At 39.5% G+C, this 72,089-nt stretch overlaps 2 protein-coding genes and 1 non-coding gene across 5 annotated transcripts; 1 reads left to right on the top strand and 2 right to left on the bottom strand.

Annotated features, from left to right (window-relative positions):
- Positions 1 to 26,113: 26,113 nt before the first annotated feature.
- On the bottom strand, positions 26,114 to 26,721 carry LOC122048145. The gene is made up of 2 exons (XM_042609745.1): positions 26,610 to 26,721; positions 26,114 to 26,517 (listed from the first exon to the last, which is right to left on the bottom strand). Exons 1-2 carry the CDS (start codon positions 26,719 to 26,721, stop codon positions 26,114 to 26,116), a joined length of 516 nt encoding a protein of 171 aa, XP_042465679.1.
- Positions 26,722 to 42,764: 16,043 nt separating this feature from the next.
- On the top strand, positions 42,765 to 42,870 carry LOC122049886. The gene has a single exon (XR_006131135.1). It is a non-coding gene; the product is annotated as a small nucleolar RNA R71 (small nucleolar RNA).
- Positions 42,871 to 55,498: 12,628 nt separating this feature from the next.
- On the bottom strand, positions 55,499 to 65,574 carry LOC122045279 (probable ubiquitin-conjugating enzyme E2 23). Of its 3 annotated transcripts, XM_042605423.1 has the most exons (9): positions 65,305 to 65,574; positions 61,522 to 61,580; positions 59,395 to 61,387; positions 58,847 to 58,963; positions 58,235 to 58,753; positions 57,962 to 58,031; positions 57,743 to 57,882; positions 57,259 to 57,570; positions 55,499 to 56,147 (listed from the first exon to the last, which is right to left on the bottom strand). In XM_042605423.1, the coding sequence occupies exons 2-9, from the start codon at positions 61,542 to 61,544 to the stop codon at positions 55,878 to 55,880; spliced, it is 3,444 nt and encodes a 1,147-aa protein (XP_042461357.1). In that variant the 5' UTR covers positions 61,545 to 61,580; positions 65,305 to 65,574; the 3' UTR covers positions 55,499 to 55,877. The 3 variants fall into 3 exon arrangements, with proteins under 3 accessions (XP_042461357.1, XP_042461356.1, XP_042461358.1); XM_042605422.1 differs by having other exon boundaries at positions 59,395 to 61,580; XM_042605424.1 differs by lacking the exon at positions 65,305 to 65,574 and having other exon boundaries at positions 59,395 to 61,334.
- Between the last annotated feature and the right edge of the window lie 6,515 nt (positions 65,575 to 72,089).

Below are 72,089 nucleotides of genomic sequence, written 5' to 3'. Positions count from 1 at the left end.
AAGAAGGATTTACTTCGTTCGGAGCCTGTGACGACTCCTACTCGAAGGCCCGCGATCCTTGATCGCTTCCGGTGGGCAACAACTATAATTCGTAAAAGCTATTACAAGCTAAGTACAATTTAAGCAGAAAAGAATATTGTACCGACAATGAAAAGACTAAAATTGAAGCTCCGGGTTGTCGTTGCAGCACTTCTGAGTCGAGATGTTAGCAGCTTGTCGCACGGAGAATGCTTAGAAGATTGTTATGTTAAAGCTGCACCTCAACCCTCCTTTTATATGAGGTTCCGGGCACTTGGGAACTTTCCGGGCGCCTGGAGTGTGACGTGGCCAGCCAACCAGGTTGCTCCACGTCGCGAAGTCGCGCAGGGGATAAAAGTTGGTCCCGGGCGCCCGGACCTCCTTTTTCCAGGAGCCGCTTCTCCTGCAAAATAAGGTTAGTCCGAGCAATTGCATACCCTGCAAGACAATGTTAGAATCTGATAATTCATAAGTGAAAAAGAGCTGACAGTCTTCGGACTGTCCGAGTCTGACTTCGGATTTCCAACCGGAAACCCTAGGTCGACCCAACGCCTACTGTTCCCTCTACGGGGAACGCGTCTTCACCTACTCCACTCAGGAGATTTACCTGATGTCAGTCCGGTCCTCCAGACCCACTGGACTTTCCGCCTAGGGTTACCACCCCCTAGAACCTAGGGTTACCGCCCCCTAGGATTTTTCTCCACCTAGGGTTACCACCCCCTAGGACCTAAGGTTGCCGCCCCTTAGGGTTTTCCTCCACCTAGGGTTACCGCCCCCTAGGACCTAAGGTTCCCGCCCCTTAGGGTTTTCCCTCACCTAGGGTTACCGCCCCCTAGGACCTAAGGTTACAATCCCTTAGGATTTTCCCTTTGCCTAACCGCAGCTAGGACTTTCCTGAAACACTTATTCAACACGTTAGATCACCACAAACCTTAACTTTGAATCCTTTGCCATTATCAAAACTCAGGTTCGATCGTCGGATGCTCCCCGCACCAACAAGTCACACCTAAAGTTCAATAGTCGGACATCATTATTGTCCTATCGCACTCTACCAAGATAAAACGAGGCACTTTGCTTTGGCAAACCTGACTACAAACGATTGAGGTAGTAGTGAGTATCGAACTTTGGTAGGCATATTTAAAAAGACCTAATCATGATTAAACTACACATGCATCGTATACAAAATTAACATATCATGGCATACATCACATATATGCATAAAATAAACGTGACATGGTTATGACCCCATTTTCTATGATCTTCTCAAGCCAATGAGAAGATAGTAAGGTCAACCTAGGTCAAAGCATTTTCTTCAAGTGCTTCCTCGGTCGTCATGTGTTGTTGTCCTCCTCCCTTTTCACTGTCGTCCAGTGGACTTGTTCTTCTCTAATTTGTACATTACAAAACCTAAAGAAACCTCGAGTTACATTCGAGGGTAGTCTAAATTTACAACAGGAGTGAAAGAGGAGAGGCACGACACGCAGGGCGTATTATGAATTACAACACACATCCAATCCCATCGGGGTAAAGGGTCATAACCATGCACCATGTCACATAACATTCACAATATTTTATAACATAAAATCTAATATGATTTAAACAAAGACTTATGAGTAGCAACGCCATGACGGTCCCACTAGCTAATTAGCGGGCAGGCTCAAGGAGGCAGCGCCCCTTGAGGGGTGAGGGGGCAGCGCGCCCAGAGTTGCATACTCATTGTATGAGTTGCTGCCATGCTCGAGACCCCGCTATCCACAAAACTTTAGTCGAGACCATTAGCCTAAATCTTACTTATAATCATCTAAATCATAGTAAAATCTCATGCATTTCTATATCGCATATCAAAATCTTCTACAACTTAGAATATGCCTTTGCAAGTAGCTCTGATATCGCTATAAGGAACTATAGCGCTAAACACGCCGAAAAGCGCAGCGGAAAAATAAGTTCCTATCCAGTTGATCCATGCAAAAGGAAACCATATACTAAGTACTAATTTTCTACATGAGAAAGTTATACCTTTGTTGCGTGCCCTTCACAATCCCGACAGCAACGTTTCTTTAGGATGTAGATCTCAGCGCGATCAACACGTTCGCGCCTCTATGGTATCCACAAGAACACATTCTCCGCCCATCTCACAAACTCACGAAATGGAGAAAGAAACAACTAAAGGTTGTGCTAGCAACCTCTTATAGAAGTTTTGGCCAAGAGTGGAAGAAGGAAGAAGAGCAAAAACCCAAGAAGAGCACACCCACCCAAAAGGTCACTTCATCTATATAAGGTGACTTCACAAAAGGGTTACTTTACCAAATAGGTTACTTCACCAAAAAGGTTACTTTACCAAAAAAGGTTACTTCACCTAAAGGTTACTTTTACAAATGGCTTTTCTATTCATCCAATGAATACAAAATATTTTTGTTTCTTGATCTTCCTTTTGATTAATGATATATTAATCTCTATTAATATTCATTAATCTTAATGGGTTGGATTTAGAATATTGGATTAACCATTAACCCAATAAGCCATTAACCCAATAAACCAATGAGTCTAACCCATTACCCAATAAGTCTAATCCGAATTCATTTGAGTCTAACTCAATGTGTATAATTCGAATTAAACTTAACCCCATAATCCATTTCCAAATCAACATGTTCTTTGTGTGTGACCCAATAGGCTCTCGTAACGTTGGCAATATATCTAAAATCATTTTAGAAATATAAGCAATGAGTGACATCTAGCAATGCATCATTGCTACCCAAGTGACGAGAATGTCAAGATCCGACCTAACCTTTCCTGTCTATTATCTTGTATGACTCAATCCTTCTATCCTTGATATCTAGATTGATCAATGAGGTATAGAACGTGTTATCCTCTTATCAATTTTTATGTTTCTTGATCTCTAAGTTGACACACTCAATCAAATAAGCTCAGTATCGCATATTGACTCATTTGAGCATGGTCATGCATTCTTGTGTCATATTAATCAAGGGGCTCACAGATATCGCTTCCATCATATATATAGAAGAGATAGATCCCATCTACATCACTCACATCCTTCCGCATAATTCATTGTATACCCAATGATCGACTTTATTGTCCACCTTGTTACAGGTGACGTTTGCCGATACCAAAGTACACAACTCCTTATGTAGGGAACTGTAGTGACTTCAGGTCTAAGGACTATTCATACCAATAGTCACATGAGAATATTTATGACACTCATATAACGATCCATGAAACATTCTCATGGTGGGTCATTCAGTATATATTCTTTAATATATACCCATGTGTCAACCTGATATCTCATATCCATGACTTGTGAGATTAAGTCATTTGTTGACCTACATGCTAGTCTCAATGCATTAATATTGTTCTTGCATATTAATGTTTAACTAGGAATAGTTAAGAGTAATGTTCCATGTATATCTATAATATCTCACTATCAATTCAACCAATTGATATGTTATAGATAAGAACCTACTACCCAAGGACATTATTATACTTATTCAATTGGCACTGTACTGAAATAAATATAATAACCAACTTTGTATTTTATTAATAATAATATATGATACAAAAGTCTTTTACAATCATCTCATAATTGGTACTAGGGCTAATACTAACAGCCCTCGCACCTTTCTACGGGGATGTCGACCAAGTCACCCGAGGCACCTCCAAACTCTATGGAGGGCACCTCAGGACTGTTCATCCGAGGCTTTTCTTGTGCAATTTTTATCCTGTAAGGCATGTGAGTCTACAAACAAGGTATACCCTACAAAATAAAGTTAGTACAACAAAATAAGATAAATAGAAACTTACTTGATAGTATTTGGACTGTCGGGTTCTGACTTCGAATTTCACCTTCAGAAATCCTAGGTCAAACCGACGCCTACTGTTCCCTCATTGGAGAACACGTCCTCACTTACTCCACTCAATAGAGTTTACCTATTTGCTAGATTGATCCTCTAGGCCAACTGAACTTTCTGCCTAGGGTTACCACCCCCTAGGGTTTTCCTCAACCTAGGGTTACCACCCCCTAGGGTTTTCCACCTGTCTAACCGTAGGTAGGACTTATGTCTAAGACAACTTAGGATTTACCTGTAAGCTCAATAAACCTTGTTAGATAACAAGACGACTTAACTTTGAACCCTTTGGCATAATCAAACCACAGGTTCGATCGTCGGATGCTTCCCGCACCAACAATCTCCCCCTTTTTGATTATGGCAACATGGTTCAAAGTTAAGTAAAACATAACAAAATAATAAATGAATTTAAGCAAAAATAATAAATGAATTTAAGCATGAGCATAAATACAATGATTTGAAGAAAAAAAACTCCCTTATGCTCCCCCTTTCATAAAAATTATGTTTAAATTCTAAACTTTGACTTTTCTCTCCCCCTTTGACATAAATAAAAAAATAATACTAAGTAGAGAGAAGTTTGTTTTACATGTCAAAGATAGAGAAAATATTTATTCTTTTATCTTTAAGCTCCCCTGAAGGGTAGCACTTAAAAACTTAGCTAATTTTTAAGCATTTGAAAGTGAGTCAACCTTTTAAAAAAAACTTAGCTAAACTTAGCTTTTGAAAATAAGTGCTTTGAAATAGATTTAGCTAATTTAGAAATGCTTTGAAAATACTTAGCTTTTAAAAGGTTTTGAAAAAGATATAGTTAAAAGTACTCAGCTTAAAAAGGATTTTGATTAAAACTTAGTTTAAAATTTTTAATAAAAACTAAGTTAAAAATACTTTTAGCTTTAAAAATATTATGAAAAAAAAAACTTCAGCTAAAAATATTTTGATAAAAACTTAGCTTAAAATAAAACTTTAGCTTTAAAAGAATTTTGATAAAACATTTAACTTTAAACAGAATTTCTTGTAAAAAAAATTGATAAAAGGTTAGTTTCAAAAAAAAATTGATCAAAACTTAGTTAAGCCATGCAACTATGGCAAGCCGTCTTCACATCTATCTTCCATATCTCATAGTCATACCATGCAGCTATGGCAAGCAATATTCGAATGGACTTAAGCTTTGCGACTGGTGAAAAAGTTTCATCATAGTCAATTCCTTGTCTTTGATTATATCCTTTTGATACCAATCTAGCTTTGAAGGTCAATACCTTTCCATCAACTCCAAGTTTCCTCTTGTAAATCCATTTACATCCTATGGGAACGATTCCTTAAGGTGGATCCACTATTGACCAAACTTGGTTTAAGTACATGAAGTCCATTTCGGATTTCATGGCTTCTAGCCATTGCATCAAGTCGATATCAAATATTGCTTCATTAAAGGATCTTGGATCACATCCATGATTAAGATCATCTTGATTTCCTTCAAGGAGTAGACCATACCTTACAGGTAGTCTTGAGACCCTATCTAATCTCCTTAAGATGTGTACTTGTTCTACTGGCTGTTAGGGTGTGGGCTTTATTATATTAGTTGTGGAATTATTTCGAACCTCTTCGAGTTCTATCATCCCACCTTTTCTATCTAATAGAAACTCCTTTTCTAAGAAGGTGGCATTTCTTGAAACAAATACTTCTATTTTCTTGGGATTATAGAAATAATATTCAACAGAGTTCTTTGGATATCCCACAAAATAACACAAAGTGGATCTACTATCCAGTTTGTCTCCCATTGCCTACTTCACATAAGCAGGGCATCCCCATATTTTCAAGTATGAATACTTAGGGGGTTTTCCCATTCATATTTCATATGGTGTCTTTTCTACTGCTTTTGTATGAACTTTATTCAACAACATTGCCGCAGTTTTGAGTGCATAGCCCCAAAATGATGGCGGTAAATTAGTGAATCCCATCATAGATCGAACCATGTCTATCAGCATTCAATTACTACATTCTGCTACACCATTAAACTATGGTGTTGCAGGAGGAGTCCACTATGAGAGAATCTCATTCTCTTTTAGATAGTCCTTAAACTCTGTACTCAAGTATTCCCCACCTCGATCTGATCGAAGCTTCTTAATATTTTTTCCCAGTTATTTTTCTACTTCATTTCTGAACTCTTTGAACTTTTCAAAAGATTCAGACTTATATTTCATCAAATATATATACCCATACCATGAATAGTTATTAGTAAAAGTAATAAAGTAGTAATGACCATATTTCGTGCTAACACTTAATGGACCACACACATCAGTATGGATCAAATCCAACATATCATGCGCACATTCCACTTGACCTTTAAAAGGTGTCTTAGTCATTTTTTCTTTCAGACAGGATTCACAGGTTGGTAGGGAATTTATGTCTGACGAATCAAACAATCCTTCACTTACTAACTTAGTCATCCTTCTTTGAGAAATATGACCTAGTCTAGTGTACCATATGTGTGCTTGATTTGTACTATCTTCTTTTCTTTTCTTTGTTGTTGATTGTGCTTATATATTGTTTACTAGAATATCTTTTAATTTTAAGTTATAGAGATCATTTTCTAATTCACCAATCCCAATCAAACATTCATCCTTGTAAATATTGCAAAAACTTTTGCAAATAGACAAGAATAACCACATCTATCAAGCATAGAAATAGAAACAATATTTTTAACTAAGTCTGGAATAAATAAAACATCTCTTAAATACAACTTAAAACCATTTCTCAAGGTCAAAGTAATGTCTCCTATAGCTTTCGCAGCAACTCTTGCTCCATTCCCAAGTCTCAAGAAGGTCTCACCTTCTCTGAGTTTTTTACTTCTTGTCATCATCTGCAAATCATTGCAAAGATAAGAACCATAGCCGGTATCTAATACCCAAGAAGTAGAGTTAATAGAGACATTAACTTCTATATAGAGCATACCTTTCCCAGAACGCTTCTGAGCAAGATACTCCTTACAATTGTGCCTCCAATGTCCAAGCTTATTGTAGTGAAAACAAACATGTTCTAATTGATTAGGCTTTGAGAGCCTTGGCTTCTTATTAGGCTTAATCTTCTTTATAGGGGCAGAGCGCTTCTTTCCCTTTTTCTTGGTTCCTTTCTTGGATTCAGAAGATGAACCCACAAGGAAAATAGATTTTTTTTCTTTTTCATGGTTGCTTCATAATTTGCAAGCATATTGACTAGCTCTTCAAGGGTAGCGTCTAGCTTATTCATATTGAAGTTAACCACAAAATTGTCAAATGAGGAGAGGAGAGACAACAATATGATGTCTGTCAATAGCTCGTGTGGAATAACTAAGTCAAGGCTTAATAACTTTTCAATAAGCCCAATCATCTTGACCCCATGCTCATGGACCAAAGCCCCATCTTGCATATGAGCTGTCATGAGCTCCTTGACAGTCGCGTGCCTGACTGAACGAGTTTGTGCACCATACAACTATTATAGGTGTATGTAAATATCTTTAGCATCCACAGTCTCCTCGAACCGTCTTTGCAATTTATTTGACATTGAAGCCAACATATAACATCTTGCTTGAAGATTATGGCCCGACCATTTTTCAAGCTTTTCCAACTAATCAGGGGTGGCATTAACAGGAGCCTCTTTTGGAGGTGCCTTATCCAATGTATAAGCAATCTTTTCATATGCCAAAACAATCTTTAAATTTCTTAGTCAGTCAGAATAGTTAGGTACAGTTAATTTGTTCTAATTAAGTATCACAGATAGTGGATTCCGAGATGTCATATCGAAAATATACTGAAATAAAAATAGATAATTAATATTACTGATTATTTTAAATAATTCATAAGATAAAATATGTGGACTTTTATATTTTGAATTACCTCCCACTATTTTTGACATTTCCATCACCCTCTAATGGAAATGGAAAATTATATTTCCTTAGTGAGTACATAGAGCCCAATTAGCCAATTGTGATCCCTAAATGATATCAGCCGATCATAATTCCCAAAACGTAGAACTCAATTATATCAAATGCAACCTCTATGTAATTCGCCTCACGTTTGATAAGAGCCCAATAATATGGTGTCGATTATCTTTGCGTGTCAAGCCAACTCATCAATGTTAGATTATAATGGACGGTCACCATGCGTTCCCTCAATGATATGAGTCGAAGTCATGGGAGTTCCACCCAATCCACATCATTTATGTCAGTGGAAGACACAACTTTCTGGCGTTCAGACCTCTCCAATGATATGAGCCAGACACTGACCGCGAGTAGCTTTCATCATGCAACCACCGTTGATGGAAAGTAGTGAAAAATATACTCTTTTATTTTTCCCTTTATGGCTTGATATAAATTTTGAATCATATTCAAAATGAGGGATTTTAGTTTAAATATTTATATCATCACTCGGAAGATATAATATGTTTTATGTACGTTTGTCGGATTCAAGCAATTATGTTATAGAATAACATACATACATATATCTAATACTATATATCAAATATATCATATTTTAAAGATAAGCAATCAGTGAGAGTCATTTGATCATCCTTCTTGAATCGTATGCATAATAATAATTAATTAACAATTAATTAATTGATCAACTTATGCTTCTTATTAATTATTTAAATTTGACCACAAGATTATCAACTAAATTGATAAATCAATTTATCTATAATCAATTTTGGTAAACCAATTATTATAGGTAAAATCATGTTTCACCATAATATGTTACCAAATATTTTATATTGTCAAACTAATTAACACGAACATATTTACTTTTGTCTTAAAGTCCATTCGATAAACAATGATAACTTGGCTCTGATACCACTGTTGGAATCGAATTCGGAATTCGGTGATCGTATTCCTACACTCCTATGCAAAGGAGAAATTTAAAATTTTATTTGTGATTTAACAATTAAATCAAAGGAGTGTTCGTATGGATTTTAAAACAAACATAAGCATGATCTTTATCTAAGCTTACATTACAATCTAACCGTATAAGTAAGATCCTAAAAGCATAACAAAGATACACTATCATGTATTGATTCATATAATGCTAATTTAATCATTTTATTTATACATGCTAAACTATCTAAAATAAACATATTAGATCATTTAAGCATAACATAAATAAAACTATTAACATGCATTAACATACATATGAATCATAGTACAAGCATAAACATACCTTCCAATAGCCTGTGTTTGGGGATGACTCCAACTATACCGGTTGTAGCGAAATAACTCCTCATTGTTGTCACGAGCTTGTATTTCCTTCGTCTAATCTGGTCCACGATCGGAGTCCTCTTTCCAACACTTGATCGCACTAGAGATCAAGTGTCGTTTTCATCGAGACGATCAAAACGACTTCCTTGAAGATGAGGAAGGGGCTGCCCAATTACCCTTCACAAGGGGTTGTTTAATAGCCCTCAACAAGGAGCTACGCCTTCCAAAATTCTGCAAGAAGGTGGGCGCCGGCAATGCTTCTCGAAGAGAAGTAATAAACAAGGAGATCAAAAGTTTTTATGGAAGAGATAGAGAAAATCTCTATCTTCTTTTGGAAGTGGCTACCGAAACTCCAAGGAAAGGAAAAATGCTTGCTGTCCGATTTTGCAAGCTTTCTGAACTTCACTGATCCGAAAAGAAGAACAAGCCTTCTTTTCGAACACACACACAAACACCACGGACCCTTGTCGTCCAAATTCAGTCAGCACACCAAAAATGATGCTGCCGTATTTTTCAGGAAGGAAGAACAAGATTCTCTCCTCCAAAACCAATCAAGCCGTAGCTTTTTCAAAAAAAAACTTCATAAGAGAGCTTTCTATTTTAATAGTTTCAAAGAGCAAGAAAATAAAAACATGGAGGGAGTGGACGAGTGAGTGGGGAAGGTGGATTAGTGGAGAAAATGAGTGGTGAAGTAGATACGTGGTGATGGTGGGAAAAAGAAAAAGAAAACAAAATTTGTTTTCTTGTTTTCTCATTACACGTTGAAATGAAATCCCCATTTTCCTTTTTTCCTTTTTCCTTCGTGATGCAATATTTAAGGTATTGCATTTCCTTTTAGGCTTAAACTTTTAAAGCTCAATATCTCTTCCATCTTTATTTATTGGATTTTTAGAACTTTTTTAGAACCCAATAATACAAGTCCATTGTAATCATATCAACGATCCAATATCGTTGACACGACAAATGCATTTGCTCGCTGTTACAATAATATAAATCTAATTTATATAGTTTGCGTGGAACTCTTCCACTTTCCTTTTTTTCTATTGATTGGAAATCAATCTAACATTTTATCATATCAAACTTTATTTGTCAATACACTATTTGATTACATCAAACTTTATTCGCCAAATTCAACTACTTGAATTTGACTTTCTAAACGGAAAATAGGAAAACCAATACTTGTGTGACCTTGAATGGTTCAGGGATAGCCCCCAGGGCGTAGCGCAGACGGTGGGCGCATGGTATCTCTGGCGTAATGGCCAGGGGTCGATTCTCAGGAACTGACGACCTGGGGTTTACCCCGCCATGCGCCTATGGCCTGTGTACCTGCATGAACCTCCCTCCATATCCGTGGGGCCGGCACTAGGGGGGCCGCTAAGGTAGCGGATCTACCTTTTTTTGAATGGTTCAGGGATACAGCTAGCTGTGGGTTCACAACTCTTTGTGATTCAGGACTATACTTGTCCTTTATTCAGACATACCCTTAATAGTCTCATCCTATGATTAACTCCTTAATTATAGGACGTCGAGACTAATTCTTATTAACACTTAATGAATCATGGTAAGAGCGTCTAGCAGAATCACCCCATGATTCCCTAAGTATCACTGAATAGTGTCTGTAAGAACCAGTCGATTATGGTTAATGTACAGTCTGGTCCCTTCATCTCATATATCCCGGTCGAATCTACAACCATTGGTATATCGAGGATTGTATATTAATTCGACAACTATGTGATATATCTTATAGTGATATCGCATGTGTAATTAGGAAACTCCTTTCCTAAAATACATCTTACAACTCTAATCAGAGACTTCATTCACTATAAAATAATATATTACATAGGATATCCACACCTATGGGTGTGTGGCGAATCCCCGACTATAATACACTGGCTCATATATGTTTCGTTACTACACCCAATCTCACAACCTGATGACCCTATTAGAGTCGGTAAATGAGTCAAAGTGCAGCCCCAGCATATAGAGTCTCAGTGTTGTCCCGGGTCATAAGGAATACTAGTGTACAACCACAACCAAAGACTTATCCACTCGATAAATGATAACCACTTGGAAAGTCTGTGTGAGGGATGTTCGATGAACTCATCATATGATCACTCATCTGTATGTTTGAACATCTCTATGTCCTTACCAATGAAACATGGTACACTACATCACAGATGCTAGTCTCTAGCTCAAGAAGCCTTTTATCCTTGTTTATTAGGGGCCCAATTGACTAGGAACAAATTTAGAATATATAATGAATATTGATGTATTTCATGATGACCATCATATGTATCACCACATCTCACTATAGTATATTTAAGGATTTTATCTATACATATAGCATGGGTATAAAGATAAAGTAATACCAAACTGAATTGGATTATATTAAAATAAAGGTTGTTTATTTACAATAGTCCATAAAGCCCTAGCCAACAGTTGGCTTTATAGGGCACCTACTCTAATAGTTTGCACCAACTTCGAAAAAAAACTCGATCGATAAAACTGATCAGAAGACGACAATTTTACCGACTCCAATTGACTCCGAAAAATTTAAAAATTACTACGAACAGAAAAAGAAATTTTCTTGAATGGTGGTTTCACCAATTCAAAGTGACCCCGCTCTGATACCAATTGTATGATCGGTGGCGTCGATAGAGGGGGGTGATATTGACTCGTGGTTCTTTCACTTTTTGGAAAACATAAAGTAAATGTAGCGGAAGATAGAAAGAAACAAGAGAACAATTGCTAACACTTTTGGTTACTTGATTCGGAGCATGTGGCGACTCCTACTCCAAGGCTCGTAATCGTTGATCGCTTACGTTGGGCAATCACTATAAGTTTGGAAACACTTTACAAAGACTAGTACAAGTGTAATAATGAAAACAAGATTTACCGACAATAAAGAATAAAAAGTTGATCATCGATTGTCGGAGTAGCAGTTAAGCATTGTTGAGTCGTTCCGTAACAGCGTGCACGTAAGAAGAATGTTCTGAGTGTCTTGTTTGAAGTGCTGATTGAGACCCCTTTTTATAGCCACCTCAGACCTGATCCAGATCTACTGATCTTCGAATCAAGTTTGACCCGACTCTGTTAGTCGATTGATCCCCCGAATCGGTCGACCAATCCTACTCGAATCAGCTCAGTTTCTCATCCAGGTTCTGCTGCTCAGATAGAAGTCTTTGTTCGGTCGACTGATCCCACCTTTCGATCAATCGATCCCTATCTTATCTTGTCCGATCAACTTGGCTTGACGACGCCTATGCTTATCCACTATTCGGTCGACTGAACCCTAGGTTCAATCGATCGATCTCTTTGTCGAACCTGATCTGCTCGTCGGAAATTTGATCCTTCTGTTTGAGTGTTCGGTCGACCGAACTGGATGTTCGGTCAACGGATCAAGGTCGAATCTAACCCTGCAAAAAGTGTTAATCTGCTGTAAAATAGAGTTAGACAAGTAGCAAATAAAATAATAAGAAAGAATAACTTTTGACAGCCTTCAGACTATCCGGTTCTGACTTTCATATTTTCTCCTAAAACCCTAGGTCTAACCAACGCCTACTGTTCCCTCTTCGAGAAACGTGTCCTCACCTACTCTTCTCAGGAGAAGTTACCTGTTGCTAGACCGGTCCTCCAGACTGATTGAAGTTTTGCTCAGTGCCCGAGACTTCGGCTCTTCATGCTGGACGTCCACTCCACGACCCGTCCAGACTTTCACCTGGTCCGCGACCACTAAGATTTTCACCTAGAGTCCTCGACTCTAGAATTTTTCCCAAAGTACACGACCCGCCAAGACTTTCCACCTAGGGTTACCACCCCCTGGGACCTAGCATTACCTCCCCCTAGGGTTTTCTCCTGCCTAGAATCCACTAGGACTTTTTCCTAAGAACACTTAGGACTTTCCTACAAGCTCAAGACACTTGTTAGATAACAAGACATCTTAACTTTTGAATCCTTTGTCATTATCAAAATATAAGTTTGATCGTCTGGTGCTCCTTGCACCAACAGAGGGCATACAAGCATCCTCACATTCGTTCAGTCTTCACTCGGTTGAACGTATGCTAGAAACTTTATAAGGTTGAGTGCCTTTAGGCTCGGCAGGGCTTTCTCCGGTCAAGAGCATACAAGCATCCTCACACTCATTCGGTCTTTGCTTGGTCGAACGTATGCTAGAAACTTTATAAGGTTGAATGCCTTTTGTCCCAAGTAGATTTATATCCGTCTGGGCTCATGCACAAAATCCCTCAGTTAATCGGCCTCTACCTATCCCTTTGTGTGACACAGACTTGATAAGGCTAAGCACCTTTGGGCCTGGCCAATGTTTCTCATCGGAGCATATATATAAAGAGCCTTATGCTCCACCAGGATTGGGTGTCATCCTATCCTCCCGACTTTGACTTCCATGTCACCTGAAGGGTTCACTCACCATAACCCATATCAATAGCATTGTTGATCCAGTTGTGCTAACTATGATAATAATGTGGCCACAGTGCAGGCAAATGAGCCAAGGTTTCACCAACAATCCAAGCATGTACTAAAGAAGTATCACTTCCTCAGAGAAATTATTCAAAGGGGTGACGTGTTAGTTAGTAGACCAGTGAGAACATCACAAACCCACTCATAAAAGTCTTACCTCTGCAGAAACATAAGACCCTTGAGAGGAGCATAGGACTAAGAGTCTATAGTTTTTGACAATAGTGTAAGTGAGAGATTGTTAGTGTGTGTACTTATATGCGAAAACACTCCTTATATATTTATGGATAATTATTTAATAAAGGTAAGTATTTATCGTTAATCATTTACTTTTCTGTATGTATATGATTAATGATAAAGTTCCACGGTTTAATAACTATATTAATTTAAAAATAATCTTTGATCGGATGAATATCTAGGGCTGTAAACAAGTCGAGCCGAGCCGAGCAGATCTTTGGGGTGTTTAAGCTTGTTTGGTAAGGTAACCAAGCTGAGCTTATAATGAACCAAGCTTTTGAAATGAGTATTCAAGCTTGGCTTGGTTTATTTTTCATGAGCTTGAGCTTGTTTAAAGCTTGGCTTGAGCTTGGTTCGTTTAGATGTTATCAAGTTCTCAATTCAAGCTTGGTTCGAGCTTGGCTTGAGCTTGGTTCGAGCTTGGTTCGTTTAGATGTTATTAAGCTCTCAATTTAAAATTGTTTAATTGTTTAAAACTTTTAGTTGTTTAATTGGCTATTGAGCTTGATAATTTAAATTTATTTATTTATTTATTTTATTGTTTATTTAGCATATTGAAAAGAGTTTTATTAATGAATATGGTTTGTGAACATTGTTCATGATCGTTGTTCACGAACATTGTTCACGAACGTTAACGAGCTAAACACATATGTGTTCAAGCTTTTTTGTTTAGCTTAACGAGCTGTTCAAGCTTGTTTGTTTAATTAATCTTATGTATATTGAACGAACATAAACAAGCTCTTATCAGGCCGAACACCAAGCTTATTCACGAACGCTTTGTGCATTTACAGCCCTATGGATATCTAGAGGGGACAGATATCTAAATCAACGCTGAATATGACTATGTCAAAATAAACTAAGGGATAGATATCCAAGTTATATTTTGTGATGCCTTGAGTTTAGAGGTACACTAGACACGACTCACTTGAGAGGATACCACATATTAAACATTATTGGATATTCCTCTTATGAACTAGTATAACTAATCTTTTGACCTGAGACCTTCATTTATTCTATGCATAAAGTTATGTAATTTGATGTCATTAAAAGAAGTTTTTAATCAGTTTGTGATTAATATAGGAGTTGGGTGTATGATAAAATGTAAAGAGAATAGTGTTTAGTTAATAAAAGATTTATCACTCTCTTATATTAGGGAGTTAATATCATGATCGCTTGATAGAGATATTATTGGTGCAATTGACCTCTAGGGTTTTGATATTTGACAATATACCAATATCCAATCAGGTTGACTAAGGGTTAATTTAAACAGAACTTGATGTTTGAAAGAATAAAGTTTAGTTAGGACTAGATGACTAACATGGGTAAGTATTAACAGAAGGTTAGGCAAGTGAGATGTCAACTAACTGACTAGTCCTAACTGGAGATTAGGCAAGGGTAAGTCCTAACTAGAGGTTAAGTAGGTGAGAAGTCTACTAAGTGACTAGTCCTAATTGGAGGTTTGGTAAAGGGAAGTCCTAGTGAATGAAGCTAGGCCCTAGTAAATAAAGCTAAGTGGTGGAAGTCCTGATGAGTGAAGTCAGGCAATGAAAGTCCTAGTGAGTGAAGATAGGTCCTAATTAGTGAAACTAGGTGGTGAAAGTCCTGGTGAGTGAAGCCAGGCAATGGAAGTTATAGTGAGTGAAGCTAGGCAACCCTAGGGAGAGGTAACCCTAGGTAATGAAAAACCTTGGAAGAGTAAACTCCAAGCATGTGGTCGACCGAACCAATAAATTTTTAATATTGCTAGCACTATTTTACTTTACTATTTTGTATATATTATGTTAACTTAGTGTTACAGGTAAGTTTTAGTAGATTAAACACTAAGCAAGACCATAGAAAGTTCAAACAGGTCGGAAGGACCAGATGTTTGGCAAGTAAGTGGAGGTAAGCACTAGAGGAGAGAGATCCAGTGAGGACGAGCCCAGTGGAGTTGTAGGCATTAATCTAGCTTCGATCCATTTTGAAAGTCTAAACTAAAACCATGACTAGATCCTAGTCTTAGTAAAATAGGATCTAATTAATAATGTTATCTTATTTTATTATGTTAATTCTATTTTATAGAGTATATTTGTTATTTGGACTAACAGACTTTTACAGGAGTTAAGTATAAAAATCAACCTTGAATGAATAGTGTCTGAGACACCTTAAAGTTGTAGGGAGGCACCTTAGAGCTTGAATAGAGGCACCCTCAAGGAAATAAAGTTTGCACTATAGGGAAGCGCCCTAGAGTGCTCTCGAGGCACCTCGAAGGTATATTTGAGTCACCTCGGAACGTTTGGAGGCACCTTCATGCGGATAGAAACTGCAGACATCGGAGTTGATAGAGGTTGATGAGTACATAATCATATTTGAGGTTGGAGGTGCCTCGAATGAGGTTAGAGGTGCCCTCGACACTCTTTAAATGCCTTGTTCGACCTGCACTTCATACAGTATTTACACACACTTACTTTTGATCATTCTACGGCTTCGTTCTCCAATTGTTGTGACTCTTCTATGCCCGACCATTGTTGGCAGACTGACACTAACACACAAGCTCGATTAAAGATAATTTTTCTAAGTATCGTTAACAATTTCTTTTATTGTACTTTTGTTTATACTTGCAAAAGAAATGTGTAGGTTGTTACACTTTTTCTTCTTCATTATTTGTATTCGATTACTCTAACAAAAGTTTACCGATAAAAAATTTAGTGGATTACCCATCGATAGGTCTCAGGGGCCTAGGTCGTAGAGTAAGAGTTGCTGAAGCTTTCGAACCAAGTAACCAACCTTGTATTCTTTCACTTGTTTTATTGTTTTTATTTTCCGCTACGCACTCATATTTTTATGAAGCCGAAAAAGATAAGTAATTAAAGATCACATGATTCCCCCCCCCCCCCCCCCCCTCTCCTTTCACGTTGACAAATCCTATAGATATTAGTGACTCAAAATTCATGGTCATGGGAGGAATAATTTATCATTCAAGAGAAGTTTATTATATCTTGAAAATCAAATAAAATAATTAATTTAGCGATGATACATAAGGCATTGAATTAATTAGGATGTCGACTAGATGAAGAGATTGAATTACATAGTAATCAGTTCTTGGTGGTTTATAGTTTATGACTAGTATTTTAATACATTGTGTGTGTAAAAATTGTTGCTAGATGTTATCTTAGTCTGCGTATGAATTTACACTGCCTAGCTTTTTGTATGAACATTTATTTTGTAATAAGAATCACATTGGTCAAATGTCTGCATTTAGTTAAATGTAGTTGTCCATTTAATTTATATTGTAGATAACATGGTGTGTGGTGTCACATAGAAGATCATGTTATCAGTCCTTATAAATTATAAATAGTAGCTCATAGCCAAGATGGATTGGGACAAACCATTGGAATGGTTGTAGTGTAATTTGGTATTAGTTTATCTTAACTATAAAATTATACTAGTACACTATGGGTGTATTGAGCATGACCATTTGAGGTTGTTTCTTTTATACTGACTGCATAAAAGAATATAACCTCTGTTATTATGGATGTGTGTACTCTTAATCTCGATATAATAACAAGTACATATAATTAGTATTTATTTCTTTAATTTATCAATGGGTGAGATTTATTCGTTAAATCAATAAGCCCGATAAGTTGGGAAATAAGAATATTTATATGGTGTGTTGTTGATTATAGAAGAAAATTGTGTCCTAGTAATCTAGGTTGATGATGTCCCCTTGAGGAGCTCATAAGGATTGTCATGTAAACCCTGCAGGTGGACCTACTCCGGCATGACAATGAAGTTGAGTGGTACTACTCTTGGAGCTAGATATTAATTAAGTGAGTTGTCAGTAACTCGTTTAATTAATGGACATTCGATATCTTAAACACAGGGAGATTAATGCACTCATGATAAAAAGGAGCTCATAATATAATATGGGATTGGTGCGGTAGTTTAATAATAATTCTTTAGTGGTATGAGTTATTATTGATGAATATGAGTTGGGTGTTCAGGTCGAATACAAGAAGCACAAGCTCATCGAGAGACCAAAATCAATCCTCCTCTCGGTCCCTGTTGTAGCATCTATAAAGTCTTGTATCCACAAAGTCCACTTCTTACCCAAGTAATGGGTCGGACACATCCTTGCTTGGTGCAAGGGGGTCGGCCAAGCATTAGCTTGGAGCGCAAGTAGTGGTTGGCCAAGCCTTGCTTGGTGCCCAAGCAAGGGGCTAGCTATAGCATGATAAAAAAGGAGATTTTATTTAAAATTAAATTTTGGTAAAATCTTTCCTTTTTTGAAGTCATCCACATGGTTTTAAAAGAAAGTTTTAAATTTTAAAATATTTTCTTTTATAACTATCTACAAAGGATTAAAAGAGAGATTTTAATTTTGTTAAAATCTTTCCTTTTTTGTAGTTATCTATAATGTTTAAAAAAGAGATTTTAATTTTGATAAGACTTTCCTTTTTTGTAACCATGATTTAAAAAAGAAGCTTTAATTTAAATCTTTTCTTTTTTGTAGCCTTCTACATTGTTTAAAAGAGAGAGATTAATTTTAAAACTTTCCTTTTGTAGCCATCACAATAGGAAATTTAAAAAGAGAGAGATTTTAATTATTATTAAAATTTCCTTTTTTTCCATGACCAAGGATTATAAAAGAGAGGTAGAGGGTGCCTTACAAGATGTAGAAAAATCTCTCAAAAGCTCCTCTCTTTTCCTTGGTGGCCGGCATCCCTCTCTCTATTCTTTCCTTGCTTGTTCTCCTAGGGTCGACCACTATTTTTAGCTATTCTTCTTCTCATCTTGCTTGGTGGTCGAAACCTTGCTTGGAGGGGAAGAACATAAGGGCCGACGGTTGCTTGGAGAAGAAGGAGAAGAGAAGGAAGTTTCCTATTTTGGCATTCTTTGGGTGGCCCGAACTTACAGGCAAAGAAGAAGGTTTGGGTGGATTTCATCTTGGTAGATATTCGCCCACACGACGTCCAAGAGGAGAGGAATACAACAGAAAATCAAGAAGTCTTTGTTTACAAAGAAAGGTATAACTAGTTCTTAATTCCACAGCGAAACTAGTTTTTCTTTGTATGGATCCTGAAATACCAACACAAGAGGCTAGCGATTTCGTGTTTCATTTTTTGTGTTTCGATTTAGTGTTTTGATCTTGTGCTTCTATTGAGGTCTCTGTAGTTAAACCTAGGGTTATTGTAAGAAGTTTAAATATCCAATTTCTTTGAAAGGCTTTGTCTAGGAAGTGGTGGATGATCCCATACCCAAGAAGGCCGAGTGTCTTGCCATGTTTAACTTGGAAGTCAATCCTTGAAATTAATATTTAATCAACTTCTGTAACATGGGATGAACTTAGATTAATAATGTTAAGTATCATTTGCAATCTAAGTTTTAACTACTGAAAAACACATGAGTTGAACTTGAAGTAAAAAATGTTAAGTTCCGTTTCCAATTCAAGTTTAACTTATGAGGAACACATAGGTTGTTAGGAAAGTTCTGTGCTTGTACAAATTTTTTTACGGGGGAAGCAGAATGGAATTCCGAGTAGCACCCAACAAGTGGTATCAGAGCTAGTTTTCTACCTCTGTGTTTAGTTTTCAATTAAATTGTGCACTGTTCATACATAAATTTAGGCAGATTAATAGTAGGATGTGCAAATAGATTAACTCTGTGGTTGCAGGCATCCTAGTTCCAACTATTATGACCCTATTGTGTTTGTGTGTGATTGGACCCTCGGGCATGTCGAGGACATTTTATGTGTGTGCATGATTGTAATTATTAAATACAGCAGGAGTTGTATTAGTTTTAGGATTTTACACTCTATTTGATCTAGATTACATGTACATTCCCTTGTGGAATATAGGATCGATTAATGTAAAATTTTATTTTGTTATGGCTCGTCTCCTTGCTATACATGGTGCTATCTTGAGGACTGGAGGCGCAGCGGAAAAGGAAGCAAGATAGTTGTGACGACATGATCCAATGGCGGCGGCTAGGGTTCGTGGCACATCGAGGACAGCTATGGATGAGGTCATAATAGTTGGAAAATTATTTTTCATATTTATTGCCTTTTTATACTGTTTATATGTGTTGTGTCTGTGTACATGTTAAAATTCCTCGTTCTAAATAACTATGTGGGAGAGGAATTATTTAAATTCCACAGTCTCCATTACTGGTTTGTAAGTGATGCATTCAAACTTGCACGTTGGCTCTGAGTGCCTTCCTCCACATCGAATGAGTTTGTTTGTGGATCACTAGATCAAACTTCCTTTATGGATGATTATGTTGGATCGAGACGCGCTAGAGGGGGGGTGAATAGCGCTCGTGGCTAAATCGTTCGTATCGGAAAACTATCGGAGTTAAATATGCAGCGAAATAAAAGAAATAATCACACAGAGACATGTCGATTTTACTTCGTTCGGAGCCTTGATCGACTCCTACTCGAAGGCCCGCGATCCTTGATCGCTTCCGGTGGGCAACAACTATAAGCTCGATAATGATTACAATTTGAAGTACAATAAATGACAACAATTAATTATACCGACGACAATATCGTAATCTGAAAATTCGGAGCTCCGGGTCGTCGGTGTCTCGTAGCAGCACTTCGGAATCGTCTCGTGAGCAGCTTGTAGCAGAAAGATCGCTTGTAAGTTCTTGATCCAAGAAGCTGCTCGAAGTCCCCTTATAAAGGGCATCCAAGGCGCCTTGAAAGCCATCCAAGGCGCCTCCACCGCTCCGATTCCATCGTGCAGATAAGCGCTGACCATTCTGCGCTTATCATAGTTGAATGCGCCTCCATCACCACTCAAGGCGCCTTCAACAGGTCCAAGGCGCCTCCATCACCACTCAAGGCGCCTTGAACACTGTTTCGCAGCCAGCTCTTCCTTTGTACCCGAGGCGCCTCCAAGCTCCATGGAGGCGCCTCGGACACTGTTCATCCGAGGCTAATGTTGCTCTTTTGTCCCTGCACAATGTGTTAGTCCACAAAATACACACATATCCTGCAAGACAAAGTTAGCACCTATAATATCATAAATATGAATGAAAGTTCGACAGTCTGCGGACTGTCCGAGTCTGACTTCAGGTTTCCAACCGGAAACCCTAGGTCGACCCGACGCCTACTGTTCCCTCTACGGGGAACGCGTCCTCACCTACTCCACTCAGGAGATTTACCTGTTGCCAGTACGATCCTCCAGATCGACTGGACTTTCCGCCTAGGGTTACCACCCCCTAGGACCTAGGGTTACCTCCCCATAGGGTTTTTCTCCACCTAGGGTTACCACCCCCTAGGACCTAAGGTTGCCGCCCCTTAGGGTTTTCCTCCACCTAGGGTTACCCCCCCTAGGACCTAAGGTTGCCGCCCCTTAGGGTTTTCCTCCACCTAGGGTTACCGCCCCCTAGGACCTAAGGTTGCCGCCCCTTAGGATTTTCCTCCACCTAGGGTTACCGCCCCCTAGGACCTAAGGTTACCCCCCCTTAGGATTTTCCTTCACCTAGGGTTACCACCCCCTAGGACCTAAGGTTACCCCCCCCCCCTTAGGATTTTCCCTTACCTAACCGCAGTTAGGACTTTCCTGAACCTTATTTAACCACGTTAGATAACAAGGAATCTTAACTTTGAATCCCTTTGCCATTATCAAAACTGAGGTTCGATCGTCGGATGCTTACTGCACCAACAGATTATAGGAAATTATTTAGGTTTGTGTGATCGTCTCCATCTGAAAGGGTGCAATCCTATTTAATGGACTAAATATCAAGTAATGGTATACACTTAGACGCATTTAATAGTATCCTCCCCATCGGAGTCACTACTATTATTTATGTGACCGAAGAAATACCAACTATTAATTTTATTTGTCATAAAGTTAGGATGACAAGATAATAAAATTAATGGGTAAAACCCCCTCTTACAAATGTTTGAATTTATATATGTCCACACTATCGTGGCATACAAAATTCACGGTGTTTTGAGGTGTTGGTGAATTTAAATGATATTGTTTGAGGAATCAATATTATTTTAAATTCTTAAGTTTTGACCAAATATTTTGTGATTCTTAGGATTTCAAATAGCCTTCAATCCTCTTGTTGTTATATTGAAAGAGAATAAACTTACTGGAGCCAATTATATAGATTGGAAGAGAAACTTGGATATTGTCTTAACTGCTGAAGGCTACAGGTTTTTACTTTTTGAGATCTGTCCAAGCTTGCCTAATAGTATTTCTAGTGAAGAGGGAATTGAGTGCTATAAGAAATAGGTCAGGGCAGATGAGATGGCGCAGTGTTACAATTTACCTTCTATGTCAAATGTACTGCAACATAAACATCAGACCATGCCTACTGCTTATGACATGATGTACAATCTCAAGGAACTCTTCAGACACCAGAATCAGACTGCTAGGCAACAGGCTATGAGAAACTTGATGACGACCACCATGACTGAGGGGGCACCCGTAAGGGATTATATCCTCAAAATGATGGCTCATTTAAATTAGATAGAAATCCTTGGGGTTGAAATCGATGGGGAAACCCAGGTCGATATCATTCTCCAAACATTGCCTAAAAGTTTTGAGCAGTTCCGCTTGAACTACAATATGAACAAAAGGGTTTATTCGTTGGCGAAACTTCTGATAAAACTTCAAACAGCAGAAGGGTTATTTCATCAAAGCTCTCAAATTCACATTGCTGAAAACGTTTCTGCTTCTAAACCGAAAGGTACAAAGAAGAAAAAGAAACAAGTTGGTTCAACAAAGAAAGTGATTTGATCTCTAGGGACTGGACTGAAAGAAAGTGTGAAGAAGCTGAAGGGCAAGTGCTTCACATGCAAGATGTCTGGACATTGGAAGGTGGATTGTCCTCGTAGAAAGAAGAACAATAAAGGTATATCTTATACTTTAGTAGTTGAAATATGTTCAGTGGTGTTATCTACCGGTACCTGGTGTGTAGATACGGGAGCCACTAATCATATCTGCAATTCATTGCAGGGGTTCCAAGAAACTTGGCGACTACATGAAGGGGAGATTAATTACCAACTACATGGGCAATGCTGTCACGCCCCGGGGAAGTACCTCCCGAAAAATTTCGGCAGCATCTCCCCTGTACCAATGACAATCGGAAACATCCGTACAAACAAAATACGTCAGCCACATGCGGCTGGAATATTTAAGCACAAAAGAAACACAACCACGCAGTTAAATATCTAGCCCACACGGCTATATCGAAAACACAGCGAAAAAACGAATAAGAAACCCACGAATGCGAAAGTCCACAAAATACCACAAGTATAAGTCCACAATACAGGTATCACACATAGTTCGTTTTCACAACTCTAAATCCAACAAAGTCGAAGTGTAGGAGAAGAGAAACAAAACCGAAAAGGGTCTCCGGATACGACATGGGAAGGGGGACCGGCCAGCAGCATACTCCAAGCATCTCCATATCATCTACCTACTGCCTGAAACCAACATAATATAAACGGGGTAGTGAGTACAGGGAACCTAGCGGGTATAGACAGGATAAAGCATAGTCTGCATAAAGATATAGGAATCAAAGGATACAGTCTCCATAAGCAAAGAATAAGAATATGCTAACATAACACAACTCATCTATCTATACCTGATAAAATGACTGTGCATGAACATACCAGACATAATAAAAGCATATAACGTAAATGTACATACCCGAAAAGAACCAACCCCCTGATACCATGATCCGTAAACCCACCGAGTCAATAACATACTCCGGACACCTGTGCAATATATATCCGACTGCAAATATATGTAAAGTAAATGACATGTATGCAGCATGGCATCCATATGCAGCATACATAGCTCAGACAAATGCAACAGTACACAATCACATGCAACTAATATCTAGTAAGCATGTATGCAAAAATATCCCCACAGATGCACCGTGCATCATATGCAAAAGTGCATGCATGCTCCATGGTCACCCCCGCCACCTCTCTAGACACCACGACCCCTGTATGGCCGAGAGGCTTGGGTCTGTGACGACTGTGCTACCCTCCAGCCCACAATAGAGTGGTCGAGGCGGACAGTCCGCTAGTAGCTATCTAACTACATAGCATCAGGGTCCCTGACTGCTCACAACGCCGGATCTCACTAAACCTCGTGACCGGGTGGCACAACAGGACAAACGGCGACTGCTCCAGCTACCACTACCCATGAGTGGCCGAAGGTGCGCGCTAAACCAAACCAACTGATGACCCTCTCAACCACAAGGGAGACAACGGTCATCAGATGCAATGAATTATGAGCATGATATACATATATATAATCATCATCCATGCAACAACCTTCCCCCTCATAAACGCCTCCAATAACCACAACAGACGTAACTACACATACCACTATGCAAATGGAATGGTAAACATGTAGGACCTATAACCCATACCAATCACAACCTAAACAGGTATAGCCCACAAATATCCAATACAGTCCTCCCTACATCACTCTACATGTGTATAAACAATAGAGTCACAAATAACAAGAATAGAGACTGTAACGAAGCAACCCAGATCATATCAAAGATCAAGCAAAAGGGACAAGCAGGAAAGCAACAAATAATAAGATTTAAGGAATGCAACCTAAATATCCAAAAACATATAACCATGCTTTAAAGTTCAAAGAGCTAAATAGAGATTTAGGAAGAAATATCCGCCTCGATATATCCCGAAATCAACAGAACCCCCACGCCACGCGACTCGTCGTCAATCAAGGTCCTGTATCACATATACAAATTTATATAACTATATATGTGTACTCTACAACTAGATGAATAAATCTACAAGTAACTAGCCAACTTCCTAGCAATAGCTGACCACGATTTCTACGCCTTTCTATTAGTAAGTGTAGATTAAATTTCACTTAGCTTACCTATCCATAATTCAAATTCCCTTTTACCGATCTTAGTTATCACTAATCCTTTCTACATCACCTAACAAGAAATGAACCTAAACATCATGGGAAACCATTTCAGCCTTAGGTGAATCCACACTTACCTCCTCAATTATTGAGATGGCACAACAGAACATAACCCCACAACATTTAGGTTAACCTACAATGTATAACTTTTAATTTTCCAACATAAAAACACTTACCACTGTTAACCAAGATTGCTCCACCCAATCCACAGTAATTAACTCCACTGGGACAACACATAAAAGAAGCTTCCAACACCTAGACACGCCCAAAACCGGTTACTCCTGCTAGTGATCCAGATCATGGGCTATAAGGATTCAGGAATAACAATCTGTTGGTTACACAGATAGGTCAAGAAAGCATGATTTAAACAATGCATAAATCCCCTACACAGAGGACTACCTTTTATATCTCCACCAATCAGAACAAGAAGGAAAAGCAGCTATAAGTCATCAATAATCTGTTAACAACACAACAAGCTGATGTCCTTACCTCTGCTCCCTTTATCGTCGGAGACGATCACTGATACAGTGGAGAAATCGATCCAACTGGGCTGTGGTGGCCGGAATCACCGCACCTGCCTCTGTTCTCAGAACAACCCATTCGAATCGAGACCAGAAGGAAGATAAGAGGATCGAATTCAAGGTCAAAACCAACTGTTTACCTTCAAGAATCCCCGCTAGGGCACGATCTGTGCTTGTTCTTGCTAACGAACAGAGAAGGAGATCGGGAAGGGACAATGGCTGTTACTTCCTCCACACACGCGATGCCGGCCTGATCCAACCCCGGCACGCTCGATTCTCTCCCAACCGCAAGCGAGATCTACGGATTCGGGAGTCCAAACCTGCCGTTCGCCGAGATCAGGGAAGAGAAAAGGGATCGAGGAGAAGGAGGGTTTCGGCTCTACTAACCTTTCTTCCCTTCAATGCTCCAAGATCCGCTCCTCGCCGGCGACACCGAGGGAAGAGGAGATTGCCGGTCTCGGTCGCGTGAAGTCCGAAGTCGCGAGCGGCAGGGAACGAACAGAGAAGGGAGTCGGGGGGTAAAAGAAGGGTTTCGGCGCTTTATATTGAGGTTAATCCCAACCTTAGGTTAGCTTAATTAAACCTAAGTTTAACCTTAATCAATTCCCACTTAATTTGGGTATTCCAAACCTGTCTCCAACTAACCCTATCGATATATCCCTCAAAACGAGTCATATGGACTCCGTTTAACTCCAGAAAAATTTCTAAAAATTCTTAAAAAATTTCCTAAGATTATTCCACGATAACCCTAAAAATAGTTTCGCATATATTACATTCTCCCCCACTAATAAGAATTTGGTCCCCAAATTTACTACTGCCAACAAAAGCAAGAAGCAGTAGATAAACTTATTCTAGTTACTGAAATAAACTTTACTCACCTTCAGTGAATAGGTGTGGGTAACTAGCTCGCATCTTATCTTCCAACTCCCAGGTGGCTTCTTCGTCTGAGTGATGCCGCCATCCAACCTTGACCAGTCGAATTGTCTTGTTCCGCAACCGGCGCTCTTTACGGTCCATAATCCGAACTGGAATCTCCTCATAAGATATATCCGGCTGAAGTGCAACTGATACATCAGTGAGAATATGCAAAGGGTGCGGTACATATCTCCTCAACATAGATACATGGAATACATCATGCACCCCAGTAAGTGCTGGTGGTAGCGCCAGTCGATACGCCACCTCACCTATCCTCTCGAGAATCTGGAAGGGTCCAATGTAGCGAGGTGCCAACTTACCCTTCAACCCAAACCTTTTTACTCCTTTCGTAGGGGATACTCGTAAAAATACATGATCACCAACAGAAAACTCTAAAGGTCTCCGTCTCCGATCCGCATAACTCTTCTGTCGATCCTGAGCCTCTGACAACCTGCGCCTGATGGTACAAACCATCTCTGCATCACGCTGAAGACTCTGTTGCCCCAAAATCTGTGTTTCCCCAACTTCTGTCCATAAGGTGGGAGATCTACATGTTCTGCCATACAACGCCTCATAAGGTGTCATCTGTATCGCCGAATGATAACTGTTGTTGTAGGCAAATTCTACTAAATGTAAATGATCCTCCCAACTACCTCCGAAATCTATGACACATGATCTCAATAGATCCTCCAGTGTCTGTATGGTGCGCTCTGACTGACCGTCTGTCTGAGGGTGGAAAGTGGTACTGAATCGTAACTCTGTACCCATAGCCTGCTGTAAACTCTGCCAGAATCGCGAAGTAAACCGCGGATCTTTATCTGAAATAATACTGAGGGGTACACCGTGAAGCCTGATAATCTCTCTGCAATACAACTCTGCCAATCGATCTAATGAGTCCGTCCTACGGATCGGAAGGAAATGAGCAGATTTGGTTAATCGATCCACGATCACCCAAATCGTATCATGTGTTCGTCGGGTTCTGGGTAGACCCACGATGAAATCCATCGTGACATGCTCCCATTTCCATTCCGGTATCTATATCTTCTGGAGCAAGCCAGCGGGTCTCTGGTGTTCAGCCTTCACCTGCTGACATACAAGGCATCGTGCAACGAAATCCGCGATGTCCTTCTTCATGCCAGCCCACCAATAAGGACGTCTCAGATCCCTATACATACGTGTACCACCAGGATGAATCGCAAATCTGGATCGGTGTGCTTCCTGAAGTAGGTCCTCCTTCAAAGAAGGTAGCTCAGGAACACACAATCTCCCCCGGAAGTATAGAATCCCCTTTCCATCACAAGAAAACCCTGTCTGCTGTCCTGAGGTAATTCTGCTACACAGAAACTGCAGATGCTGATCAGTAGCCTGAGCCTCTTTAATCCTCTCTACAATGGGTGACTGGGCAACCATAGATAACAGAATACCCCGCTCAGTCTGACCCTGCTCTACTAATCCCAACTCAGAAAATTTCTGTACAAGTTCTGTAACCATCACACGGTGGCAGGCAAGAACTCCTCGGGATTTCCTACTCAACGCATCAGCTACTACGTTCGCCTTCCCTGGGTGGTAGTTGATCGTACAGTCATAGTCCTTCAAGAATTCCATCCATCTTCTTTGTCTTAAGTTCAATTCTTTCTGAGTAGATAGATACTTAAGACTCTTATGATCCGTGAATATCTCGAAGGTGATCCCGTATAGATGATGTCTCCAGATTTTCAGCGCATATATAATAGCTGCTAACTCCAGGTCATGCACTGGGTAATTCTTCTCATGCTCTTTCAACTGACGTGAGGCATAAGAAACTACCCGTCCATGCTGCATGAGTACTGCGCCTAACCCCTGTAATGATGCATCTGTATAAAGTACGAATCCCTCATCTCCGGAAGGAAGTACTAATATAGGTGCAGAAATGAGTCTTCGCTTAAGTTCCTGAAAACTCGTCTCGCAAGACTCTGTCCAGCAAAACTTCACCCCTTTCCTGGTCAACTGAGTCAACGGCAGAGCTATGCTAGAGAAGCCCTCAACAAATCAGCGGTAATACCCAGCCAGACCAAGAAAGCTACGAATTTCCTGTACAGACTTTGGCTGCTCCCAGCTGGTAACAGCCTCTATCTTTTGTGGGTCCATGGATATACCACTGCTAGAAACAATATGTCCCAGAAAACCCACAGAAGATAACCAGAATGCATATTTGCTGAATTTTGCATAGAGACGTTCTCGCTGGAGCGTCTCCAATACTATACGAAGGTGTCGCCCATGTTCTTCTTCGGATCGAGAATATATCAATATGTCATCGATGAACACAATCACCAACTGATCCAGGAACTCCAGAAATACCCTATTCATCAGATCCATGAAAACTGCTGGAGCATTGGTAAGCCCAAATGGTATTACCAAGAACTCATAGTGTCCATATCGAGTACGGAAGGCTGTCTTCTGTATATCTGAACCTCTCACACTGAGCTGATGATAGCCAGAGCGCAGATCAATCTTAGAGTACACACAAGTATTCTTGAGCTGATCAAATAGATCCTCTATACGTGGCAGTGGGTATTTGTTCTTAATAGTCACTGCATTCAGCTGCCGATAGTCGATGCATAATCTCATCGATCCGTCCTTCTTCTTCACAAAGAGTACTGGAGCTCCCCACGGAGACACACTAGGACGGATAAACCCTCTATCCAGTAGCTCCTGTAATTGTACTTTTAACTCCTCCAATTCTTTAGGTGCCATGCGATATGGAGCCTTTGATACCGGTGCTGTCCCCGGAATCAACTCAACCGTGAACTCCACTTGCCTTTTTGGGGGCAAGCCAGGTAATTCCTCTGGAAATACATCGGGGTACTCCCGAACTATAGGAATGTCAGAAAGCGGTGGGGTATGATCCTGATCAGTCTTAATCATAGATAACAAATACCCCTGGCATCCTTGAGACAATAATCTCTGAGCTTGCATAGCTGAGATGATAAAAATCCCCTCATCCTTAGTACCCATGAAAACCCAGGACGGTAGACCCGGAGGTCTAAATGTAACCACTCTCGCGCTGCAATCCACGGTAGCGTAATATCTGGCCAACCAATCCATGCCCAAAATGATGTCAAAGTCTAACATATCCAGAACCTGCAAGTCCACTGTAAGGGTCTGACCCTCGAAACCCAATGGACAATCTCTAATCTCCTGACTGATATTTAATATCTCTCCCGAGGGTAGAGATACCGCTAATGTATGAGTCCGACGGACTGGTAATCTACAAATCTTACTCAGAAATATCCGAGAAATAAAAGAATGAGAACTACCAGTATCTATCAATAGTTCTGCAGGAAAAGTATAAACAGTAATCATACCCCGAAAGACCGATCCCTCGACCCGCTGTGCCTCCTCTCGAGTAATAGCATAAACCCGTCCTGCCTCCGTGCCTGCCGGCGGCATCTCAGTGCCAGTCTGAAACTGTGCTGATGGAGTAGTAGCTAACTGCTGAGACTGGATCACCGGACAAGAGCTAGGTGGCGTCGGAAAATACTAATGTGCCGGATGCATCTGATGTGACGGGACAGCCGAGGAATACTGCATAGCCATAGGTACCGCTGGGTACTACTGACTCTGAATATGGTATACCTGTGCCTGAGAAGATGGTATACTCTGCTGATGTGGAGTGCTCTGCATCTTCTGCGGTCCCTTCGGCCGTCGAGTCTGAGTATTATGACTTTCTTGAGGAGTAACCTTGGCAGCCTGCAACTAAGCCTTCAGAGTACAATCGCGGCTCACATGCCCCGGAAGCTTGCAGTAGTAACATATATCTTGGCTCAATGGGCAGTTAGGTTTAGCGTGACCCTCAGCACCACATCTAAAACATCTGAGTTCCCCAGAGTAATCCTTCTGCGGAGGTCTAGAAGAACCAACAGATGATCGTCCTGTCTTCGATGATCGATGGGACTCCCCTGAAGTAGCCCGGGATCTCTGCCATTTCTTCCGTTTCTTCTGACCTTGGTTCTGTTGTTTCTGAGTCGGAGTCGTACCCTGAGCATTTTGCTTATCCTTTCCTTTTTCTAGGGAAATTTGCTGTTGTGTCATCTCAATCATCAGAGCTCTATCCAACGCCTCTCGGTACGTACTAGGAGTGAAGCCAGACATCCTGATACGGATATATACTGCAAGACCCTGAGTGAACTGATCTAACCGATCGCTCTCCTGGGCAACTAAATGAGGGCAATACTCAGCCAACCGGTTAAACTCCGCATCATACTCCATCACAGACCGATCACCCTGCTTCAGATGTAAGAATTCCTGTCGACGTGCCATACGATAAGGAGCTGGGAAATACTGTCTCTCGAATGCCTCTCGGAATAAAGTCCATGTGATGCTCTGGTCTCCAAAAAGTGTCTTCTGCATCTTCCACCATGTAACAGCCTGATCTCGAAGGTGGTACGCAGCTAATTCAGCTTTTTCTTCCTCGGTACACGACAAATACTCAAAAGTATCCTCCACATTTCCCAACCAAGACCGAGCAACCGTCGGGTCGGGAACCCCATGAAATAGAGTAAATCGGTCCTTCATCGACCGAGCCAATAATGGGATGCGGGCTCTATCCCTCACCCAAGGAGTAGCAACCGGAGTAGGGATAACTGGGGGTAATCTCAGAGAAACCGCCTGAGTCTGAACACCCGGATTTCTCATAGAAGTCTGAGGAGTCTGTCGGCTACTGTCAACCTCAATGCCTGCAGGATCCCCAACAGAATCCGCCTCGTGCTCCTCTGGCTCAACCTCTACTGACTCGATAGGCTGCTTCCGGGGTCGCCCCGGACCACGATGCGGATGAGGGGTCGTATCTCCGCGCTTCATTCCTGATAAGAACCACAAGGTAAGACTACAACACTATAATACACAGTGATTTAACTTACATCCTATAGCTTGGAGATATCCTGCCGCTGCCTGGTCCCAACATCCGGACAGTCACATCGGAAGAAAGAAAGAAAAAAAAAACGGATCCCGAGTGAAAAACCTCGTAACTTCGGAGTCCTCGTAAAACTCGTATATCTCGCAACCCTCGGAAATCCAAGACCCGAGAAATAGACATCGTAACCTCAGAACTAAAACACGAAATAACGAAAACCTCCGAAAATCCAAAACCCGAAAAGAAATAGGCCTCGTAAACCCGCTCTGATACCACTAAATTGGTATCAGAAAAATCTCAAAAAAAAACCGGAACACATAGCAAGACAGGTATCGTACCTGCTCTGATACCACTAAATTGTCATGCCCCGGGGAAGTACCTCCCGAAAAATTTCGGCAGCATCTCCCCTGTACCAGTGACAATCGGAAACATCCGTACAAACAAAATACGTCAGCCACATGCGGCTGGAATATTTAAGCACAAAAGAAACACAACCACGCAGTTAAATATCTAGCCCACACGGCTATATCGAAAACACAGCGGAAAAACGAATAAGAAACCCACGAATGCGAAAGTCCACAAAATACCACAAGTATAAGTCCACAATACAGGTATCACACATAGTTCGTTTTCACAACTCTAAATCCAACAAAGTCGAAGTGTAGGAGAAGAGAAACAAAACCGAAAAGGGTCTCCGGATACGACATGGGAAGGGGGACCGGCCAGCAGCATACTCCAAGCATCTCCATATCATCTACCTACTGCCTGAAACCAACATAATATAAACGGGGTAGTGAGTACAGGGAACCCAGCGGGTATAGACAGGATAAAGCATGGTCTGCATAAAGATATAGGAATCAAAGGATACAGTCTCCATAAGCAAAGAATAAGAATATGCTAACATAACACAACTCATCTATCTATACCTGATAAAATGACTGTGCATGAACATACCAGACATAATAAAAGCATATAACGTAAATGTACATACCCGAAAAGAACCAACCCCCTGATACCATGATCCGTAAACCCACCGAGTCAATAACATACTCCGGACACCTGTGCAATATATATCCGACTGCAAATATATGTAAAGTAAATGACATGTATGCAGCATGGCATCCATATGCAGCATACATAGCTCAGACAAATGCAACAGTACACAATCACATGCAACTAATATCTAGTAAGCATGTATGCAAAAATATCCCCACAGATGCACCGTGCATCATATGCAAAAGTGTATGCATGCTCCATGGTCACCCCCGCCACCTCTCTAGACACCACGACCCCTGTATGGCCGAGAGGCTTGGGTCTGTGACGACTGTGCTACCCTCCAGCCCACAATAGAGTGGTCGAGGCGGACAGTCCGCTAGTAACTATCTAACTACATAGCATCAGGGTCCCTGACTGCTCACAACGCCGGATCTCACTAAACCTCGTGACCGGGTGGCACAACAGGACAAACGGCGACTGCTCCAGCTACCACTACCCATGAGTGGCCGAAAGTGCGCGCTAAACCAAACCAACTGATGACCCTCTCAACCACAAGGGAGACAACGGTCATCAGATGCAATGAATTATGAGCATGATATACATATATATAATCATCATCCATGCAACAACCTTCCCCCTCATAAACGCCTCCAATAACCACAACAGACGTAACTACACATACCACTATGCAAATGGAATGGTAAACATGTAGGACCTATAACCCATACCAATCACAACCTAAACAGGTATAGCCCACAAATATCCAATACAGTCCTCCCTACATCACTCTACATGTGTATAAACAATAGAGTCACAAATAACAAGAATAGAGACTGTAACGAAGCAACCCAGATCATATCAAAGATCAAGCAAAAGGGACAAGCAGGAAAGCAACAAATAATAAGATTTAAGGAATGCAACCTAAATATCCAAAAACATATAACCATGCTTTAAAGTTCAAAGAGCTAAATAGAGATTTAGGAAGAAATACCCGCCTCGATATATCCCGAAATCAACAGAACCCCCACGCCACGCGACTCGTCGTCAATCAAGGTCCTGTATCACATATACAAATTTATATAACTATATATGTGTACTCTACAACTAGATGAATAAATCTACAAGTAACTAGCCAACTTCCTAGCAATAGCTGACCACGATTTCTACGCCTTTCTATTAGTAAGTGTAGATTAAATTTCACTTAGCTTACCTATCCATAATTCAAATTCCCTTTTACCGATCTTAGTTATCACTAATCCTTTCTACATCACCTAACAAGAAATGAACCTAAACATCATGGGAAACCATTTCAGCCTTAGGTGAATCCACACTTACCCTCCTCAATTATTGAGATGGCACAACAGAGCATAACCCCACAACATTTAGGTTAACCTACAATGTATAACTTTTAATTTTCCAACATATAACACTTACCACTGTTAACCAAGATTGCTCCACCCAATCCACAGTAATTAACTCCACTGGAACAACACATAAAAGAAGCTTCCAACACCTAGACACGCCCAAAACCGGTTACTCCTGCTAGTGATCCAGATCATGGGCTATAAGGATTCAGGAATAACAATCTGTTGGTTACACAGATAGGTCAAGAAAGCATGATTTAAACAATGCATAAATCCCCTACACAGAGGACTACCTTTTATATCTCCACCAATCAGAACAAGAAGGAAAAACAGCTAGAAGTCATCAATAATCTGTTAACAACACAACAAGCTGATGTCCTTACCTCTGCCCCCTTTATCGTCGGAGACGATCACCGATACAGTGGAGAAATCGATCCAACTGGGCTGTGGTGGCCGGAATCACCGCACCTGCCTCTGTTCTCAGAACAACCCATTCGAATCGAGACCAGAAGGAAGATAAGAGGATCCAATTCAAGGTCAAAACCAACTGTTTACCTTCAAGAATCCCCGCTAGGGCACGATCTGTGCTTGTTCTTGCTAACGAACAGAGAAGGAGATCGGGAAGGGACAATGGCTGTTACTTCCTCCTCACACGCGATGCCAACCTGATCCAACCCCGGCACGCTCGATTCTCTCCCAACCGCAAGCGAGATCTACGGATTCGGGAGTCCAAACCTGCCGTTCGCCGAGATCAGGGAAGAGAAAAGGGATCGAGGAGAAGGAGGGTTTCGGCTCTACTAACCTTTCTTCCCTTCAATGCTCCAAGATCCGCTCCTCGCCGGCGACACCGAGGGAAGAGGAGATTGCCGGTCTCGGTCGCGTGAAGTCCGAAGTCGCGAGCGGCAGGGAACGAACAGAGAAGGGAGTCGGGGGGTAAAAGAAGGGTTTCGGCGCTTTATATTGTGGTTAATCCCAACCTTAGGTTAGCTTAATTAAACCTAAGTTTAACCTTAATCAATTCCCACTTAATTTGGGTATTCCAAACCTGTCTCCAACTAACCCTATCGATATATCCCTCAAAACGAGTCATATGGACTCCGTTAACTCCAGAAAAATTTCTAAAAATTCTTAAAAATTTTCCTAAGATTATTCCACGATAACCCTAAAAATAGTTTCGCATATATTACAAATGCTACAAAAGTGGTGGTTGTTGCAGTGGGAGATGTTTATTTGTCTTTTGATAGGAATAAAAGATTGATTTTGAGAAATTATCTTTATGTACCAAGTTTTAGAGAGAACTTAATTTCAGTTTCTAAACTCTTTATGGATGGATATTCTATTTCTTTTGATGACAAAGTAGTTGTCAAAAAAAATAGGGAAGTTATCTATTCTGGTACATTGGTTGGCAATTTGTATACTCTAAATCCAATAACTTCCACGATGCAACAAATAGAAATTAATAACACATCTTCTAATTCTAATAAGAGAAAGCAACCTTCGGAAATAAACCAAACATATCTTTGGCATCTAAGGCTAGGTCATATTAACTTAAGTAAGATTCAAAGGTTAATAGCTGATGGACCTTTGGGTTCATTAGTGGTGGAAAATTTTCCAACCTACGAATCTTGCTTGGAAGGAAAAATGACTAAGAGACCTTTTAAGGCTAAGGGGAACAGAGCCAAAGATGTGTTGGAATTGGTTCATTCTGATTTGTGTGGACCTATGACTATCCAGGCAAGAGGTGGTTTCGAATATTTTGTCTCTTTTATAGATGTCTATTCGAGATACGGATACATTTACTTAATGCGCCGCAAGTCTGAGTATTTTAATAAGTCCAAAGAGTACAAGGTTGATGTGGAGAAACGTCATGGTAAAAGTATCAAGACACTATGGTCTGATCGTGGTGGCGAGTACCTCTTAGAAGAGTTTAGAAGTTACTTATCAGAGGTCAGGATTCAATCCCAACTGTCTGCACCTGGTACACCCCAATAGAATGGTGTGGCAGAACGAAGGAATAGGACTCTTATGGAAATGGTTAGATCAATGATGAGTTATTCAGAATTACCAAATTCATTTTGGGGATACGCTATGGAAATGGTAGTGTACATTCTAAACTTGGTACCTTCTAAGGCAGTACCCTCTACTCCCACAGAATTGTGGAATGGGCGTAAGCCTAGTCTGAAACATATTCGAATTTGGGGTAGTCCAGCACATGTACTTGTCGACCTCCGCAAGTGTACGGATATGCCGTAAGTAATAATAAAAGATATCGAATCCACAGGGACTAGAATAACCACTGAAGATGTCTCAAAGCAAGTTAGCTAAACAACCAATCAATTGCTTTACAAAATCTAAGTGTAACTAAGAAAGGTAAACAAAGGAATGAAAGAATAAGAAACAAGAATAAGAGCAATGATAAAGGTATGTTCTAGGAGTTTGGTTTCTTTGTAATGTGTATTCAATGTAATGATCTACCAAATCTTATTTCTCAATTGTCCACCATTTGTAGAAGGTTGTCGGTTCCCTCTTGCAATAGACAACCGACCTAGGACTGAAATATATCTAAATGCAATCAACTAGGAATGAACCCTATGTTGTCCTTCCACGGGCTTGCTTGTCACGTGCATCCCTCGAAAAATCAACATAGAAATCACTACTCTTCAACCTCATTAGATATAAACATTAATGCATACAATCTATCCTACCTTCTTGAAATACCTAATTTCCCCTTCAAGATTACCCCTCAAACTTCCTTACACGGGCATGTTCTTGTCACGAACATCCCTCGGAAAATCGAATGAGAAGCAATACATACAAGATCCACAAGATATTCAAACATTCAATCAAGCATGGTAATTAAGCCCTAATCACAACAATCCACGCAAGAAAGAATAGATACAAAACAGGGCAAAATCATAGAAATAGGTATTTTGGCAAATCCATAAGAGTTTACATCAAATATCCATTACAAATACTCCCTCCATCCTAGAACAAGAGATCTAATCCATGGAACAAGGAAAGAATCCAAAAGAATAAAAAAAAAGACAAACATCTTGATCCTAAATCCAAGAAAGATAGGGAAGAAAAAGCTTATCTACGATGAAGAATCGTCTTCAGATCCAATCCTCGCTCCCCGGAGTCGAAACATTGAAGATCCACCCTTGAATCGTCGAAAATCCCTCTAAGAAGGTGAAGGAACGCTCAAATCTTGAATTCCCCCCAAAAGGGAGAAGATCCCCTTTCAAAACTTGAAGAAACCCTTATATAGAGGTGAGGTTCGGGCGCCACACGGCCCCGAGGCACGGTCGTGTGAGGTTCACACGGCCAGAGTCATTCCCTTCTCTGCCAACCTTACACAGCCGTGTGTGGTACACGGCCATGGCTTGCTTCTGCCAATGCTCCCCTTACACGACCGTGTAGATCTACACGGCCTGCACTAGCTCTGCCTCTGGAAACCTGGCACGGTCGTGTGGTGTACACGGCCAGGGCCCTCTTGCTCATTGGAAATCCTGCACGGCCGTGTGATGTACACGGCCAGGGCCTTCCTGGTCTTTGGAAATCTCACATGGTCGTGTGGTGTACACGGCCAGGGCTCCATCTAGCTTCAAATCTTCACACGGTCGTATGAGGTTCACACGGCCGTGTGAGGTTCACACGACCATGGCAACTTCCATCTCTGCTGTATTCACACAGCCAAGGAACTCCACACGGCCTGGGCAGCCCCCCATGGTAGGGTCGTGTGGTTCACAGGGCTTATGCCTTTCCTCCTTGTTCAAGTGTCAAAATCTTCTCCAAATTCAACTCCTGTGTACACAAAATGCACAAAAGTAGATCTCTGAACAAAAAGAGTAAATATGCTCAAAAGGAAAGCTAGAAGTATGAAAGTTCATAGATAAAGCATGTACAAAGTATGTGAATGTGCATCAAAACATGCTAAACAAATGTATACAATCTACGCACATCACACACCCAGACTTAGACTTTTGCTTGTCCTCAAGTAAAATGTTGCAATCTAAATTCATATGTTCTATAATGCTCTCATATCCCTAATGCATTCTCCTAACTCTATCAAAAGGTTTCATTAGTAAACATGATCACGAAAACAAGTTAAGTTTGGCTCAAGCATAAGTATCCTATGCACAGTGCAAATAAAACAACTCAAAACTCTTCAAGTTTCAATCTATATCCTAGTCAAGTCGTCATCAAGTTTGAATTCCTAATGCTTCCAGTGATAGACAAGTAACCAGTGATAGGCACTTACTTGTCACACACTTGGTTCATATTTCTCAATCAACCCAAGGTCTCAAAGGCGTGCTCAATCTCAAGAGAAGCTAAGCAGTCATTTCCCTAGTAACCTAACTCGGTCTCAAAGGGGTGACTTACTAGATTCCACTCATGACAACTGTTTTTTTATATCCCTTATTCACTTTTTTTCTTTTCTTTTTTTTTCACTTTTTTTTCATCATAAGCATTTGCATTGTGCAAATCTTATTCTCAAATGTACTTTTAGCACAAATGTAGGGATATTTTGATTTTTTCCAAATGAGCTTACATGATTTGAGCCTCATCCAGTAACCAAAATGAAGTTTGAGAAATCATCATGAACACCAAGTACTAAACAAACAAGATGAATCATGACTATTTCAATGATATCAACCATTCAAGCATCAAGTAAAGGTGTAGTGAAGATAAGATCCTTAAGGTCAAGCCAAGGCTAAAACTCATCTCCATAAGATACTTAGCTTATATCATGCTACCCGAGATAGAGAAAAGAGGTACATTAAGCATACTACTAACATCACTTAAAACATCATGAATCTAGATAATGAACATGCTAACATTTAATCTTGAAGATAAGAAAGCATATAAGTGAAGTTTTGATATTCTCAAGATGTATGCCACAAGATTTTTCAAAAGATAGTCAAGTGACTATCAAAATAAGCAATCAAAGCACGACAATCGAAATAGAATGCAGAACAAAAACTAAACATGCAGAAAACAGGCAAACACTGAACACTAAAATGCAAAAAAAGAAAAATCATGTTCGACACCCCCCCCCCCCCCGGACTTAAACTTTTCATCGTCCCGATGAAATCAATATGGTGGAGGAGGTGGAGGTGGAGGTGGAGGTGGACGAGGAAAAGGATGCCTACGACGTGGTTGGCCAATAGGAAAACTAGGGAAACCTAGAGTTTCACTCAGGATTATATGATACTCAAACAAAGCATCTACTTGTTGGCTAGTGACATTCATGTTTTACATAAAATCCCTCATTCTAGCTTGATCCGTATCATAATCCTAGATAAATTCATCCACTTGACTTTGAAAATTCCTCGTGAATCGAAAGTGCTCTTGTACTTCTCTAAACTGATTATCCAATAAAGAGAAGCGACCTTCCAACATTCTTCGTTGGGCATCATGCTTCTCATGAAGCGATTCTAGAGAAGTACGAAAATTAGAAAAGTCAAAACTAGAGGAACCCGTACCATAGGCAAAAGAATGCCTAGCAGGATCCGGATGTCCGGAGGGCTGCGGGTATCCAGATGTCGAGGGCTCAATATGTGGCTCCATATCTCCAGATATGGAGGGGACATTCTCGGGGTCTACATCAATGATTACCCAATTAGCTGGGTTACGAATGGAAGTTCGTTTGGGACAAGGAAGAGGTAGAGGGAAACCATTCCTCCTAGGAAATGCAAAACCGTTCTCATCCCAAACAATCATTTTCATGGCAAGACATGCATCCATGTCGATCATATCATTGCCATGAATAACTTCCAACCCATGTAAATCAAGTTCCAAGTTAATTGCTATTTGAGTAATCAACCCACCAAGAACTATTGATCCCGAAGACGCCCTCGCAGCTCTCACTAAGGTTTGCAGAAAATGAAAACCGGAATCAAAATCAACCTTATGTAACATAGCCCATAGAGCATAAAGTCCTACTTTCTTAACGACTCCATCACTTTCCCCTCTACCAAAAATAGTTTTGCTCATGACATGATGTAGGTATCTAAAAACAGGATTTTGCATGTGAGAAGTCTTGGCTCTAGAGGGCTCATAGGGCTGATCTGATCCAGTGATAGAATTCCAAAAATTGTTCCAATTGAACCTAGCGTTAAACCTTCGAGAGCTACCGAAAGACAATCCAAAATAAGTGTTGAAATCACTAAATGTCCATTGAAATTCTTGATTCATTAATCTAAAGGTTATCTTGCCAACATAATCATCCTCATTGCCAAAATGGACATCTAATAAACTTAGAAACTCCAAAACAAGGTGAGGATAAGTAGGTAGATGTGTGTACAACATATCACTCCAATCTAAGAACCCAATCATCCAATCTATATCATCCCTAATTCCCATCATATTTAAAATGATTGGGTCCATATACCTAGTACACATGATCTTTCTATTGATAAGAATTGCAAATCTAGTCATTTGATCATCATTTCTAAATATGATATTGAATTCGTTGTCATTACCTTTGTTGCGTGAGGTCCTCTTTCCTTTGCATTGCACTGGTTGTTTCCCTTTATCTTTGGATGGCTCCTTCCCTTTGTCTCCACCGCTAGACCCACCACCTCCCTTGCGAAGTCTCTTCAAAAGGTTGGACATTTTGTCAAGTTAGAGTGGGGAAAGGTACTGTTTGTGGTTGGAGAAACTAGATCTTGAAGAAATAGATCTTAGGGTTATGAAAGTGGAGATCTTGGATCTAGGAGAAGAGAAGAATCTAGATCTAGATGAAGTTTGTGGACAAGAAATAGTTTTAGACATAGATCTGAGAAGGTTTGGAAGAAAGGTTGAAGAAGAAGGGAGTTTTGGAGAGAAGAGTGTGTTAAGATGAGGAGGGTGTGTGGGGGGCACGGCTTGAATCTGGCCGTGTATAGGAGACACGGTCTGGTAAGATTTCCCCACACGGGTCGTGTAGATCTACACAGCCCCTGCCTTCTCCCTCTCGGGTTGGGGTTTAGGGTCACACGGCCGTGCCAATTGGCATGGCCATAACCTTCTTCTCCTCGACTATCCTTACACGGCCATGTCTAGGACACGGCTTCACCAGTTTCCTTCTCTGGATATTCCACACGGCCATGTCGGATAACACGACCAATGTAAGCTTCGGCACTGGTTTCTCCACACGGCCGCGTGCGAGACACGGCCAAGAAATTCTCCTCCTCTGGATTCTTCACACGGCCGTGCTTGGGGCACGACCATGGACCTTTTCTCCTCTGGAGACTCCACACAGTCGTGTCATGTAGACACGACCTAAGCATCTCCCTTCTCTGCACCATAAGCCTGGTCGTGTATAGCACACGACCATGCTCTGTTTTGCTCCAATTGATGATTCTCCTCCTTTATAGCTCTTCCAATACTTCCATGCCCATGAAGAAGTCATGGCCAGCTCATGGAAGTGAAATTTCAACCTGAAAATAAAACAAAAACCAAGTAAAAACACTACTAATGGACAATAGAGACATGGAATGAAACTAGCTAAAAAGAACCCTTGGGTTGCCTCCCAAGAAGCGCTTGTTTAAGGTCTTTAGCTCGACCAATCTTGATTATTCCTCTCTTTTCCTTGCCCTTGGAGGGCAGACATATTTGTCACTTTTGTTGGGAGGTCTCCTCCCAACATCTTTCGCCACAATATTTTCTTCGTTTGGTGGCCTCCCATGAGAATGGAAATTCCATTCCTCCAATTTGTAAATGCTTGCCCTGCTACAAGCATTTAAGAGAGAAGAGACATGGTTAGAGGCTTTAGATAAATCATATTCCAACCGTTCCTTACCAATCACCAAAGAAAGTTTATGATTTTTAACATCTATAAGAGCTCCTGCAGTAGCAAGGAATGGTCTTCCCAATATAATAGGGATTTTTGGGTCCTCCTCCATGTCTAACACAACAAAATCGGTGGGAATTATACTCCCACCTACTTCTACCGGCACATCTTCGATGATACCCATAGGGTACCTGCAGGAGTGATCAACAAGTTGTAGTGTCATGGTAGTAAGTTTAAAGTTTTTGAGACCTAATTTATTACAAATAGAATAAGGAATGAGGCTAACACTTGCCCCCAAATCACAAAAAGATTTCTCAATAAATTCAGTTCCTATATTGCAAGGAATATAAAAGCTTCCGGGGTCTTTCAACTTTGGGGAAGTGTTCTTTTTCAAAAGAGCGCTGCATTCCTCTGTAAGTGCAATGGTCTCTATGTCTCCTTTCCTTCTTTTGTTTGACATAATGTCCTTTAAGAATTTGGCAAACTTGGGCATTTGAAGGATTGCATCAATGAGTGGTACTTCAACACATATTTCTTTCACCTTCTCCAAGAATTTTCCAAACTCTTCATCCTTCTTTAACATAATAAGTCTTTGAGGAAAAGGGACTGCTATACTTTGATGGTTGAGTGGAAGAGTCTCTTCAACCTTAGTGGTACTCTCCTCATCAACTTGAATCTGATTTAGTGTTGGAGGAGAGAGCTCTTCTTCAGTGTGCATCCCTTTTGGAGCAGTCACTTGGGGATCTCCCAAGGTCCGTCCGCTCCTAAGCTCAATTCTATTGCAGTAGTCCATAGAATTGACATTAGGCTTGCCAGGTAATTGTCCTGGTGTTCTAGAAGATGAGGAAGCTAGTTGGGCAATCTGGCTTTCCAGAATCTTTTGATGTCTGTCAGAATTATCCATTCTCTGAGTAAACTTTAAAATATCTTGTTTCATTTCATTCTGAGTGGATATAATTTCTTCAAACATCTTTTCAATTTTAGACATAGGAAAGGCTTGAGAAGATTATTGCTGAAAATTCTGCTGCCCGAACTGGAAATTAAGTCTTGCCCCCATAGATGGTCCTTGATCTTGATTATTTCTATAGGAAAAATTAGGATGACTTTTCCATCCAGGGTTGTAAGTATTTGAGTATGGATTGTTCTGCCTTTGATTGAAACCCATGATTGCATCACATTGCTCTAATTGATTGATTTGTGCAGTGATAGCTCCTAATGGACATGAGTCATTTGAATGTTCAGAACTTCCACATACTTCACAAGAAGAAATAATGGCATTGACCGTACTTGAGCTAGCTCCCATATTCTCAAACCTTTTTGTAAGAGCATCCAGTTTTACAGCCAATAAAGTCACTGCATCAACATCAAATTTTCCTGATGCTTTTGTTGTTGGGTTCATACAAAAATAGCCACCACTTCTTTCATTAGCTCATTGATGGTGATTTTGTGCTACAGTTTCAATTATCTCCTCGGCTTCATCCAAACTCTTGTTCATAAGTGCCCCTCCATGAATTAAGGGACGCCTTTGTATGATGGTTGATGTCGTTATAAAATGTATGTAGCACTAACCACCTTTCCAAACCATGGTGTGGGCATTGTCTGAGCATACTATTGTATCTATCCCAAGCTTCAAATAAAGATTCAGAATCCGCTTGTTTAAAGCTTGCAATAAGATTCCTCATATGAGCTGTTTTACTTGGAGGATAGAATTTGTCAAGGAATTGTTGCTCACATTGCTCTCATGTGGTGATGTTATTTGGAGCCAAAGAATTCAGCCATTGCTTGGCTCTATCTCTTAAAGAAACCCCAAATAATAGTAGGTGCACTGCCTCTGAAGGAACACCATTCATTTTCATTATGCCGCATATTTCATAGAAGACTTCCAAGTGTTGATTTGGGTCTTCATGCGGTCCTCCACCAAACTGATTTTGCTGCACCATAGATATAATTGCATATTTGATCTCAAATTGTTTACTTCAACTGAAGGCCTTGAAATACTAGATAGAAAACCCCTAGCATAAGGTGCTGTATAATCCTTTAGTGGTCTATTCGCCATGATAGAATGTTCTTGTTCTTCTTGTTATCTTTGTAGAATTTTTCTTCTATGAAATGTTCTGTCTATCTCAGGGTCTAGAGGAAGAAGTTCTCCTGTAAAGTTAGATCTTCGCATACACGAGAACAAGCTAGCGAGATATGTTTACAAAAGAAAAATAAAGAAAGAGACTAAATCAAGAGAAAATAGAGAAAAGTTAGACAAAAATGTTAGAATTAGAAATGCAGAATTAGAATTACAACAAAAAGAATTGACAAGAATGTTATACAAGAAAGGAAAAACTTATGAAAATAGAATTCTAACAATTAGCTACAAATATGCAAATGAAAAGAAAAGTTATGTCTAGTCTAACTCAATTGAAAATCCCTAATGTTATAGCGCAGTCCCCGGCAATGGCGCCAAAAACTTGTCAACCTCCGCAAGTGTACGGATATGTCGTAAGTAATAATAAAAGATATCAAATCCACAGGGACTGGAATAACCACTAAAGATGTCTCAAAGCGAGTTAGCTAAACAACCAATCAATTGCTTTAAAAAATCTAAGTGTAACTAAGAAAGGTAAACAAAGGAATGAAAGAATAAGAAACAAGAATAAGAGCAATGATAAAGTTATGTTCTAGGAGTTTTGGTTTCTTTGTAATGTGTATTCAATGTAATGATCTACCAAATATTATTTCTCAATTGTCCACCATTTGTAGAAGGTTTTCAGTTCCCTCTTGCAATAGACAACCGACCTAGGACTGAAATATATCTAAATGCAATCAACTAGGAATGAACTCTATGCTGTCCTTACACGGGCTTGCCTGTCACGTGCGTCCCTCAGAAAATCAACATAGAAATCACTACTCTTCAACCTCATTAGATATAAAGATTAATGCATACAATCTATCCTACCTTCTTGAAATACCTAATTTCCCCTTCAAGATTACCCCTCAAACGTCCTTACACGGGCATGTTCCTGTCACGAACGTCCCTTGAAAAATCGAATGAGAAGCAATCCATACAAGATCCATAAGATATTCAAACATTCAATCAAGCATGGTAATTAAGCCCTAATCACAACAATCCACACAAGAAAGAATAGATACAAAACAGGGCAAAATCATATAAATAGGTAATTTGGCAAATCCATAAGAGTTTACATCAAATCTCCATTACAAATACTCCCTCCATCCTAGAACAAGAGATCTAATCCATGGAATAAGGAAAGAATCCAAAAGAATAAGAAAAGACAAACATCTTGATCTCAAATCCAAGAAAAATAGGGAAGAAAAAGCTTATCTACGATGAAGAACCATCTTCGGATCCAATCCTCGCTCCCCGGAGTCGAAACATTGATGATCCGCCCTTGAATCGCCGGAAATCCCTCCAAGAAGGTGGAGGAACGCCCAAATCTTGAATTCCCCCAAAAGGGAGAAGATCCCCTTTCAAAACTTGAAGAAACCCTTATATAGAGGTGAGGTTCGGGCGCCACACGGCCCCGAGGCACGGCCGTGTGAGGTTCACACGGCCAGAGTCATTCCCTTCTCTACCAACCTTACACGGTCGTGTGTTGTACACGGTCGTGGCTTGCTTCTGCAAATGCTCCCCTTGCACGGTCGTGTAGATCTACACGGCTTGCACTGGCTCTGCCTCTGGAAACCTGGCACGGTCGTGTGGTGTACACGGCCAGGGCCCTCTTGCTCACTGGAAATCCTGCACAGTCGTGTGATGTACACGGCCAGGGCCTTCTTGGTCTCTGGAAATCTCACATGGTCGTGTGGTGTACACAGTTAGGGCTCCATCTAGCTTCAAATCTTCACACGGCCATGTGAGGTTCACACGGCCATAGCGACTTCCATCTCTGCTTCATCCACACAGCCAAGGAACTCCACACGGCCTGGGCAACCCCCCATGGCAGGGTCGTGTGGCTCACAGGGCTTGTGCCTTTCCTCCTTGTTCAAGTGTCAAAATCTTCTCCAAATTCAACTCCTGTGTACACAAAATGCATAAAAGCATATCTCCGAACAAAAAGAGTAAATATGTTCAAAAGGAAAGTTAGAAGTACGAAAGTGCATAGATAAAGCATATACAAGGTATGTGAATGTGCGTCAAAACATGCTAAACAAGTGTATACAATCTACGCACATCAGTAATGAAGGGAGACACTGATAAGTTGAAATCATGTACAAAAGTTCGTTTGTTTGTGGATTATCCTAAAGGAACGAAAGGTGGTTTATTTTATAGTCCTAAAGATCATAAGGCCATTGTTAGCACCAATGCCTGATTTTTAGAAGAGAATTATGTAATGAACCACAAGCCCATGAGTAAAATTATTCTTGAAAAAATAAGAGAAGACACATCTACCTTAGTACCAACGGTACAAGATGATATACCATAAGAAATTGCAACACGTGTCACAAACGATGCACAATTACAAGCAGTACCACGTCGTAGTGGGAGGGTTGTTCGGCAACCTGATAGATTCATGTTTTTGGGAGAGTCTTCGGACTTGATCCCTGGTAAACATGAACTTAATCCATGCACATATGATGAAGCACTCCAAGATAAAGATGCAGCATCTTGGCAAAGTGTAATGAACTATGAAATAGAATCTATGTATTCTAATCAAGTCTGGGAGCTTGTAGAACCACCAAATGGTGTAAAAGTCATTGGGTATAAATGGGTCTACAAAAGAAAAAGAGAGACAGACGGAAAGGTGGAAACCTTCATAGCAAGGCTTGTTGCAAAAGGTTATACTTAGAAAGAGGGAATCGAATATGAGGAAACCTTTTCGCCGGTAGCCATGCTTAAGTCTATCTAGATCCTTTTATCTATTGCCGCTCATATAGATTATGAGATTTGACAAATGGATGTCAAGACAGCTTTCCTTAATGGAAGTCTTGAAGAAAACATCCATATGAAGCAACCAGAGAGATTCATTGCAAAGGGCAAAGAGCATCTTGTTTGTAAGCTCAATCGGTCTATCTATGGACTAAAGCAAGCTTCGAGATCTTGGAACATCCGATTTAATGAAGTGATCTAGTCTTATGGATTCATTCAGTGTCTGGATGAGTCTTGCGTATACAAGAAGAGTGACAGAAATGTGGTGGTATTTCTTGTACTATACGTAGATGACATTTTGCTCATTGGCAACAATGTCAAAGTGTTGTCAGACGTAAGAGTATGGTTGTCCAAACAGTTTGATATGAAGGACTTGGGAGAATATGGACATATTCTTTGGATCAAAGTAATAAGGGATCGCAAGAAAAGAATATTGTGCTTATCCCAAGCTTCATACATTGATACTATCCTACCTCGTTTTAGCATGCAAAACTCCAAGAAAGGTTTTCTACCTTTTCGGCATGGAGTACCTTTATCTAAAGAGATGTGTCCTAAAACATCAAAGGAGATAGAGGACATAAAAGCAGCTCCTTATGCTTCGGCTATAGGAAGCCTAATATATGCAATGCTATGTACGAGACCGGATATCTATTTTACCGTAAGCATGGTTAGCAGATATCAAAGTAATCCAGGACAGGGACATTGGACTGCCGTAAAGCATATATTAAAGTACCTGAGAAGGACTAGAGATTATACACTGATTTACCAGGCAGATGATTTGCTTCATGTGGGTTACACAGATTCAGATTTCCAATCAGACAGGGACAATAGTAAGTCAACCTCAGGGTATGTGTTTACTTTGGGAGGTGGAGCCATAACATGGAGGAGTGTTAAGCAGAAATGTATTTCGGACTCCACCATGGAAGCTGAGTATGTGGCAGCCTTTGAGGCAGCCAAAGAAGTTGTATGGCTCAGAAATTTTTTTATGGACTTAGATGTGATTCCTAGTTTGCCAAAAATTATCACAATTTATTGTGATAATAGTGGTGCAGTAGCAAACTCGAAGGAACCATGAGCCCATAGGGCTAGTAAACACATTGAGCACAAGTACCACTTGATATGAGACATCGTAAAGCGAGGAGAAGTTGTTGTCGCCAAGATTGCATCAGAAGATAACCTGGCAGATCCTTTCACTAAGGCCCTTCCGTCAAGAACTTTTGATAGACATGTAGAAGGGATGGGAATGAGATGTGTGGCAGCATATAAGATAGCATAGTCTTTTAGTATAAGTGAGAGATTGTTAGGATGTATACTAAAAGTCTAGCTTTTTGTATGAACATTTATTGAATGAATATTTATTTTGTAATAAAAATCACATAGGTCAAATATCTGCATTTAGTTAAATGCAGTTATCCATTTAGTCAAATATCTGCATTTAGTTAAATGCAGTTATCACAATTTAGATAACATGGTGTGTGGTGTCACACAGAAGATCATGTTATTAGTTCCTTATAAATTATAAATAGTAGCTGACAACCAAAATGGATTTGGACAAACCATTGGAATGGTTGTAGTGTAATTTGGTATTAGTTTATCTTAACTATAAAATTATACTAGTACATTATGTGTGTATTGAGCATGACCATTTAAGGTTGTTTCTTTTATACTGACTGCATAAAAGAACATAACCTCTGTTATTATAGATGTGTGTACTCTTAATCCCGATATAATAACAAGCACATATAATTAGTATTTATTTTTTTAATTTATCAATGGGTGAGATTTATTCGTTAAATCAATAGGCCCGATAAGTTGGGAAATAATATTATTTATTTGGTATGTTGTTGATTATAGAAGAAAATTGTGTCCTAGTAATATAGGTTGATGATATCCCCTTGAGGAGCTCATAAGGATTGTCATATAAACCCTGCAGGTGGACCTAGTCCGGCATGTCAATGAAGTTGAGTGATACTACTCTTGGAGCTAGATATTAATTAAGTGAGTTGTTAGTAACTCGTTTAATTAATGGACATTCGATATCTTAAACACAGGGAGATTAATGCCCTCATGATAAGAAGGAGCCCATAATGTAATATGGGATTGGTGCGGTAGTTCAATAATAATTCTTTAGTGGTATGAGTTATTATTGATGAACTTGAGTTGGGTGTTCAAGTCGAATACAGGAAGCTCAAGCTCATTGGGAGACCAAAATCAATCCTCCTCTCGGTCCCTGTTGTAGCATCTATAAAGTCTTGTATCCACAAAGTCCACTTCTTACCCAAGTAATGGGTCGGACACATCCTTGCTTGGTGCAAGGGGGTCGGCCAAGCATTAGCTTGGAGCACAAGTAGTGGCCAGCCAAGCCTTGCTTGGTGCCCAAGCAAGGGGCTGGCCATAGCATGATAGAAAAGGAGATTTTATTTAAAATTAAATTTTGATAAAATCTTTCCTTTTTTGAAGTCATCCACAAAGTTTTAAAAGAAAGTTTTAAATTTTAAAATATTTTATTTTATAGCTATCTACAAAGGATTAAAAGAGAGATTTTAATTTTATTAAAATCTTTCCTTTTTTGTAGTTATCTATAATGTTTAAAAAAGAGATTTTAATTTTGATAAGACTTTCCTTTTTTGTAACCATGATTTAAAAGAGAAGCTTTAATTTTAATCTTTCCTTTTTTGTAGCCTTCTACATTGTTTAAAAGAGAGAGATTAATTTTAAAACTTTCCTTTTGTAGCCATCACAATAGGAAATTTAAAAAGAGAGAGATTTTAATTATTATTAAAATTTTCTTTTTTTCCATGACCAAGGATTATAAAAGGGAGGTAGAGAGTGCCTTACAAGATGTAGAAAAATCTCTCAAAAGCTCCTCTCTTTTCCTTGGTGGGCGACATCCCTCTCTCTATTCTTTCCTTGATTGTTCTCCTAGGGTCGACCACTATTTTTAGCTATTCTTCTTCTCATCTTGCTTGGTGGCCGAAACCTTGCTTGGAGGGGAAGAACATAAGGGTCGGCGGTTTCTTGGAGAAGAAGGAGAAGAGAAGGAAGTTTCCTATTTTGGCATTCTTTGGGTGGCTGAAACTTGTAGGCAAAGAAGAAGGTTTGGGTGGATTTCATCTTGGTAGATCATCGCCCACACGACGTCCAAGAGGAGGAGAGAAATACAGCAGAAAATCAAGAGGTCTTTGTTTACAAAGAAAGGTATAACTAGTTCTTAATTCCGTAGCGAAACTAGTTTTTCTTTGTATGGATCCTGAAATACCAACACAAGAGGCTAGCGATTTCGTGTTTCATTTTTTGTGTTTTGATTTAGTGTTTTGATCTTGTACTTCTATTGAGATCTCTGTAGTTAAACCTAGGGTTACTGTAAGAAGTTTAAATATCTAATTTTTTTGAAAGACTTTGTCTAGGAAGTGGCTGATGATCTCATACCCAAGAAGGTCGAGTGTCTCGCCATGTTTAACCTGGAAGTCAATCCTTGAAATATATATTTAATCAACTTCTGTAACATGGGATGAACTTAGATTAATAATGTTAAATATCATTTGCAATCCAAATTTTAACTACTGAAGAACACATGAGTTGAACTTGAAGTAAAAATGTTAAGTTCCATTTCCAATTCAAGTTTAACTTATGAGGAACACATAGGTTGTTAGGAAAGTTCTGTGCTTGTACAAATTTTTGTACAGGGGAAGTAGAACGGAATTCCGAGTAGCACCCAACAAAAATATCAGAAGCTAGAATAGATTAAGATCAAATATGAGTTTATTTGATCTAAAGAAGAGAGAGTGGAGTTAGTGGTAACCACCTCTCCTATTCTCCCTTAAAGAATTTGGACAGCCACAATCATGATAATACTTGGAGAGTTTGGGAGCCGCAACCTTTTGATCTTCCCTCTAGAGAGTTGAAGAGACATTCATCTTCTTTGGAAGTTATAAGTAGCCATCCTTGGAAAATTTGGATTGCAATCCTCTCCACTTCTCCCTTAAAGTTTTGGCAACCTACTCCTTTCCTTGGAGAATTTTGGCATCCCCTCCCATAGGAAGAAGATAATGATCTTCTTCCCTTTCTTCCATCAAAAGAGACTCATCTTCTTGTCATTTCTTCTCCTCTTCGAGAAGTGTTGTTGCCGCCCATGATCAACTTGAGAGAATTGGTAGTGTGCTACAAGAGAGAAAGTCAATTTTAATATTGCTTCCAAAAATTTGATCGATCTAAGAGGCTACCACCAAACGGATCGTGTCAAGTTTATGATCTAGTGCATATGGATACCGCTAGAGGAGTCACACATGGGATTCTCATTTGTTTGTGATTGTATTCACATTCATCAAGGATTACGAGATATGTTTCATTTCATATGTACTACGAAGTGATCCATGTTTTACGAAATATATATATATATATATATATACTACTATGCTTGGATACTAACAAAGGGGTGATTGAGAAGGCAAAGGGCTTGACAATCTTTATTCGTGCACATCATAAAACATTATCAATGATAAGAAAGTTTACCAAAAAAAAAGGACATAATGAGGCCGGAAGTAACAGATTTGCAACCACTTTTCTAACTGGTACTATGATGAAGAGGGGCCCCACCAGAGATGAGTCAAAGCTGGGAAGCACGGCTGACATGGAGGTCAAAGTTAAAGAAATAAGGACCGCAGATTAGGCGATGTCGATCGAACGAGGTAGCAAGGCCGGATGAACGGGGTGCCCAATTCGTGACAACGAGCATAGTTCTGAACGGATGAACCTGTCCAAGCGGACGGGCATAGTTCCGAATGGATGAACCTGTCTAAACGACCAGTCTTTGAAAGCCAATGACAGAATGATAAGGGCAATAGTAAAATCCTCGGGCCACCAGCTTAGCCAACCGGGTGTCACGACCGAGCGACTACTAGTCGACCTATAGTGGGACCCCTTGCATATCTCATCATACCCTTATGGAGGTTTACGCCACTGACAATAGAACATGTTCAGTAGGTAAATCATACTTTAAAAGCTTCTAACCTATCACATCAGATATGTGCATTCTCGCCTAAGGGTGGATGTCAGAGACACTTTTTGACTTATCTTTTCCTAGGATGCTTTAGAAAATGTGTGCATACTTTGAGATGTGTGCATACACACTATAATGGCACTGTAAAAGGGTTCCCATATACTGACGGAGGTATGCGCAACTTCGTTATTTTACACGCTCTAGCTATAGTTTTCTACTATTCTTCCATTGCCTAGATTACTGACTTGAGCGTCGGAGGGCCAACGTTGGAAACCTCTTCCCAGCCCATCACTAATGTTCTTTGCACTGCAAGATTGCATGGAGTCTTCACCCCATCAACCTTCTAGCCACATCCCCAGCTTGTCGTCTTCCCCGCTTTTGGACAGGATCATATTTAGCGTCGTTTGTGGGAATCCTACCTATAGCCAAAATGTGAAGATGGAGGACGCTGGATGATTCACTATCGTGATGCTAACTTAAGAAGATTTAAAGATGTTAACACAAGCTCGAGCTATGAAGATGTTGGAGCAGTAGCAGACAACAGCCGGCTACCGAGGAAATGACCCCGCAATGTCGATGATAGGCCAGTAAGCTGATCCCAAAGCCCGAGCAAAAAACCCCGTCGCTCGCAAGCCTAACAACAAGTTGACCGGTGCCTTCGAAGAAGTACTGAATGCACCAATCCCATATCACCGGGCATTATTCCGCACGCCGTCAAAGAACCAAGGCCGAGCGAAAAGGACACAAGGGTTCTCTTTAGAGGATATGCCCATTTGGGACTGGAGGAAAGGCAAAACACCCTAGCCCGACAACCCTCCCGAGCAAATCAATAGGTAGTTCTCTCAAGAGATCCTAGACAACCAACTCCGCCTCACTATAGACCACTAACGATCGGAGAGTACACGGGGGTGACAAACCTAGAAGACCATCTCATCAAATTTGATAACATAGCTACACACTATTAGTACACATGATAAAGTAAAGTGCTGAGTATTCCTCACCTCTCTCTGGATCAGTGCAGAAGTGGTTCAAGCGATTACCGATCGGGTCAATATGTAACTTTAAAGACTTCCAAACGGCATTCCTTCAACACTTTGCAAGGAGCTACCACTTTCAAAAGACGAATGTCTACCTGTTCACAGTTAAATAAGGGCCCAAGAAAGTACTATGGGCTTATATTAAGAGGTTTAACCAAGTGGTCATGGAAGCCCCATCAACCACTCCTGAAATCTTGGTAAGTTCTTTTTTCCAAGGACTTACAGATGGCGATGTCTTTCTCTCTCTCATCTGGAAGCCCCCGAGAGACTTTGATCACTTGCTCAGGCGAGCTACCAAATGCATGAACGTCGAGGAGGCCCAGGCAGCTCGGAAGAAGGAAGTGATTCTCGAGCTAGCTGTTGTCCTAGAGTGTCGAGTGGCCCATACACATCAACTGCCCAAGGGGCCCTGAGTGAGAGTGGCACAGCCACAATCAGAGCCCTAAACCCATGCGGTCCAGCATGTAGAAGCCGAATGGACAAAGTTTACTAAGTCTCGGTCGTGGACGCTGCTCTTCTATTCTTATCATCGGTCGGCCATGCACAACACCAGAGATTGCTACCATCTCAAGCCAAAGCAACGCCGACCAACTTCTCCAAGATTTCGCCACTGATCCCCATCTCCCGATCGACACCATCATCGTCGATCAGGAGAATAGCACGAGGAGGGAAGGCCAACGACTGAACAATACCAACAGCAATCCCAGCGAAGAGACTATGAGAGGCCCGCCCGGGCATCCGCCAAGCGGGCACGCCCGTCAGCTCGAGAAGAAGAGAATCTAAGCAACACTGCTCGGGGTGACATAGGCATGATCACAGGAGGACCAACTGACAACGATTATAATCGGGCTTGGAAGTCGCATACTCGGCGATTGAAAATGCATGCTATCGAATGCAGCAAAGAAAAAGCAGAGAAACTAGAGATCAGTTTTGGTCATCGAGACTTGGAGGGAGTAGAAGCCCCTCATGACAACGCCTTGATTATCTGAGTGATAATTGCTAGCTATAATATTCACCCAACTTTTGTAAATACAGGTAGCTCAGTGAATATTATATTCAAAAAGGCATTTATCAACTACAAATTGATCGAAGCGAGCTGCATCCCATAATGACCGAAGCATAGGAAGTGAAGAAATGGTCACAGATGGATTTTTCACTTATGTTGAAGCATTCTTTCCTGATGATATTGATAGCTAAAGTGAGATAGTAAATGTGGAGTTGTTGAAGTATATCAATAAAGCGGGGCATTTGGAAGAGCATTGGCTATGGTGGAATGCAAAAAAAATGATGAAAAATATGATCCGGGCAAGAACTAAGAACTAAGTAATAATTCCTTACTTTATTTTATAATTTTTATTATTTTTTTCTTGATGTTGATTATTGTTATTGTTTGATTTATTTTTATTTAGTTGAATGGTGGCATCTTTTTAGAAATGGTGTATCTAAATTGTAAAAGATAACTAAAAGAATCCATTCTTTAACTATAAATTCTTCCGATTATGAGATAAATTAGAGTACTTTTGAGGGGGTAAGTACTTAATTATTTATTATATACAATGTACTAACTACCAATTACTAAATATCTAAATATGTATTTAATATTAATATTTTTCTTTAATATAGATACATACAAAATATAGTAGACTAAATATCAAAGATTGAACAATTTAGTTTATGTTCAATTCAATACCAAGATCATAGACAAAAAGAGAAGACAAGAAAAAAAAATTGATGTGCTACTTGCTAGTGAAGCAATTATGGCACAAGCATGAATTGTTGATCGTGGAGATAAAGATATTGAGACAAATATTGAAGATATAAGAGAACTTTTAGAAGAATTTATATTGAATGAAGAAGAGGAAGATGCCATAGATTTTGAGTTTGAATCCAATATAGAGGAAGTATTGGAAAAAATATGAAGATAAATTAGAAGAAGAAGAACGGTAAATTAGAGAAAAATCTCCAATGGTAATCAAACTTTGCATGCAATCCCCATGCCTAAAAAACTTTGTTTCCACTCCCTGCATGCAAAGTATTACTTGTTTCAACTCCCTCATGCAAATATTGATACCTAAATTGCCCCTCAGATTTTTTAGGTACAAAAAGTCCAAAATTGAGTACAAAAAATCTGAAAACGAGTATAATTCTTCTTAAAGTCAGTACTTTATATTAAAAATCGAGTATATTTTCTATCAAAATTGTTCCTCTTATTTTTTAGGTATAAAAAGTCTAAAATAAGTATAATTCTTGTTAAATTCAACACTTTACACTATAATCCAGTACTCTATACTAGGATCGAGTATATTTTCTATTGAAATTAACCCATATTTTTTAGGTACAAAAAGTCAAAAATTGAGTACAAAAAGTCTGAAAATGAGTATAATTCTTCTTAAAATCAGTACTTTATATTAAAAATCGAGTATATTTTCTATTAAATTCAGCACATTAAACTAAAACGAGTATATTTTGAGGTGAAAAAAAGAATCGTACTCAATTTAATAGAAAATATACTAGATTCTAATTTAATATACTGAATTTAAGAGGATTTATACTGATTTTTGGACTTTTTGTACCTAAAAATATCATGGGCAATTAGGTAAATATGTTTGACTGGGGAGTGAAAAGGAAGTTTTTCATGGATGGGGACTGCATGTAAAGTTGAGTTTACCAATAGGGAGTGCATGCAAATTTACCCGAAGAAGAAACTATATTAAAAAAATTATGTTTGTTGAACAATTATTCATATTATAATTAATTTTAGATATTATAAAATATTTTATATATTTTTATAATTATTTAAAATATTAAAAAAAAATATTGTTAATCCAATATTTTTATGTAAAAGGTCACATATTGACCCCGGATGCCCCCACAAGGCTGGCCTGTAGTAATATGTAAAGAGATAAATTAAAAAATTAAACAGATGACTATATGAGAAGATATTTTCAATTCATTTCTACAAATCTATCACATAATAACTATCTTAGCTAGCCAAAAGTAAAATTGACTCAATAATTATAGTAAAAAATAATTACATTCATCCAAACGTCTCGGGTAAGAAAATTGACCCAACAATACACTTGGGTAGTTGTATAATTTTATAGGATACTGATGGCCATGGGGGTGGTACGTACTTTTGAAGAAAACAGAAACGCTGCCCAAGAACAATCTTAGACTTTTGTGTGCTGTACGCATGCTGGCGTCGAATCCAATAAAACAGCAAGCAGAAAGCCTGAGCCTCCTTGATTTCTACTTAAACAACGCCCGTGATCCATCAGGTCAGGAGTGTTGTGGCGTGGCCTACTGGCCGGCAACAGGTCGCAGGCATTGTGTAGTATTGAGATAAGTGAATTAATTTATATAGTAATATTATTGAGTAGCAATTGCAAAGGAAAGGATCTTTACGACAAAAAAAATCTGTCAACTGCCATCTTCTTAAGAGAATCACATTTACAGTTCCATACAAATTTTTAGCATACTCAGAAATTGAACTCTGCGAAACTGAGCCAATATCAATTAATCACTAGGTATATGATTGTTAGTGTTGCGAGCATGAAGGAATCGAGTATATATTCTATATAAGGCTCTATCTATATTTTTGTAAATGAACAGCAGTGTTTTGGCAAAAAAAAAACAAAAGATGTTTGCATCTGCCAATTTGTTTCCTAAATGGTTTATGGAACAATCTTCAAGTTAGACGTCAATTGTTCCCTTGAAATGGAGCCATGACCACATATGCTGTCGAAACGAACCACAAAAGAAAAAGACCATCGGGCTGTTTAACTTTCTGGAGGGTTTTCAGATTTGAGTAGATGCTTGAATTGGCAGCGATCAATTCCTACTTCATCGAATGCAAGTATCAGCCGCTGCAAGATTTTTGCGAGTGTTAACTTGAAACCTACTGAACAAGAATGCTCCTGGCTCTTTTCTGTCGGGCATCCATCAGTAGTAAGGGAGCCGATCATGGATCCTGCCATGTAAGCCTCACAAGCTTTAAGAATGTAATATCCGTGTCTGCGGAAGTGATCCTTAACAAAGTCTTCAAAATGCTGCATCAATAACATAAGAGAATAGATTAGAAACTAAATGCACAAGGACTGGCTGTGGAGTAGAGAAATTTAACTCTCCAAAAACAAAAAAAATGGAAGAAATGAGTGATGTGAGAAATTATACGTGCAATATTTATTGTTTTATTACAATTTTATATGTTAACATATACTAATATTATATTATTTGTAGAATTTTAACCAAGCATGCAAAGGTTAGAATCTCCTTCCACAAAGGTATGTGCTCTATATAAAACAGGCTTAAGACTTGTAAAATTTTAAATAATTTATCATTAATGAAAACATTTTATGCATATATATAATAGAGGTTTAATTTATCAAGTATTTGTCAAACATAGAACATTTTAACACTTGGGTCCACTTCAACTATAGTCGGTTTTCATTTTATGATGTAATTAATCATTTCAGCTATACATAAGTTTTTTTGTATTGACCATCAGGTTTTCTCACATCTCATTGGATGTGACCCTAAATCCCTCCCAACGGTAGTATTATATACATTCAGATTTCTGCACATTGCAGAAAATGCTTCAGATCTAACTCGCTTAACATTAGACTAACATCAGTTGGTGGCTGTACATACAAGTTTTCATATTTTATAAGTTATCATTTCATCCTTGGTTTTCAGCTTGTTGGATTTTTTTGTCACCCTTTGTTTGACATCAATACTCACTGTTATCCACATATAAATACTTTAGAAAATGAGATGTTAACATCTAGATCCATATGTTAAATGGCTGCGAATCTGAATTTTAGTAATGCAGGTTCTCAAAACCCAAAAATAACTAGGGTGCAAAGTGATATAATTTGCTGAGTTTCTCTGTTCAATTACGAGTATGTCTGTATGCTCCCATAGTTGACAAAACTAGAATCTTTAATTCTAATTGCCTGAATTCATTTGAATGCACATCAAAATATAGTTGTGAAGGATCAGGCTTTTCCAAAAACAATTGAGAAAAAAAAAATTGTAAGTCTATCTTTTGATTAATAATCAAATAAAATTGACAAGAAAAATTGTTTGGAACTGGAAGGCGTGTAAACAAATTGCATACAAGGAAAAGGAAAAGAAAATTGTCATGTCTCTTGAACTTACCATGGGTGGTCTTCTCAAAAGATACATCATTGATTTCAAGTTCATTAGGTACGTGTTCTCATTGTATGGTATGACATTCTTCTCCCCTTCAACCGTTCCAATCTGCTTTTCATAACCAGCTTCATTAAAGTACGGCTTGTCATTGAGAACCAACCCCTGTAATGAAATTAGGACTTGGAGGATGCTGGAAGATGATGAATCCCAAACTTCATTTCCCTTGCCTGTCCATGTATTTAACAGGCTTAAGCAAACCTTTCCATCCACATATAAATTTGGGTTTATCCGCAAGCCACCAGAATGGTAATATACAGACTGCAATAGAAAGAAGAATTAACAATGGAGGTATAGACTCTGGAGGTTAACACAAATTGAAAGTTGCACGAACATAACCTATCTTTGATTAGTTTAGAGGAAGCATTGAAACAAAGACGTATGGAGTGAATTGAATGTTAGTCATTAAGATAGATAACAATATCACAGTTACCGGTGGAACTTCAGGATATTCTGGAGGGAGATGAAAATCAAAGAAGAAGAGGCCATCATGATATGGTGTTCCACTGGCTCCAACTATCACAGCTCTCATTAGATCTATGTGGTCCTCAAATACTCGAACATAAATAGCATCTGTAAACATAAGTGTAATAATTTCAAGTTGCATGTCTAACTATTATCTCAATATGCTGATTCAGTCATATCCACTTACCAGGTAAGTTCTTTTCGAGAATACTCCATTCTTGCTGAACCTTTTTAACCCACTTCCTTTGACCACTACACTGCATTTTGTCAAATATGATCAAGATAGCAACAAATTTACATATAAAAAATATAGCATCAAAACATGTGATGTATCCAGAAACAAGAATGAAGAATTAGATAGCATCAGATTTCTAGTACAGCAGATACATACAAAATATAACAATGAAATATATTTAAATTTTGCCTCAAAATGAGCATACAACTGATAAAAAATCGATACCTTTTCAGCATCACCAAGATAATGATGGTCGGAAGGATTCTCAGCAACATCAAAGTGCTTGAAATTATATGGGTCATCCATATCATATGATGTTCTACTGCCAATATCTGGTCCTATTGATGCTGGTTGAACCGAAGGGTAATGAATATTTATTTCCACATTCTCAGTTGTTGCCTCTTGATTATTCATTAATTCTGAATTCTGATGTGTGCTTTGAGTAATATTATAGTCAGAAACATCAGAAACTTTATTCTCATCCTCCACATCTACTATGCTTTCAGAAGCAGCAAGATCCATTTCACATTCTGCATTATTTCCTCCAATTTGATCTGAACCCAATGCGTTCAATTGTTTTTTAGCTCGAAAAAATAGCCCAGTAGCAAATTTTGTCACAAAATCAAGAGCAGTAAGAGGTACTGCGAGTGGCCCACTTCGTCCACCGGTAATATCTTCTTGTGATGTTTCAGATCTCTTGCCTTTTTGGATAGTGTTGTCACTATGATCATGTAGATCAGCTTCCTAGCATGGAACAAATAAATATTTCAAACATGAAACAGGAAAAAGAAAAGAATTCACAAGTTAGGGATGAACTTAGGTATAAAAGAAATCAACCTTTTCAATGCCATCAAGTACATCCATCTCATTTTCATCAACTGTTTCCCAACTGGCACCGTCATCACTAACTTCATCATCATCTCCATCAACAACATAAACTTCCTGAGGACCTACCTAAAACACAATATGCTAGAACAAGTTATAATAATAATATTGATATGAAAATTTTCAAAAACTTGTAGATTTGGAATTTATGTTAAACACATTATGGCGTCAAAATTAGACCTAATTCCTTTTCCGAGGAAGAGAAGTACTACTGCAGTAAAGGAAATAAATTAGAGTATAACTTGGGTTCAAGTGAATTTTAATTTGATTTTTTGTTGTTTACTAAATTGTTGTTTATTTGGTGAAGGGGATAATTGAATGCTCAATTATGATTTAGCATTAGTGTGTTTCATGATTTGGTTCTTTATTTCTAAATGTTCATGAGAGTTGAGTCTATTAATAGTCCAAATAATTTTCATGTTTTCAATTAATAAATTTTTGTATTTGTTTTGATGTGAGTGTTTCTCTCTTCAAGAGGTTGGTTCACTACATCGAAGTACCTTTGAGATCGTCCCATCAGCCCAGTTAACTTCAATGTCACCATCTTGGAGACCAATTACAGTTCCAACCCATGATAGACTTCTTACGTTTTCACAAACATCATAATTTTGGACCAGAGTATCTTTGTCAGCACCTTTGTATTCTTTCTTTGAATCAGCGGATATCACTTCTGTATCAAGTTGATTTCCATCTGCCTTGGTAGGAATTTCAAATTTTGTTGAATCATCAGAAGTTGTGGGCAAGCATACAACAACATCACCATAGCAGTAATCATAATCTGGATGAGGATCAAGTTCATAAGCACTAACAATTTCTTCACACATAAACTCTTTTAAATCTTCTGGCCTGCTTACAGGTTTAAGCCATCTTACGCATACAGTTCGCTCCTGAGAATTCACAGTTCTTACTACTCCTGTGCGACAAACTTCAAAAGAACCATCTTCTTCATTTGATGCCTTTTCAACCACATACTGCTCAGGAAAAAATTCATTATCATTTGGTGTAGATATTGGAATTAATGATGTTGATTGCAGCCCATATTCTTTTCTTCCATCTTGCCAAGCCACATCAACCTTTGTAACAGTGTTTATAATGAAAAGTGCACTTTCAAAGTTATCATTTCTTCTTCGAGTTTTCTTCTCTCTCTTAAAAAAGACTTTTCGAAGATTTTTCCGGTATGTTGGCCAGCTTTCATGAACAGCCTCCTTTGAAATGGAAGGACTACTGCATGAGCATTTTTCAGGAAAATCTGTTGATTCAGTTCCATCTACCTGGCCTAATTTAGCTGTTAAATGATCATTCAAGTAATCTTCACTTTGAGACTGGTGGGAATGCCCATGAAATTCTTTGGAAGTGGAACTAACTTCAGAAGATCCATCAATATCTTTTCCAAGCATGCATTGAGAATCAGGGATATCAGAGTTTATGCAATGGCTAGAGTGGACCAGAAAACAGTCATCCGTTGCCTCGAGTTCGGTGCCAGTTGGAGATACTTCATCCAATATGCAAGAGCTCAATTGATTTTCCTCGAAATGAGAAATAGAATCACTCACAGCTTCTTTCATTTTACTGTTTATTCGAATGCTATCAGCAGAAGATGATAATTGCTGGTAAGATGGCAGGAGACACCAATCTGCTAATTGCCAGTTTGTGTGTGCGTAAAAAGACAACAGAGTCAAGTTCTTAGGATTCTGCTCGTCGGCAGGTGCGGAAGTTGAACCAGTACCAACACCGAGATAAGCTGAAGCCATCCAATAGACAACCACTGAGCCTGTTTGAACTTTGATGACTGTGCCTTCAAGAAGGTTAGATCTCCACAAGCCAGAAAGCCATCTAGAAGTTTTGAAAACAGCGGAAGAAACAGCACGAACCCTTTGGCCTGGATAGTATGGACAATCTGCATTGTCAACAACTGGCTTCAGAACAGGATTCAGTCGCAAAGGGTCAGCTTTAACTACTTTGCATACAGATCCATCATCAAACAGAACAGTCACATTATCTAACACCTCATCAACTCTGCCAAGCCAAGGTCCAAGAACAACGAAATCACCAGCGCTGAATTCCCTTATACGTTTTAGATCTCTGGAGTTAACATTTTTTATCACCTCACCATCTGCAGAAAGTAACTCAACTGTGATATTGATGTTAACAACGAGCCCTAATTGTCCTGTTGGATCAATGGCTGAAGTAACAATATCACCATGCAGAAAACTTCTGTCTACTACCACAATATCACTAGTATTTTCTGTTGTTTCAGAACCATCACACCAAGTTATTCTAACTTGTCCATTTGGAAGATAATTGATGTTATCCTCATCATTGTTAGTATTATCATTATCATTGTCGCCTCCACCAATGCCTGCATCAACCTTTTCCTCATCCATTTCACTGTCATCATCATCTGAGATGCTATCCTCTGAGTCTGAATCACCTGCCACTTCTACAACAATTCCAAGAAAATCTTCATGCTTACTTGATTTGATGACATCTTGTCTATAAATAAATGTATCATTAGTCTGGGAAATAGTAAGTTCCTCAATTTTCTTTTGTTTTTCACACTCTGAACTACTCTCAGCATCAGAACAAGATTTTTTTTCCTTATGTTTTGCATCTGATACATTACTCACTTTGATTGAAGTACTAAGCCCATCGTCAATATGATTTTTTTCCATCTAAATTAATAAACCTGCAGAAAGATATCGACAATAGTAGCTCATGAATGATGACATACAAAAATTAACAAAAAAGTTCCTCCTACGTGAATAATTATCATGTGACAAGAAATATCCCCAAATGAAAAGAAACAAGTAGTATCCTATCCATAAAATAGAGTCGTTGCTGCAAGGAACTAAAAATACAGGACGAAATTCACAATGTATAAACAAGATATTGAAGAGGATATTGAAGACTCATCAATCTGTTAGGTCGTCTCACACTTAGTAGCCTAATAAGGTGTGGCAACATAAAGAATACAACTTCCATTGACTTGAGCTTAAAACTTTGTCAGACAAGGAAAAAACTGAGACATAAAAGTTATTTTGACAGATAGAAGGAATAAACCTCTCAAGAAAGCTGTCAAGAATATCAAAAGCAAAATTAATCACAAAGTTGTCTCTGTTAAACGAGCTATAGTTTGGCATATCAAAGGGATAAATCTCTCAATAAATATTTATTTGGTATTCAACTGGGATCATTATGCAGTTTCATCATAGTGCAAAGTGCATACATTTGACTTCATAGATGGAATCAGATTAGTTAATAAGAAAAACAACATGGAAGAAACCACCCATGCCATCTGAAACCTATAACCATTCAGCTTAATCAACTCTTAGGTGGTTAAGTTAGTTAAGCATGGACTTGAATAACCAAAAAAATTAAAGCCAATAGCACTTCCATTTTACCTTTTAAAACATTTTGTTGAATTAAGAAAAAAAATGTCTTTATAATTAAAAGATTAAAACAGAATATCATGATGTAAATATAATAAATACATTACCTAGATACTTTTAAAATCCTGTTACTAATAGGACAATATGAATGGATAAGCAAGCACAAAAACACTATGAAGAGGCCACCCCGCATTAACTACTGAAATTTTCTTCATCCCATCCAATTTTATGTTTTCAATTTTTTCAATTGAAAATTGAAATTCAATAGATCCCTAGAGCGTGAACATAATAATTTTAAGAACTTTAATTCAGAGTATCAGCCATCTGGCTCACATGAAAAAGCAATTCAGTTTTAGAACTTAAGTTATAGTGTTTTTTCTCCGTTTAGACCTCCAGTTTGCCAAAAAGTACATATGCTAAAACAAATAATGCATCTAGAGAATCAACATAGAGCAAAAGTGAACTTCAGCATTCTTAGTGTGCTCCAATAATCAATTCCATGACATTGTCAGGAAACAAAACCATGGTCTGGAAAAGAATTCAACATTCACAAGTACAAGAACAAGAACATGCAAACCTCAGCAATAGCAAAATGTGGAATCCAAAAACCTATATATAGAAGAAATGGGCATAATGTAGCAAAAATACTGATATGCCCACTATTTTCCCATCAACAAAAACATATGCCCTAAAAATCCTGCCACAGTGAAATCAAAATGAAATATTAAAAGTAAAATGATGCCCAACTAAATACCAACTCTAAGTAATGACTTATGAACACAGACAATCCCACAAACATAAGGATCGAAAAAGGAAGACAATGTCTTAGCAAAGAGGTGATTCAGAAAAGGAGACTAATAGCGCAAAAAAGAAATAAAGATAGAGAAATAAATTATATAATAATTCAAGAAAGATGTGTCTGCAATTAAAGGAAACAAATTAGAAAATAATTCAAGATTGACAAGAGAAAATTTAGTTAGTAACAATAAATCAAGATGAAATTCATTTAAATATAAATGACAATATAGTAGAGGATCGAGCCTAATAGCCGACCCCACTTAGTGAGATAAAAGTTTGGTTGTCATTGTTGATTTCTATAGTGTAGTAATTTAGAACCATCACATTTTCTATTTTGGTAAACAATAATAATTGTATTCACAACTATGATCTAGAATGTTTTACTATCTAGATTATTTATTTCCTCATTTGCTTTAGAATTGGCTCTATAAAAGAAGTTCAAGAAGTTCAAGGTCCCTGTGGTTATCATCTTACTATAATAATAATTTTTCCACTTATTTTTCTCTTTGTAAGAGCTTTCCTATGCGTGAGGTTTGTTCACTTGTCCATAGTACTACACCAAGTGGTATTAGAGTTGAAAGTTAGTTCCGTTTGATACTTCTTCCCTCTCTCCTAGTTACTACTCTCACATTGATCCCCTAATCACCATCGTATCCGTTTTACACCACCACTCGCAACAACTTCTCTTACTATGCAAATAGTCGCCAACGTTCCACACCTTTGGCTCGCAATCTATTGTTCAAACCTTCCCTTCCTTTCAATGTTGCGTTAGCTCTCCCTCTAGATCCAAGGGGACCCCCTACTTCCTCAACATAGGTTCGTTTGAATCACAAATGAATCCCTCGAGGCACCACACCACATGTGCAGAACACTAGTCCCCTCACATGATTAACCCATGTGCATCGTCGGTGATCACCAAATCTACAATCAATGCCACCTGCATTGAAACAACCCTTCATCACCAACCTACTCCAATGCTCTTCTCCATGTGTCACCCTCAACCTTCAGCGTCGCTTTTCGATATTGTTCAATGAAAGAAAAAATAATAATTGCAATTACAAAAGACGGTTCTGCCCTCCTCTGCTTCCCATATATGCACAACATCAAACGACACTATGGCACAATGGTTGTATGACACTATTCAAAAATCATAAGGGATGTATGAAGTGACTTTTTACCCCTTGGTTCATTTTTATCTTTGGAGAATACCCCTTGATCCTTTTCTTCTTCTCATTTCTCATCTCTAAAAGTTCTAAGGCATCAAAGTTCATCATAACTCAAAATTTGGAATGCTCTTGTTTTGAATCAAGGGTCATTGTATCTTGAAAAATAATTGATAAATGCCTAAGAGAGATAATATCTTCTTTAAAAAAAAGGGGGTTCAACCCTCACATTACAATTTATTTGAAATAATGTGTTGAGAACCCAAAAGGGTGCCTCAACAACCAATGACTCCGCGTTAGTGATGACCTACCCAAATGGGTGCCTCGACCAAATTTGAAAGGGTGTGTCAACTAATTACATAGCCATGATCCACGTTGCCCATATACCAACAATACCCATTCCGCTGCAGTGATCCACCAACAAAGACAACAAGCTGGCTATAAGAAGAAAAGCTGCACGGACAAGCCAACAACAACACTGTTTTGTCTAAATTTTATCTCCCGTTATTCCTTTCCCTCTTCTAATCCTGTCCCTATCTTGCTACTTGCTACCCCGCAATCCACAAGAAATTAGGCGATTGACTCTACCCAAAACAAACTCAGCTCATACCGAATCCATCAATCTGGTTCCTTATAGGGAGATTAAGAACTGCAGTGACAGAAAGGAGCCACTGAAACTTAAACGGAGCCTAAGGATATTGCATACGTGATCGCACACAATTTCACCAGAGATGCTGTAGTCGGCAATAGATAAGCGCGTAACGGGGAACGGATTCGAAGGAAAGAAAGATGAAACCAACAAACCACAAGCTAACATCAAGACCCAATTGGCAAACAAAGCTTGAGAGCTCTTCGCTATCGCCTTTCTCATCCAGCTCATCGACATTCGGCTTCCAAACCAAGAGAAATAGTTTTAAGGCACAATTTCCGATTGCCGAGCTAACGATCGAGCAGAAAGGTTACACTTTATGCGTTTGGTTTCAGAGATAAACAGTCATCGGATAGTGGTTGTGGAGGTGTAAGAGGAGGATAAGGAGCCAAAAGGGGTAGGGGTTCGCACCTCGATAGCTAGGGCCTGGCGGTGGCGACAGCAGCGGCGATGGATGCGGCGGCGGCGACAGCAGCGGCGATGGATGCGGCGGCGTCGATGGCAGCGATTATGCGTGGGATCGAAGCGGATGCGAGATCCGAAGCTACGCGGCGACGGCGAGAGAGACGGGAGGCGAGATGCTATCGGGGGCCGGAAGGTACGACGAGAGGAGGAGAGCCATGATTAGGGTGACAACATCGCCACCTCTCTCTCTCTCTCTCTCTCTCTCTCTCTCTCCCCTTTTCTGCGAATTTACATTTTTTGTAAATATAAATTTACTTTTTAAATTTTCAAAAACAGAATTCATATATGTATTTTAAATTTAAAAATAATAATTATTGGACAGTTTTATACGTAAATTTTAACTTTACCCAACCCTTTCTGAATTTAATGGTTTATTTTTCAGCCGAGATAAAATATCGTTTTTGGATGTCCGATTCATCCCATAATAATATTATACCCCTTGAGGTGAATAATATTATCTTTACTTTAATAGTTAATTTACATTTAGCTTCCATGGATTTATACAATTGATATTTTCAATGGGCCTTAAGATTAATTTTCAACCGATACAAAGTATCGTATTGAATATCTAACCACAAAAGAATTTTTTTTTTTCAAATCATAAACGGTGTGTTCTATTTTGATATTTATGAAAGCATGCCTCAATATATAATTATTCATTTATGACCAAATCCCTATAAGCTAAAATAAATAATGGATAGCATCGTTTAACTCTTTACCATCTCAAAAATTCATAGAAATTGAAATAGATACAATCGGAGCTCTTTAGATTCATCTGTCGATTTTGACCAAAACACACTGATTGATCTAGAGATGCCTGATTGCATTCATTTTAGTTCTTATGAATTTCTAGGGTTACAAAGAGTTCAAATATATTATCAATTGTTTATTTTGATTTCGCAAAGTGTTAAAATGTAATAAGAAAGAATCGTTAAAATTCTCCACAATTGACCTAATATGGAATCATATAAGGTCCAACGTGAGTCTGATATCATTCCATATCAGGCTCACGTTGGGCTTGATATGATTCCGTATTAGGCTCACGTTGAGCTTGATATGATTCCGTATTAGGTCCACATTAGACCTGATATGATTCTATGACCTAGAGAGCTCCGATTATACCTATTTCAATTTCTATGAATTTCTAGTATTGTAGTTAAACGGTGTTATCCATTATTTATTTTGGCTTCTCAAGGGTTTGGTCAAAATCTACTGATGGAGCTAGAGAACTTCAATTGTATCCATTTCAATTTCTATGGATTTATGGGGTTAAAAGGAGTTCAAATATGTTATCTATTGTTTATTTTAGCTTCGCAGAGGTGTTAAAATATAATAAGAAATAATCATCAAAATTATCTACGATGGGTCTGATATAATTCCATATTAGCCTAACGTGGAGAATTTTAGTGATCCTTTCCTATTATATTTTAACACCCCCCGAGAAGCCACAATAAATAATGGATAACATATTTGAACTCCTTGCAACCCCAAAAATCTACAGGAATTGAAATGGGTGCAATCGGAGCTCTCTAGGTCCATAAGTGGATTTTGACCAAAATCCACTTATGAATCTAGAGAGCTCTAATTGCTCTCATTTCAATTCTTGTAGATTTCTGGGGTTGTAATTCCTGGGTGCAATCGGAGCTCTCTAGGTCCATAAGTGGATTTTGACCAAAATCCACTTATGAATCTAGAGAGCTCTAATTGCTCTCATTTCAATTCTTGTAGATTTCTGGGGTTGTAAAGAGTTAAACGATGTTATTCATTGCTTATTTTGGCTTCTCAAGGGATTGGTCAAAAATCACTGATGAACCTAGAGAGCTCTGATTGCATCCATTTCAATTCCTATGGATTTTTAGGGTTGTAAGGAGTTCAAATATGCTATCTGTTATTTATTTTGCCTTCACAGAGATGTTAAAATGTAATAAGAGAATCACCAAAATTCTCCATAGTGGGCCTAATATGGAATCATATCAGACCCAACGTGGGCCTGATATCATTCCATATCAGACCCGCGTTGGGCCTGATATGATTCCATATAAGGTCCAACGTGGAGAATTTTGATGATTCTTTCTTATTATATTTTAACACCTTCGAGAAGCTAAAATAAATAATGGATAACATATTAATATTTCTTGCAACCCCAGAAATCCATAGGAAATGAAATGAATGCAATTAGAGCTCTCTAAGTTCATTAGTGGATTTTGGTCAAACCCCACTAATAGAACTAGAGAACTCCGATTGCATCCATTTCAATTTCTGTGGATTTCTAGGGTTATAAGGAGTTAAATTGTCACGCCCCGGAGGAGTCCCTATCCAAAGAAATTTCGGCAGCATCTCCCCTGTACGACGGACAATCTGAAACTTTCTACAAACATTATATACCTCAGCCACATGCGGTTGGAATAATAACAATAATAAAACAATCACCACGCAGTTAATATCAATTTCAGCCTCTGGCTGACACAACCACGCGGTTTAATATTAAACAAATAGAACAGTAATACGATGACTCGAAAACAACCCTACTCAACTACACTCGTAAAGCTCAAATCCGATTTTTCCTACTCCACTACATTCATAAAACACAAATCTGACAAACTCACCTCTTCTGCCGTCCAGGCAGGCATGGAGTAAAACATATCCAAATCATACCAAAATCCATCAACGATAAGAATCCATACACGATCCATAAATAAAACATTACAAGACCAAGACATAGTCTGATAGAGAAAACTAAAATGACAACTCGTGATCAGCAGAGAACTAGCACTACGTGCAATGGGGACTAGCGACTGGAACGGCCTCCTGACAGCATCAACCTGAAAATAACAACGGAGGCGGGGGTGAGTCCAACGCTCAGCGGGTAACAACTGATATGCATAATAAAATAAATAACAGACAACACTAATCATGCGTACAGTCTCCTGAATACGAGAAGAATAAATGCAACTGAAACAAAGACAGGAGAAACTGTACTAACCAGGACCAAGGTATAAAGATAACTGGGTCGTCAGACCGAGAGTGTCATAATCCTGTATGCATGTCAATCATATGCATCCATATAAATGCAGCAAGTAAATGCAACAAACACAAGCAATAAGTGCATCATGCATATGATGCCAATGACATGGCCACCCCTGACGCCAGTCAGACATCTCACACACAATGGTGAGTCCCAGTGGGTAGAGTTGTGACAACCGTGCACTCTGACATCACTGCCCCTGATGAGTGACCGAGTGGACGGGATATTGTCGGAGTATACACATACTCCTACCATGAAATAATAAATGGGGGAGCGCAATGCTCTCATCTCCCGGTACACGATGACGGGGAGGACTCTCTGCCGGCTACTACCCTGAGTCACACTACACATGAGCGGACCAACGGAGCCAAACAAAGTTCAACTGCCTGCCAGCTACAACGCTGCTACACTAAACCAACGGAGCCAAATAGAGCGGAACTGTCTGCCGGCTACCACGCTGAGTCACCAGACCAACGGAGCCAAACAACAGAACTGCCACACACCTGTCTGATATACCACTAACCCATAAGTGGTGGTGTGTACAGATACATGTAACTGACGATGTGCTCAACAATAATGGAGCAAACAATCGCACAGCATGCAATCATGCAAGATGATGCATGACACTAAATATGGCAATATCACGAATAGCATAGCATGCTCCATACATAAATATAAAATGTGTACTACAAGATAATGAATCAAATGGAAGGTACACAAACAGATAGGGTATCAAATAAACCCTAGGTTCTGAACATAATGTATCATGTGGTTGGGTCACTACCTAAAGCATGTATGATCAGGTAAATAATAACATGCAGTGCATAACGAGTAAACAAGAAAACATGTAATAGATCATGTAGTGACAAACCAAAACAAATGGAAAACACAATCATGCTATATGTTAAACACATTATTATGCATATCAAAAGACATAAGTCAAAGTACCCGCCTCCAATAGATCGAGCTAATCAACCTCTATGTCGATGTGCTCGTCCTGAATCCAAGTCCTGTAGTAAATCATACAATTTAGCTAAGTTAATTTTTAAACAAATAGCTAAACAAATTCCTAATCCATAGACCATCTAGGGTTAGCTTCCTTATCAATATACACAACCTCAATCTACTCATAATCATCCATCTAAACAATCAAATCAAGACCATGATCTGTAGCATGTATCAAATGCTCTACTGCTTACCTTACTTCTCAGTCGCTTCTGTAAATCCACAGACAAGGAAAATTACTGCTGGAAACAAATCAAGCAAGCCCAAATCAGTAATTTCCCTTCCAAACCATGTTCCCAAACCATAACCATTACCTCTAACTCTCCTTCAGTCGTCTGTGATGGCAACGGACCCGATTCACAACGGAAAGAACGGAATCCAGCAACTTCAGACCGTCCACTGCCAATTGGAAAACAAATTCCAAATCCAACTAAATAGAAAACCTTATAGTAGTATACCTCAATCCATATCACTGTTGACGTTAACAAAAATCCTTACCTAACTTCCTCTTCACTGGTTGGAGGTGATCAATGATCCGATGACAATGCTAGTGCACAGGTGCGCCGGCGGTGGATCGACAGTGGCACAACAGCGGCGCTAGGGCACAGGGGAAGTCGGCGGTGGCGCCGGCACTAGGGTAGAGAAGGCGCAGCTCTGCTCAACGACCGAAGGAAGGGCTCGCGCGTCGCCGGCGCTGTCAGGTGGAGAAGGCGTGGCCGAGACACAACGGCGGCAAATCGGAAGAGGGACCGAGATCTGGTGGCCGGCGGAGGTGAATCAGCCGAGAAGAGAACGGCGTCGGCACTGTCGGGCGGTTGGCGATCGGAGATCGGCGCGGCAGAGAGTGAATGGAGGAAGGTAGCGGCGCGAGAGGGAAGAAGAGGAAGGAAGAAGAACTGCTACGGTTAGGGCACGGCACTCGGGTGAGGGCGTCGGGCGCGCGCGGGGAGAAAAGGAAGCAGAGGAAATAAAGAAAAAAAACAAAATGAAAAGAAAAATAAATTTAAGAAATAAACATTTCCTCGCTTAAATGGGTAGTCTAAACAGGCTTTTCCGGGGCCCCGTTTTATCCCCGTGAACTCGTCCATACGGTCTCCGAAAAATTCCCAAAAAATTCCCAAAAAATTCGGAAAATTCCCTTATTAATACTCGCCTATTTTCGGTATTTTACATTCTCCCCCACTAATAAAAATTTGGTCCCTAAATTTCGTTATCTACCATCAGCAAATACTAACAACAGATATAAAGTATAAATGCTGAACGGTAAATTAAATCACATACCTCAAGTGAAAAGATGGGGATAACGAGCTCGGATCGTATCCTCGAGCTCCCAAGTAGCCTCCTCGTCTGAATGATGCTGTCATCCGACTTTAACCAGCCAGATAGTTTTGTTCCGCAACTGACGCTCTTTCCGGTCGAGAATCCGTACCGGAACCTCCTCATATGTAATGTCAGGCTGAACTGGAACTGGAATATCTGTCAGCACATGTGTCAGGTCAGGTACGTATCTCCTCAGCATCGATACATGGAATACATCGTGAACGCCTGACAGGGACGGTGGTAGTGCCAGTCGGTAATCTACCGCTCCGATCCTCTCCAAGATCTCGAAAGGACCAATATACCGCGGAGCCAGCTTACCTCTGAGGCCAAATCTCTTCACCTCTTTCGTGGGTGAAACTCGCAGAAATACATAGTCGCCAACAGAGAACTCTAGTGGTCTGCGTCTCCGATCAGCGTAACTCTTCTGGCGGTCCTGCGCCTCTGACATCCTCCGTCTGATAGTACGGACCAACTCTACATCCTGCTGAGCTCTATGAGGTCCTAACATCTGGGCCTCTCCAACCTCATCCCAAAGGACGGGTGTCCGACAAGGCCTACCATACAACGCCTCAAACGGTGCCATCTGGATAGCCGAATGAAAGCTGTTGTTGTAAGCAAACTCTACCAACGGTAGATGGTCCTCCCAACTGCCTCCGAAATCCATAACACATGACCTCAGCAGGTCCTCTAAAGTCTGAATGGTCCGCTCTGACTGTCCATCTGTCTGTGGATGGAAAGATGTACTGAAACGGAGCTGTGTGCCCAAGGCCTGCTGCAGACTCTGGCAGAAACGTGACGTAAACCGTGGATCTCTATCCGAAATGATACTCAACGGAACACCATGTAGTCTGATGATCTCTCGGCAATATAGATCTGCCAATTGATCCAGGGAATCAGTCCTCCGGATCGCTAAGAAGTGTGTGGATTTGGTTAATCGATCAACGATTACCCAAATCGCGTCATGACTTCGTCGTGTCCTCGGCAAACCCACCACAAAATCCATGGTAATGTGATCCCACTTCCACTCAGGAATAGGAATCCGCTGAAGTAACCCGGCAGGTCTCTGATGCTCAGCCTTCACCTGCTGACAGACAAGACATCTAGCTACAAAATCCGCGATGTCTTTCTTTATACCGTTCCACCAGTAGAAACGCCTCAAATCCCGATACATGCGGGTCCCGCCTGGATGGATCGTAAATTGAGAACGATGAGCCTCCTGAAGTAACTCCTGTAAAACCGGATGAGACTGAGGTACGCATAATCTACCTCGGAAGTACATAATACCCTCCTCGTCTCTTGTAAACTCGGTCTGCTGTCCGGAAGCTATCTGACTACTAATGAACTGCAAATGCTGATCACCAGCCTGTGCCTCTCGTATCCT

The sequence above is a fragment of the Zingiber officinale genome, chromosome 2B (assembly GCF_018446385.1).
Source record: "Zingiber officinale cultivar Zhangliang chromosome 2B, Zo_v1.1, whole genome shotgun sequence".
In the NCBI taxonomy this organism is placed as follows: Eukaryota; Viridiplantae; Streptophyta; class Magnoliopsida; order Zingiberales; family Zingiberaceae; genus Zingiber; species Zingiber officinale.
Note: the sequence above shows the minus strand (reverse complement) of the source record. Positions and strands in the feature narration are given on the sequence as shown.

Coding starts and splice junctions, on each gene's coding strand:
- LOC122045279 (XM_042605422.1), bottom strand. CDS start 61,566: ATGGAAAAAAATCATATTGACGATGGGCTTAGTACTTCAATCAAAGTG. Junction 58,754..58,846: donor TACTTGATGGCATTGAAAAG/GTTGATTTCTTT, acceptor GTTCCATGCTAG/GAAGCTGATCTACATGATCA. Junction 58,032..58,234: donor ATCTTGGTGATGCTGAAAAG/GTATCGATTTTT, acceptor GACAAAATGCAG/TGTAGTGGTCAAAGGAAGTG.
- LOC122048145 (XM_042609745.1), bottom strand. CDS start 26,721: ATGGCAGAACATGTAGATCTCCCACCTTATGGACAGAAGTTGGGGAAA. Junction 26,518..26,609: donor GTTTGTACCATCAGGCGCAG/GTTGTCAGAGGC, acceptor TATTTTTACGAG/TATCCCCTACGAAAGGAGTA.